This window comes from Capra hircus, chromosome 1 (assembly GCF_001704415.2).
Source record: "Capra hircus breed San Clemente chromosome 1, ASM170441v1, whole genome shotgun sequence".
Taxonomy (NCBI): domain Eukaryota; kingdom Metazoa; phylum Chordata; class Mammalia; order Artiodactyla; family Bovidae; genus Capra; species Capra hircus.
Genome location: NC_030808.1, coordinates 27,722,082 through 27,792,366, shown reverse-complemented (window position 1 = coordinate 27,792,366; position 70,285 = coordinate 27,722,082). Strand labels below are relative to the sequence as shown.

The following is a 70,285-nucleotide window of genomic DNA, read 5'->3' as shown; positions in this document are numbered from 1 at the left end:
GCGGGATTGTGGGGGCCAGGTTGGCTCAGATGCTTGTAGGAGAAGAGACAGAGCGTGAGCCCAGGCACAGGCTCCATGGGGAGGCATGGCCTGTGTTTAGGTGTTGGGGAGCAGCCGGCGTCTGAATTGATCTGTACATGACTTCCCTTGAGCCAGGTCCATGTGGAGAGGTAACCTGAGCAGACTCACGGCTGCCTATCTTGGAGGGTGTCCCCCTCAGCAGCAGGTCCTGGCTTCTAGGGCTTTCCTATCAGTGCCAAGGAGCTTCCCCAACCAGCCTGGCCAGGTTTCCACAGGCCATTTGTCAGCATGCAGGAAAGGAGCTTCATGTGCGTCTGGGAGAGTGTGTGTAGACATGAATGATTTCTTTTAGAACAGCCTTGCAAAGGGAAAGGAGTGTTCCCTCGCTCCAAATGGGCGTGACTAAGGATCTGGGCCAATAAGAACAGTGTATTCAGCTTCCCGACTTGTGCCATCAACTCAGGATAACAGAGATGGTCACGCCTGCTTGTAGTCCCCCATCTCACTCGCACCCCATATTTGGTGCCCTACAGCAAACTTGATCTGGCCGAATTGCTAAATAGCACAAGGAGTTCAAGTCGGTGCTCTGTGAATACCTAGAGGGGTGGGGTGGAGTTGGGGCGGGAGGGAGGCTTAAGACTGAGGGGATATACATATACTTATGGCTGATGCACGTTGTTGTAGGGCAACCGACACAACATTGTAAAGCAATTATCCTCCAATTAAAAGTAAATTTAAAGAAAAGATATAAAGACAAAAAAAAAGAGATGAGCTGACCCATCTTGTTCCTGGAGGTTCAGTGGTGTGTTCCTCTGTCAGCTTGGGAGGAAGCCACAGACTCAGTCTCCCCAGGTCAACCTTTTCTCTTTCTCCTGGGACTTCTCAGCATACCCAGAGGCAGCCCGTAGGGTGATTGGGATGTGTGGGGCGACCGGGCTCTTTCCCACCAGGTACATCAAGTCCAGCTCTCAGATCATCCCTTTCGCGGCAGCCTCCGTCAGGGTTTTGCAGTTGTGCTTGTTGACACTTATTTTGTGGAGCTGACACAGCTGTGCAGAGCGAGCAAGCGGTCAGCACGGTGGTTCCAGCTCGCCCTCCCTCTGGTGTAGTGGGGCTGCCGGAAGACCCCTCCTCCCCCTCCCTCGGCCAGAAAGACTTCCTAGAATTTGTAGACATGGACGCTGAGTCATCTGAAGGGGAGATGGGAGGTAGGCGGGAGGAAAGGGAGGGCCGGTGTGGCACTGCTAGACAAGTGCTGGGTTTTGTAAATTGGGGGCAGGCAGAGGGAGGGTGTCCTAGCGGGAGGGGCATCCTCACTGTGCATCCTGCCCTGCCCTCGGGAGGTGGGGGGAGTCCAGGAGGGGGAGCGAGCCTTCCTCTTCCGTGTACAGAGCCAGCCGTTTATTGTTGCCCTCGTGACATTTTGGTGCACTGGTTTGCTACTTGGGAGACGAACCCCAAGAGTTGTTTCAAGCCAAGCTGCTGTGGAAACTTTTTTCAGTGTCAGTTCTGTATTACATTTGAAAGAATGCTTCATTTCGTCCGATTGGTGTTATCATGGTAGAGGGAATGAGACAGTATGATTTGTCTTTTTTTTTCCACCAGGAAATTGGCACTGCTTCTGTCCTTGCCCCCAGCCCCGCCTCAATTCTTGCTCATTCCCAGGGTGGGCTTGCTGGGCACTGGGCAGGTCCCCTCCCTGTCAGCCTCTCCCACAGCAGCTCCCTGTACAACCAGTCTCTGTGATTCCCCTTAACAGCTGCAGAAGAGTATTTTTGCCAAGTGGACTCTTGGTGGTCTGTGCCCCTGCCTCTTTGCTAACCTCTTGGGACATTTTGTAATGTTTTCTCTGTTTTGTAACCTTCTGACTCTGCCAAAATGGTTTCTGCAGCTACCTTTGGAAATAAATGGTCATTAATTTATGTACTTAGCATCATGTATTTTAGTCTGACATGTGTCTGAGTTCAAAGATCTCTGAATGTAAAGGGACCTTCACCATGGAACTTACTGTTAAACGTTACCTTCATTTACTGTTATGTATGAGAAAAAAAAAATAGACATCATCTTGCCATTCCACAGTGGAATCTTTATATTTCCAAGAATACATGTAGAGAAGAAAATAAAGACGAATATTTTCTATTCTTGGTATCTCTCCCACTATCTGAAAAAAAAAAACACAAAAACAAAAACGGGAAACTACGAATTGTTGTTTCTCTAATTACAATGGACTCTGTGTGTGTGCCTGCTCATGTGTATACATGAGTGTGTGTTTCTTTCCAGAGAACAACACAGATTAAATGAAAGAAAAATCAATTTGCTCATTTTACTGTAAACCAATCCTCACTCTCTGACTCCCTGAACCCCACCGTTGCCTCTAACAGCTTTTACTTAAGTTTCTGCCCCATGAGTCTCTAGTTTTATGCAATATATTTTCCTTTAAATCTTGAGACAATAAAAATGTCTCAAGATTTTCCAAATTATGTGTTGCAGTACAAGGATTACAGTGGAATTTAGGACTTGAAAACTTTGCTGTTTAGCAAAGTTTTAAATAAATGAAAAAAGTAACGATAAGCATTAAATTCTACATGTGTATATATTTAATATTTGTGAATTGAACATTGTACCCAACCAAAATTCAGAGATAAGGAAGGCATCTTAAATGTAACATCATATTTACACATGCTTCTGCCATTCTGAGAATTACAATATTCTTTTACTTAAGAAAACCAAACTCCCAACATGGTTCCTTGAATCTCTCATCAGAAGGGATTAGCATACAAGTTTTCTTGACCTGAAAAGTAACCTTTAGCTGACAAATGCTTGTAAGGAAATGAAAAACAGCGGTGTTTCTACTCTTATCCATCTTTTTCTGATCTCTTGTGATGTAAAAATATTTCCACCTTCAAAAAACTATTGTTTTACATCTGCATATGTTAAGGAAAGCTTTAAATAATTAAGGTGTTTCCTGAAGTGAGCATACATATAAATTTAAAATTTAAGGCTAAGGAATAAAGCATTCTCTTTGAATTAAACTGACTTGCTGACATGATTCATTAAATCCTTAAAAATAATTCAAACTTCAAGAATATATACTAATGAATATTTCCTACATAGCTCGCAAATTAATTTGGAAAGTCTACAAAGAAATAGCTATCAATATAGAGATACTGATAAGGCATGCAGGTTCATGCTTTTACTCTAAAAAGTTGATTAACACTTGAAATATATATGATTGTATATATTTTGAGTATATAATTAGGAACCGCACAAAGCCAATGATTTTACACAGGTAGATTTTCCATTGTTCTAAATTTACCCTTAAATTCCCCAAGACATACATTTATTGAAACAATTGTTACCAAAAGAAGCATAGAATATAAACATTAGAGATGGCTTACTCGAAAATACTTGTTTCATGCAGTTTTGTTACCTTTCATTTGGCTTAATGACTCCAGCCAAATGAAGTCAGCCTCATCAATGGTTCAAAGTGTAACTGAAAAGTGTCAAGAAGTTAGAAATTCCATGAAGATACTTACTATATATTTATTCCCTTATTCCCTAAGTAATCCTTTTCCCAGAAAAAAAGACTCTTCTTTTTGCATAGATATAAATTATTCATATTTAATTTGATTAAGATATGACAATATTTATGAATCTGAAGATACTAAATTGATTCTAAAAATTAGATTTTAAAGAGATTTTTGAACTCCTTAGTCAAAAATTAAGATAATGATGTACAGAGATGTGGGTTATATGAGTTCCCTAGATCAAGCAATTTGTATTTAAAATAAGAATAGAAGATATCTTTTTCTTCCAGTAAAAAAAGATATTTATTAGATGCTAGCTTTTTAATATGACACTAGCTAGGCATTAATATGCCCATTTTTGTAACTGAAGTGACTAAAGCTCAGGTAACTGTCCAAAAATTATATGGTTAGTGAACAGGAAAAGAACAGTTTTGAATTTAGGCTTGCTGAACTCTGAAGACTGTATTTCTTCCACTAGATTAGATTTCCTCCTACTTCTGATATTTTTCTGTGAGACTATAGGCAATTTTGAAAATATCCAGTCTATGATTTATTAAATAGCAAATACAAACTGATTTATGATTAATGCATTATAGACTAGGTGGGATAACATTTTGGGAAACCAGACTGACAATAAGCAGCAGATACTTATGGAAGTTATTCGGGATAAACTTTCTGGAAACTTCCTACTCCAATATCTGGAAAGGGCCTGAATGTTGCTGGACACAGCTAGAACCAGGTGGCTGGATGTAGTTAAAGAAAAAATATATATATATATTCAATGACACTTGTAAATGATGGCAAACAAGACGCTTTGCAAGCGATGCCATTGATAGAAATGGGAACTGTGATACTAGGGTCTTGCAGTGGGAGAGAGAGATTGGGCTCAACTCCAGAAACAGCCAGCCTTCCCAGCTGTTATTTGTGATAAAGAACCCTCCTGCCAATGAAGGCGACATAAGAGATGCAGGTTCGATCACTCAGTCAGAAAGATCCCCTGGAGGAGGACGTGGCAACCCACTTCAGTATTCTCTCCTGGAGAATTCCATGGAAAGGGGAGCGTGGTGACCTACAGTTCAAGGGGTTGCAGAGTCAGACATGACTGAAGCGTCTTAGCATGCACACACACACCAGATATAGCATGGGTAAGTGGGAATTTGCAACCAAGAGCAGGATGTGGGTCATTGTATTGAAAACTGCATGGAAGCAACAGTGGTAATGGGAGATTCTGTCTAATACATCCTATCAGAAGTCTTGCTGAAGGAAGGGCTGGGTGATCCAGCATCAACTGAGGGATGATGGAAGAAATGGAACCCAGTGAGCTGTCAAATTGTGATCAGAAACGGAGGATGCGGAATTCTAACTAAGCCAGCTTACCAGGATTCTTGTTAATATGGACAATACAGAGACAAACAGTGAAGTCTTAAGACTGAAGGCCTAGTTGGGAAAGTTCAGGGCAGCCTAAGCAGAGTTTGGTCGAGGAGAGATCCTTTGTCAATGTCTTTGGGACATTTTATTCTACCTTTTCTTTCTGCTCTTCTTTGTATCCTGGCATCTCAGAAACCTGCTTTCTCCACAAGGCTGGAACTGGAGGCACCAGCAGCTCTGGGTATAGTTTTTCAAGATGAAACAAAGTCAATTTTCAACAACCCTCCCCAACTCCCACGATTCCTACTTATAAAGCTATTTGGAAAGTAGACTAATCTGGCTTGGACCATGTGTCTATGCCCAGGAACAGAGAGCTGGGATACGCAATGCTTGGATCAGATGCTCATCCTTTCACCCCATCATTGTTGCTAAGAAAGTACAAGAATGTAAACAACAAATAAGCCTGCTCACTTTAAAACCTTTTCCCCAGTCCTGGGGAATGGCACTGTCTTGGAAAGACAAGACAATAAATATGTACTGAGTGCTGAGGAATTGATGCTTTTGAACTGTGATGCTGGGGAAGACTCTTGAAAGTCCCTTGGACAGCAAGGAAATCAAACCAGTCAATCCTGAAGGAAATCAACCATGAATTTTCACTGGAAAGACTGATGCTGAAGCAGAAGCTCTAATACTTTGAACACCTGATGTGAAGAGCTGAGTCATTGGGAAAGACCCTGATACTGGGAAAGATGGAAGACAAAAGGAGAAGGGGGTGGCAGAGGATGAGATGGTTAGATAGCATCACCTACTCAATGAACATACATTGAGCAAACTCCAGGAGATAGTGAAGGACAGGGGGGCCTAGCATACTGCAGTCCATGGGGTCACAAAGAATTGGACACAATTAAGTGACTGAACAACAGTAACAACAGCAAAAATAATATTTCCTCCTTTGCTTGAAAAAATTCAAATGTGTTCTAGTCATTGTAGTCAAAAAACTTTAAATTATGAAATGAAAATATTTGTAGTATGTATGACAATCTATACTAAAGAAGGTGAAGGTGAAGTCGCTCAGTCCTGTCCGACTCTTAGCCACCCCGTGGACTGTAGCCTACCAGGCTCCTCCATCCAGGGGATTCTCCAGGCAAGAATACTGGAGTGGGTTGCCATTTCCTTCTCCAGGGGATCTTCCCGACCCAGGGATCGAACCCAGGTCTCCCGCATTGGAGGCAGACGCTTCAACCTCTGAGCCACCAGGGAAGCCCAAGAAGGAAGCTAAATAAAAGAGAAAGTTTTTATACATACAACATCCATTTTAATGTAACAATCACTGTTTATTATCACCTAGCACTCCATTTTTCCCTCATCCACTTGATTACCCAAACTTCAGATAGGTGTTGACTCCTCCACAGTCAAACTGAGATCCACTTTAACCTCTAGGCCTGTGTTTGATTATCTCAGGGAAATCCCACAGTGATTAGTGACCCAGGCCTAAGTCAATCAGTGCATGGCTTGTGTCGGCCACAGGGCTCAGGAACTACCACGAACCTCAGGAATTCACGATGGGGAAATTGGAGAGTTTTTTCTGGGATGACAGGAAAGAAGTCATCTGAGTTTTTATGAGAGAGAAATCAGGGGGGAAAATTGTTCTCTGCTCTGCCAGATTTCTTTATGTGCCAATATGTGAAGCCTGGTGCTGCTAGTGGCATTTTGCAACCAATAGGGAAGCTGGTCTTATGACTAAGTCCACATCCTGAGAAAGACACAGCTGGAATGAAACCAGAGCCACTTTATTAAGAGAACTGGAGTTTGTCTTGCCACTGGGCATTCAGCTATCTACACAAATATATGTGTCCTTTAGATTTGTTATTTGTTAACTTTTCTTTTATTATTTGTATTGCAAAACATCTCTAGACCTGAAGCTTTCATTACAGTATTGTTACAAACAATATAAATGGTCAACCAAAGAGAAGTGGGGAATAAGATTTAAAATATCCACTTGAAGAAATATTTTGGAGACATTAAGTGTTATTATCATGAAGACTATATAGCAATTGTTGTTGTTGTTCAGTTGCTCAGTTCTGTCTGACTCTTTGAGACCCCATGTATTGCAGTACGCCAGGCTTCTTTGTCCTTCACTGTCTCCTGGAGCTTGCTGAAACTCATGTCCATTGAGTCATGTCTATATACCAATAGGCTATTTTAAAATTAAATATAGTTTGTTTATATTGTATTACCTGAACTTTTTGTTGTTATTTAGTTGTTAAGTGGTGCCTTATCAGTCAGCATCTGACAGTCATATTATGTTTCATACAGTCTGACACTAGCATGGTCAGGCATCCGAGGTCTGACATCATTGGGATGAGATATTCCAGAAAGGGTCTACCTAGAAATGCTCATGCTTTAATTTTTAAAAAATAGGCTAAATGTTTTTATGGGAATACTTGTATGATGTGTTAAATGCATACTGTCTTATTGGAGCAGGGCCTATGATTGAATGTTTTCTTGTGTGACTCTGGGCCATCATTGTACATATCAATTTTATCATGTATAGTCAAGTAATTATTTGAAGAGATGCTTGCCTCAAGATGCTATCCCTTTTAAAATCTTGGGTCAGTTTGATGTGTTTACTTTTTATAATTACTTTGTGTATTTTACGGTTCCTCTAACTTGTCTCTCTCCATCTGCCTGTCAACTTTCATTTTTTGCTGATTGTTGATGGCCTGCCAATACAGTCATGGCCCCTTCTGATTTTCTGCATCTAACCTGTTTTAGATTAGAAAGTCAAATAGGCACACTTTTTAGAACTGTGTTTGAAGAAGCAATCAAGAGTTTTTAGTAAGAAATTGAGTTCTTTTGTTTGGACTGTACAAACACCTAAGATAGAGTCAGGAAAAATTATTACACTATTTTCTAATTACAGAATAAAGAGATTATTTATGTGTGGAAAGAATTTTTCTGTTATATATCTTAAAATTAATGGGATTGTTTTGAACAATATTTATATTGAGTTAATTTGAAGTTTGCCCTGAAGTAAGCTTGTTGCCAAGTGACATGTAGATGTTAGATCTGTGATGAGTCTTCAGCTAAAAAGCTCATTAGTCAAGATGAAAAGATTCTTCAATTCAGTGGCATGCACTCCAGTTTCAGTGGTGTTCCTTAGCTGTTCTCAGCTAAGAATGGAGCTGGTCTGTTATCAGTACTGTTTTCATAGTGCCAGGGTTTTCTAAATGAAAGCATCCAAGTAAATGTGCTCCTTTCCTGTCACTAAAATTACACATTTTTCAGCTGAATGGGTTTTTGAAAGAAAAATGAACTATTGACTAAATGTATTTTTAAAAATCTGCAGTGCCTTGAATTGACATCTTTGGATTGAGTTTATCTTGAGTCTCAATGGATAGTATTTATTATGACATCAATTTGAAGCACCAGGAAAACCATATGGAACTGATACCTAAAATGTTTTCTTGATGCCTTAAATACAATTATTTTTATAGTTATCTTTAATGTATCTACTTTGCTTAATAGCAGCTTTTAGTCATTGTTCATCCATCAGCTAAAGCACATAATGTACTGTTTGGTGTAACAGTGTCATTACAAGCAAAATCTTTGCTATCTTAATTTGCTAACTCCAATTTTGCCATTTTTAACCAGAAATGCATACTTATAAATAGGATCATAAACATTTCACTTAGAAAAATTAAACCAGAAGCTCTTAAAATAAATGTCTCAATTGTCTTTTTCAAGAAGGATGAAACTTTGTTTTGAGAAGTCTTATAGAGCTTGAGCCTCTAAAAACAAAAAGGAAGGGAGGATTCTAGAGCTCTCTGGTTTATAAGGAAGGTATTTGCTTCATGGAAAATTTCCCTCAGACTTGGTCCATATGGATTATCCTTTAAAATGTTTTCGTCAGTTTTGCCTTTCTGCCTTCAATTGAAATAAGCCTAACCCTTGGATGTTGCTGAATTTATAGCTCTAGTAAAACAAACTCTTCTCACATTTCCTACACACAATTGGGTTTCTTAGCTGCTCGAAAGATTTGAGCTACAGTACTTTGCTTCATTATTAAAGACATATGATGCCTGTTGTACAGATTTCCCCTTGGGCAACAGAGCTGATAAAAGAATAAAGAATTTCAAGAATCTGTATATCTCGAAAATAAGTCCCAAGGTATCTTTCTTTCATTTTTTTCAAGTTGTAGGAGAGCTTGCAATATAATTTCCATTTTTATTTAGCTTTGTACTTATTGTGAAGCTGTGTGAGAATACAGCATTTGCCAGATGAAATTATTTGCCTTATGAAATAAACATATGTTCTTTTACCTTTTTGGCCACAGTTGATGATGTTAATGAGATATTCCTAAAAATGGGAATCTGATGTCAGTCCTAATCATAATCCTGCTTACAGGTATAGTATTATTCCAAAGGGAGCAAATGTGGTTTACTCCTGAATGTTTTGCACTTTATACCAGGTCAAATTTTTGCACAGTCGGTTGTGAAGTGCTTAAGGATGACAGCTTTCATCTGTCCTAATGCCTTAATGTCAGTCCAATGGTTCTGTGATCAGAATGTCTTTGTATTAAATCTATCAAATTGCCAGGCCCCTTGCAAGCAACTTTGGAACAGAGTGTGCAAGCTGCAATGAGGTACTTTGCGTTTGTATGTCAGGGGGAAAAGGCAATTTTAATCTAGATGTGCCCTCTTATACTGGGCTGTGTAGCTTCCTACAGGTGTATAAAATGGCTGAAAGATTCCTTTTGTTAGTGCAAAGAGATAGCAGCTGAAATAAAGAGGGGGAATGAACAAGGGTAAGACATCTGTTAGAAATCAGCCTGGAAACAGGAGCTGGCAGTGTTCCCAAAGTGGTTTTTCAGCTTCTGTAGTTGATCATCGATGAACTTGGATCTAACTGACATAAGGGAGAAAAGTGCATTCTAGAATTTAGCATTTAAGTCCTTTAACTGTCTAAGTCATAGGTGATAGAGCTATACAAAGAAAGTGTTATAGTTATACAGAGAAAGTGCTGAAAGGATATGTTTCCAATAAATACAGAATTTTATTTGTGATATGGTCCCCAAATTTGCAGAAATCCCTTTGGGTCCCAGTGTTAAGCCCAGTGCATCATAAAGTCTCATATTCATAGAAAGTGTTCAGTTAAGTACTTGTTACAAGTAACAGTTTCAGCTGCTGCTTAACTTGCCCTGCCCATGTTTATGGGATGATTGACTGTAGAAGATGCTTCTCTTTAACTTTTTGTCTAAATATAAGGCTGAAGTAGACTTCAAAGAGAAAGAATGTAACAGATCTTTAATTTTATAGAGGAAGAAAGTTGGGCACATAGAAGTAGAACATTTTGGTGAAAGTCACACAGGTAGAAGCCAAGGTTAAAAATTAACTTTCTTAAACCTCGATATTGTGCTCTCAACTTTTAAACTAACTGGAAGGTATCCATAGTTTTGACTATGCTAAGGGATTAGAGAATAATTTTTATATATTATTCTGAAAATAATAAACGTTTATTGAGCATATTATTTGACAGGCACTATTCTTTATATATATAGCCACCAGGACTTCCCTGGTGGTTCAGACGGTAACGTGTCTGTCTACAATGTGAGAGACCTGGGTTTGAAATCCTCACAGCAATCCTATGAAGTAACATAATCTCAATTTTACAAGTAATATTTCATATATAAGAAACATGTATATGTTTATTGCTGTATATAAATATATATTTGTATCTATTTTTTCTATGTGCCTATGTATGTATGTATCTCTCCAGCTATCTTCCATCCATCTGTTTTTATGTCTACAAAAAATAAGTAAAAGCAGAGCTGGTTAAGCACAGATATAGTCTGCAAGAAGACTATAGGACTATGTAAGAAGACACTATTTCTCCTCATAAAACAATACAATTAGCCAGAAGTTAAGCTTAAGCAAAGAACAATAAAAATACTAGGACTGAACAACAGTATCTCAGATTAAATATCTTTATTTTGAAAACATAAACATGTGTTCTCAGGTGACAGAGTGGTAAAAAAATCTGCTTGCCAATTCAGGAGACACAAGAGAAGCAGGTTCCATCCCTGAGTCAGGAACATTTCTGGGAGTAGGAAATGGCAACCCACTCCAGTATTCTTGCCTGGATAATCCCACGGACAGAGGAACTTGGTGGCTACAGCCTACAGGGTTACAAGGAGTTAGACATGACTGAGCGACTAAGGATGCAGGCATGCATGACATAAGCAACCACTGCTCTGATTTTACCATCACAAGTTAGTACTTTCATGGCCTGCTAATTTATCTGGGTCAGAAATAATAAAAGTGTAAATATTTATGGCTTCTGCCACTGTGTCTACTCAGCACAGAATGATGGCTCTTCATTGCTACCCATCTTGTAAAATCCTAATCAAAATAGTATATCAATAGGGAAAAGTAAGTTATTTGATGCAGGAAGATATTTTAATTTGGTAAGACAAAAGAAAGCCCTTGGATATAGTTGAGCCTGGAATGCAAGCAATATTATTAGGAATAGGGCTGGGTTAATCATGATGTGATCACTCATCTAGAGCCAGACATCCTGGAATGTGAAGTCAAGTGGGCCTTAGAAAGCATCACTACGAACAAAGCTAGTGGAGGTGATGGAATTCCAGTTGAGCTATTTCAAATCCTGAAAGATGATGCCATGAAAGTGCTGCACTAAATATGCCAGCAAATTGAAAAACTAAGCAGTGGCCACAGGACTGGAAAAGGTCAGTTTTCATTCCAATCCCAAAGAAAGGCAATGCCAAAGAATGCTCAAACTACCGCACAATTGCACTCATCTCACATGCTAGTAAAGTAATGCTCAAAATTCTTCAAGCCAGACTTCAGCAATACGTGAACTGTGAACTTCCTGATGTTCAAGCTATATTTAGAAAAAGTAGAGGAACCAGAGATCAAATTGCCAACATCCTCTGGATCATGGAAAAAGCAAGAGAGTTCCAGAAAAACATCTATTTCTGCTTTATTGACTATGCGAAAGCCTTTGACTGTGTGGATCACAATAAACTGTGGAAAATTCTGAAAGAGATGGGAATACCAGACCACCTGACCTGCCTCTTGAGAAATCTGTATGCAGGTCAGGAAGCAACAGTTAGAACTGGACATGGAACAACAGACTGGTTTCAAATAGGAAAAGGAGTATGTCAAGGCTGTACATTGTCACCCTGCTTATTTAACTTCTATGCAGAGTACATCATGAGAAATGCTGGGCTGGAAGAAACACAAGCTGGAATCAAGATTGTCGGGAGAAATCTCAATAACCTCAGATATGCAGATGACACCACCCTTATGGCAGAAAGTGAAGAGGAACTAAAAAGCCTCTTGATGAAAGTGAAAGAGGAGAGTGAAAAAGTTGGCTTAAAGCTCAACATTTAGAAAACGAAGATCATGGCATCCGGTCCCATCACTTTATGGGAAATAGATGGGCAAACAGTGGAAACAGTGTCAAACTTTATTTTTCGGGGCTCCAAAATCACTGCAGATGGTAACTGCAGCCATGAAATTAGAAGATGCTTACTCCTTGGAAGAAAATTTATGACCAAACTAGATAGCATATTCAAAAGCAGAGACATTACTTTGCCGACTAAGGTCCGTCTAGTCAAGGCTATGGTTTTTCCTATGGTCATGTATGGATGTGAGTTGGACTGTGAAGAAGGCTGAGCACCAAAGAATTGATGCTTTTGAACTGTGGTGTTGGAGAAGACTCTTGAGAGTCCCTTGGACTGAAAGGAGATCCAACCAGTCCATTCTGAAGGAGATCAACCCTGGGATTTCTTTGGAAGGAATGATGCTAAAGCTGAAACTCCAGTACTTGGCCACCTCATGCGAAGAGTTGACTCATTGGAAAAGACTGATTCTGGGAGGGATTGGGGGCAGGAGGAGAAAGGGGACAACAGAGGATGAGATGGCTGTATGGTATCACTGACTCGATGGACATGAGCCTGAGTGAACTCTGGTAGTTGGTGATGGACAGGGAGGCCTGGCGTGCTGTGATTCATGGTGTCGCAAGAGTCGGACATGACTGAAGGACTGAACTGAACTGAAGCTAAGTGCTATGATGAGTACGCTTTAGAGCAATAATCTGCCCCTGACCTTCACAGAAATGGAAATACGATGTGTAATCTTTGTGCCTAGGTTTCTCTGCTCAACAGAGTGTTTTAAAGAGACTCATTCATTGTGTCACATGTATCAGTTTGCTTTTCATATTATTATTGTTGTTGAATACATGACCAAACCACACACTGTTTTATGTATTCCTGCTGAGAAGCACTTAGTTTCCAGTTTGGGGATGCAATTGACTAAAACAGCTATAAACCTTCATGTGTGAGGTTTTGTGTATAAAAATACTTTAAAGTTTTCTTTGTGGTAAATATCTACCGAAGGAATTGCTATGACAGAGTAAGTTAATGTTTAGCTTTATAGGAAATGCCAAACATATTTCCTAGGTAGTTCTACTATTTTACCCTCTCATCAGCAATATGAATGTTCTATCTGCTTTACATCCTTGCTAACATTTGGGCTGATCAATTCCTTCAATTGTTTCTAATTGATGTTGATGTGGTGTCTCACTGTAATTTAAGTTTGCATTTTTCTGATGACTAATGATAGTGAGGCTCTTTCTGTGTGCTTATTCCATTTGAATTTGTCCTTTTGTGAAGTATCTTTCAATATTTTACTAGTTTAAAGCTCAGATATCCTGGACTCAAATCATTTGTTGGGTATTGTTCCAGCCTTTTCATTTTCTTATGATGTGTTTTGATGAACAAGAATTTTTAACTTAAAGTCCAATGTATTGTACTTTTTCTTGTTAATGCTCATTTTGCCTTTTCTCATAATTTATCCAAGATTCCCAGAAATATTTGTCTATGTTTATTTCTAGAAATGTTATAGATTCGGATTAATGTTTTAGGTCTAGGAATACCTCAAATTAATTTTTTTATTATTGTGAGATAATGGGTATTAAAGTTAGTATTTTCCCATACTTTTATTCCATTTTTTCCAGATCACTCGCTGATAAGAATTTCCCCTATTAAATTGCTTGGCTATGTGTTATGGAAAATCAGTCTCTTTCTGCGTTTTCTTTTCACTTCCACTAATCTTTTTGCCTGTCATCCTACCAATGTTGCCTTTTTTTGATTACTGAAGATTCATAGCACCCAACAAACAAATAAGAACACTATTTTTGCCCTTATTTCTGCTTTCTGGTGTGCCACCTTTGGCTATATGCTTTATCTTTCTTTAAGGACATAGAACAAAAAACATAGTTGTCATGACATTTTATACCTAGTAACCTAAAATTCCAGCTGTAGTTAGGTTGGGCTTCCTGGACAGTTCAGCAGTAAAAGAATCTGCTTGCAATGCAGGAGATTTGGAGTTGGTGGCTTAAATTCCACGTCAGGAAGATGCCCTGGAGGAGGAAATAGCAGCCCACTCCAGTATTATTGTCAGGAAAATCCCATGGACTGAGGAGCCTGGTGGGCTACAGTCCAGAAGTCACAAAAGTATTGGACACAACTCAATGACAAAACAACAACTTAAACTTCCAGCTACATCGGGCATGTAACCAGAGATAATTTGACCATTTACTTCATTATTGCATAATGCTGCTGCTGCAGCTAAGTTGCATCAGTCGTGTCCGACTCTGTGCGACCCCGTAGACGGCAGCCCACCAGGCTCCTCTGTCCCTGGGATTCTCCAGTCAAGAACACCGGAGTGGGTTGCCGTTTCCTTCTCCAATGCATGAAAGTGAAAAGTGAAAGTGAAGTCACTCAGTCGTGTCCAACTCTTAGCAACCCCGTGGACTGTGGCCTATGAGGCTCCTCCGACAATGGTATTTCCCAGGCAGGAGTACTGGAGTGGGATGCCATTGCCTTCTCCTATTTGGGGTGCCATTGCCTTCTCCACTATTGCATAATAGGTAACTTCAAAGATCTTCTGAGGTAGAGAGATTCAAACTTTTTCATATTCCACTTTGATTTAGTCAGTTAGTTTACACTTTAACTCACTTGAGTTCAGTTCAGTTCAGTTGCTCAGTTGGGTCCAACTCTGTGACCCCATGGACTGCAGCACACCAGGATTTATTGTCCATCACCAGCTCCCAGAGCCTATTCAAACTAATGTCCATTGTGTCAGTGATGATGCCATTCGACCATCTCATCCTCTGCCGTCCCCTTCTCCTCCCGCTTTCAATCTTTCCCAAGCATTGGAGTCTTTTCTAATGACTCAGTACTTCACATCAGGTGGCCAAAGTATTGGAGTTTCAGCCTCAGCATCAGTCCTTCCAATGAGTATTCAGTACTGATTTCCTTTAGGAATGACTGGTTGGATCTCCTTACAGTCCAAAGTACTCTCAAGGATCTTCTCCAACACCACAGTTCAAAAGCATCCATTCTTCGGTGCTCAGCTTTCCTTACAGTCCAACTCTCACATCCATACATGACTACTGGAAAAATCATAGCTTTGACTAGACAGACCTTTGTTGGCAAAGCAATGTCTCTGCTTTTTAATATGCTGTGTAGGTTGATCATAGCTTTTCTTCCAAGGAGCAAGCGTCTTTTAATTTCATGGCTGCAGTCACCATCTGCAGTGATTTTTGAACCCGAAAAAACAAAGTCTGTCACTGTTTCCGTTGTTTCCCCATCTATTTGCCATGAAGTGATGGGACTGGATGCCATGATCTTAGTTTTCTGAATGTTGAGTTTTAAGCCAACTTTTTCACTTTCTTCTTTCACTTTCATCAAGAGGCTCTTTAGTTCTTCGCTTTCTGCCATAAGGGTGGTGTCATCTGTGTATCTGAGGTTATTGATATTTTTCCTGGCAATCTCTTAATTCCAACTTGTGCTTCATCCAGCCTGCATTTTCACATAATGTACTCTGCATATAAGTTAAATAAGCAGTATGACAATATACAGCCTTGGCATACTCCTTTCCCGATTTGGAACCAGTCTGTTGTTCCATGTCCAGTTCTAGCGGTTGCTTCTTGACTTGCATGCAGATTTCTCAGGAGACAGGTCAGGTGGTCTGCTATTCCCAACTCTTTAAGAATTTTCCAGTTTGCCGTGATTCACATAGTCAAAGGCTTTGGTGTAGTCAATAAAGCAAAAGTAGATGTTTTTCTGGAATTCTCTTGCTTTTTGGATGATCCAATGGATGTTGGCAATTTGATCTCTAGTTCTCTGAAATTATCAACTCCTGAAAATGTGAATCTTTAAACTTTGCGATAGACTCTTAATTATAAACTTGCTTAAAATAATAATAAAGAGGAAATATTAGTTTATATAACACAAAAATCCAGAAGTAAGAGAGCCAGCTTTAGGAAGTGTCATAACGGCTGTCTTGTTCTTTCTCCTCTCCCCAACCCCTCTTACCATCAGTTCTAGCCATCTCTTCACTCTTTTGTTTTCTGTGTTGGTTTCAATCTCAGGCAAGCTTTCACTATATAGAGGCTGTTGGTGGCTCTTGGTTTATCAACTTAGCGTCTCTTTACAGTGATTTCTGAAAGAGTCTTGGGCTTAACTTCCTCGCTCAACTAGGATCTTATAACTGTCCTTGAGCTACTCATTGTAAATGTGTTTGACTGGATGTGTCTACTTATCTCTCAGAGCAGGGTGAAATGAGGCCAGACTTACCTGAATTACTTTGCAAGCAAAAATAGAGTTCATAATTGCCACAAAAAAAGGGGAAAATGCAGGCTGAACAGACAAAAACAAGAGACTATTACTATAGTTCATGATACCAGAGTTGAATTAGATGACTGAAAGTGAAAGTGAAGTCGTTCAGTCGTGTCCGACTCTTTGCGATCCCATGGACTGTAGTCTACCAGGCTTCTCTGTCCATGGGATTTTCCAGGCAAGAGTACTGGAGTGGGTTGCCATTTCCTTCTCCAGGGGATCTTCCTGACCCAGGGATGGAACCCAGGTCTCCTGCTTTGCAGGCAGACACTTTACCCTCTGAGCCACCAGGGAAGCCCTAAATTAGATGACTATGTTGCAATAATTATTTTTAAAATAAATTTCATTTCATAATTTTTCCTTCTACTCTTTACCTTCTGTCCCAGGACACAAAGACACCCAGTTTCTTCTTGCCACATAACTCAAGAGATCTTAAATGTAAAATGAACCCCCAAAGTTTATTTTAAAACACTGAAGTTATTTTATGTCAAAACTTCTGATACCTATGGTTTAACACAATGTGTATTTTTTGACTTTTCAGTAGCATTTCCTGGCCACTAATGATAGTGGCTTGAATGCACTGCTGTGCTATAAGTAGTTCTAGGCTGGTTTTCAATAGTTTAAAATGTAATTTCTCTGAAAGAAATTTCAGATAAAAAAATTGGCATTCTGATCTCTGCAAGTATGCTTCATTTTTATAGTGATTAAAAAGGTCCATTTAGTTGATTTGTCAGCCTTGTAAGAACTTTCAGTTAGACACTCATCCAAGTGCTTTGGCAGAGGGCCATATTATATGGATAAAAGGGGAGGAGAATTTAAATCGTTTTGAATAATTTTTTAGTCTCTGATGCAAATCACCCAAAGTCCACATGTACATCAACTCCAGCATTACCTCAAGGTTAAACAAACTTGTTTTACCATCACTTTTGATCTCTGAACAAAATGGATTTATGTTTCTGTGAATCCATGTAGCTACAACCATTAACTCACTGTCCTCAGAATACTTTAAGGGTTTTCTCCAAATATTATCGCTTAATAAAAACATGCTAGAAAATGAATCATCATGCCCTCAGTAAACATCTCTGTTTAGTATTAAAAACTCACCTTTCTAATTTCATAGTCAAGGCCTGAGAGTCCCTGGATAAATTGGACCCCACTCCAGATGGTGCGTTAAGCAATCCATTCTACTTGGCCAGCGTTTAGCTCAGAGACCAGCAAACTTAATTATCCTCTCCTTATTTGTAGAGTTATTTCACCTTAGCACCTTCTAGCTCCAGAACACATCATAATGTAACAGAACTCTCTGGAAAACTCATTTCTCTTATGGCCATTAGCATCTGTTTATTCGACCTCCTCCTTGCTTGCCCTCAGCATCTGTTTGCAGTCCTTCTGGCCCCTTTCATGGTAGCCAATTATTTTACAAAGGGCCCCTTTCCCTCTGCTTTGTTGTTGAAAACAACAATTTCTACCTCTCTACTCCTTTTTAAAAATTATTTTTATTTCTAAATATGAAAAAACAACGAGAAGATCATTTTCCCAAGAGATTCTTCTACTGAGAAGAATAACCAGCATCATGCAGGCTGTTTCTTTCCCCTTTTCCCCTGGTAACCTCTACACTGGCCTTCACAGATTGCTCACTTGGCAGAGGGAAATAAGAGGGAGGGCATCTAGTAGCAAACTGGTTGCGACCCTTGTAATCCCAGTGGGACATCCAAGTCAATGAAAAAGGGAAGCAGAGATCTTCAAGCACCTCTTGGATCTCTGTGGGTGTGTAGTTCTCCTGATTTTTTTGGTCCCTGTTTTCCGGTGCTGCCTTGGGGTTCTTCCAGACATCTAACACAAAGATTCCTAAGATCTTCCTCTGATGATTGCTTCTTCTTTGATGTCCTGGGTTTCCCAGGACCTGCTGCTGATAAAGTGACCTTGTCCTGTTCCTCTTCTATGCAATATTACTTTCTTGTACCTGTAGCTCTTGGTCAATGCATCAGACTAGTTGTCCAAAATGAAACACAAAGCATTTCTGCTTGTTTATAAAAGAGTTTCTTATAGGTTATGCATAGGCATTCCATCATCCTATCATGAAACTTGATTCTCTATTATGTGCCATTATCCATATAAGAAGTAGCACAAAACAGTGGGTATCATAGGTCTTGATGACAAACTGTCTAAATTCAGGTCCTAACTCCAGTCGTCACCAGCTGTGTGACCTTAGAAAAGCTGCTTAATCTCTCTGTGCTTTGGTTTCCCAATCATAAAATAGATAAAATAGTAACACTCAGTCAAATGTTATTGGAAGGACTTAGTGTCTACGACACTTGTCTAAAATCCACAAGACTGGAAGTACCCTAGATTAAGATTTTTCTTTTTTTGGGGGGGGAGGGGGAGTTTAAGGGTTTTTTGTTTTTTTTTTTTCTTTCTTTAAACAGTCTGATCCCTGATGGGGGCCTCTCCACTGCCCCTCTCCAGTTTGGCTATAGTTCTGAATGTTGCTTGATTTTGAGCAGCTCCACCTTGAACACCAACATTGCACCACCTGGAATCTTTGCGGGGGCTCCCCGCTCTCCATACCCCAGCTCTGATGGAATCACCATCTTCTGCATTTCCCCCTCACACATCTCTAGCAGCCCCTGGTCCCAGCCCTCGGTGACCTGGCCTGTGCCCAAGGAGAAGACAAAGGGCTGGTTCTGGGGCAGGCTGCTGTCACACTCTGTTCCATCTTCTAGCTTCCCCGTGTAGTGCAGCTGCAGGACGTCCCATTTCTGTGATTTGATGGGACAGTGGCCTACCCATTTCTTGACCCCAATCTGCAGCTTCCATTTGCTCTCAGCCCCTGTGGCCGTGACCAGGGTGCTCAGGCAGGTGGACAGTACTGTCAAGACCCAGCTCAGCCTCATCTCTCTCCTTGCTGCGCCCCCCATTTTTATTTTTTGAAGTGAAGTGAAGTGAAGTCGCTCAGTCGTGTCCGACTCTTTGCGACCCCATGGACTGTAGCCTACCAGGCTCCTCTGTCCATGGGATTTTCCAGGCAATAGTCCTGGAGTGGATATCCATTTCCTTCTCCAGGGGATCTTCCCAACCTAGGGATCGAACCCCGGTCTCCCACATTATAGAAAGACACTTTACCATCTGAGCCACCAGGGAAGTTTTTAAATAGAGTCTATGTATCACATAATACCCATGACAGAGTTTGAGCAGTAGAGTCAAAGATATTAATTATTCTACAGGAAAGTACACAGATACTCACACTAAATTGAATTTAAAAAGACTAGAAATGGCATCCCACTCCAGTACTCTTGCCTGGAAAATCCCATGGACGGAGGAGCCTGGTAGGCTGCAGTCAATGGGGCCGCTAGGAGTCGGACATGACTGAGCAACTTCACTTTCACTTTTCACTTTCATGCATTGGAGAAGGAAATGACAACCCACTCCAGTGTTCTTGCCTGGAGAATCCCAGGGATGGGGGAGCCTGGTGGGCTGTCGTCTATGGGGTCGCACAGAGTTGGACACGACTGAAGAGACTTAGCAGCAGCAGCAGAAATAGTCACATAGCTGTTCAGGTGAAGTTTTGCCATCAAATGACTTTAAGTTAGGTCAGGTATTGCTGTCAAATGAATTGTGAAAAATGTGTTTCAGCTGGAATTGCCTGAATATAGTGTTTAGCTAGGTGTTTAGTACATAACAGGAACTTCCCTAGTGGTTCAGATAATGAAGAATCTGTCTGCAATGCAGGAGACCTGAGTTCAATCCCTGGGTCAGGAAGATCCCCTGGAGAAAGAAATGGCTACTCACTCCAGTATTCTTGCCTGAAGAATCCCTATGGACAGAGGAGCCGGGCCGGCTACAGTCCATGGGGTCACAAAGAGTCAGACATGACTGAGTGACTAACACTTTCACTTTGTACATAGTAAGTTCCTCAGACATTATCTACTTTTTATAATTACTAATATTATTACTCAGTCAAAACATTTACTGAGTGTCTACCACACGCTATTTATTCTGACATGTTATTGTCATATGTCATAATGAGCTACTTGATTGAGGTCAGATCCCCTTCCTTCTCATCAGACTGTTTAATTAATTAATACTTTTTAAAACAAAAAAAGATTGAGTAAACACTTTGGAACTTGAGGGGAGAGATGCAAGATTTTTTTCTAAAATAATTTAAAAAATTTTCTTCTCTGGATAACTTTAATAATCAAATATGGACATCATTGGTTTATTTTTTAAAATTTTTGTTGTGTAATTGACAAAGTTGTAATACATATACAAAGTATACAATGTGATGATTGGATATATGTATACAGAGGTATGAAATTAGCATATTCCCACCAAATTAGCATATTCATCTCCTCACATATTTACTTTTTAAGTAAAAACATTTAAGTTCTACTTTCTTAGCAAATTTTAATTATACAACACAGTGTCACCAACTATAGTCACCATGTTGTACCTTAGATTCTAATCCTGCGGTGGTAATGGCTCCAGGCAGAACTGGAAATGGCTGCTAATCCCTGAAAGAAAGTAAAAGTGAAAGTGTTAGTTGCTCAGTCCTGTCCAACTCTTTGCAACCCCATGGACTGTAGCCTGCCAGGCTCCTCTGTCCATGGGCTTCTCCAGGCAAGAATACTGGTGTGGGTTGCCATGCCCTTCTCCAGGTGATCTTCCCTACCCAGGGGTATAATTTGGACCTCCTGCATTGCAGACAGATTCTTTACCACCTGAGCCATGAGGGAAGCCCAATGCCATTCTAGCCCTCTTCAAGACAGAGTGGTTCACCCTTCCTCAAGTTCCTCCAGCACATCTGGTCTCTGCCCCTGAGATGGTCCATCTCACTCTTATATTTGAGATGACAGGCTATGTCAACAGCCAGTTGTAACACTTGGTCTTCTATTTGAGCCACTGAGAGGTGGGCATCGTCTGTCTTCTACTGGATATTACATGGTAGCAAGTATGTGAAAAATTTCATGACAAATTACAAAATACACAAACTATAGAAAACCACATGCCCCTGTTTTTCTCCTTACTTATATAAATGACACTTTGGGACTAGGGCGAAGGAACACATGGCATCATTCACTGCTAACAACAGTTTATCAAAATCGGTCTGTTCACAGATGAAAGAAGCCTTGTTCCAAGCTAAATGGCCAAGGCCTTAACCTGCAGGACAGTCCTCATAGATTTTAAACCTAAGCATATTCAGTGACCTGCATAAGTGATAAAAGAAGTCATCAGAATTTTTTTCAGCTAAATTTCTATAAGTAGTCTGGCCTCTAGTTTTCATTTTTTAAAAAGGTTGCTATTTTATGATTATAGACCAAACTAAAGGAATATTCTATAAATTTTTGTGTAAGTAGGTTGGCCCCTGGTTTTCATTTTTTACTGTTAAATAACTACAGATTGAATACAAGAAATTATATATGTATACTTATATATACATATAGATGGTATTGTAGGATATATAGATAATAAAAATATATCTATATATTTTATATATAGATATTATATATATAGATTATATATAGATACTTAATATCTACATAGATTATATATTTTATCTTATCTATATATATTTATATGTTTTGTCTTATATCTATGTATTTTTATATATGTTTTTATCTATCCATAGAGAGAAATACAGTTATCTTCTGTTAAAAGTCTGTCTAGACTTTTTCCCCCCAAAACCTTTTTTTCAGTGTACATCTCCTCTATCCACTCAGTGAAATGTGAAATTCACTCAGGAGGCCACTTTATTCCTAGCCTAAAATTCCTGATGTTCTGAACACTTGATATGGTGCCCTTTAGGATTACTGCCAGTTGAACCTAAATTCTGTGGCCATTACCCCGCAAAGTACATCAGGCTGTGAGACAAGCTCTTAAAGGAAAGTAGTTTTTCAAGCTACATTATGGTGCTTTTAAAGGGAATAAAATCCTTAATGAGAAAATGAGTCTCTTGAGACTTCTGGCTCCAAGGTCAGCTCCGCACACTTGCCCTCTTGCTTGGCAGAGAATCTGTTCAGGGACATTTCAGGGAGCCCATTCTGTAAAAGGTCCAGGATGAAATAGGATGACAGCCTGTTCTCTGGAGCCTCTGTTGAGCAACTTTATAATTCTCTGACAGATTCCCTGAGAAGCTGTTCCCACACAATACCGAGTCACCAGCCTCTCCTGCTGTTACCGCCCAACTAGGGAAGGAGGAACTGGGTTGCTAAGGAACCTGATGCAATAGCACCTGATGGAACTAACACTTGTCAGCTAATAACAGTTTAGTGTGAATAAACTTCTCAGACTCTTCCCGGGTGCATTAATACACTGCCAGATTCTGCAGGGCTTGGGCCCTGTATTTATTTACCTTTATTTCTACTCACATCTAGGGCAGTGTTAAGTAAACGTTTTGGGAGAGTCAGCTGAGGTCAGTCTGCTCTACAATATTGTCCTCAACTGGTTCTTCTTGTTGTGAGTGAGGAGGAAGAGGAAGGGCTTTTTCTAGCCACTGTTACCCGTGGCTTGAATCTGTGCTGGAAGTAGTACAAAGAGGGGACTGCTTTCAGAGACCATAGAAACTGGAGGCTGACAGAGCTTACGTGAACCATGGAGTGTGATGATTAGGAGAGAAAATGGTGCTTCAGATTCAGAATCATCCACCAAATGCTAAGATAGGTTTTGTGGATGTTGCTGAATAAAGGGTGATGAAAAGCCTCTAAAAATTATTGTGCAAACGACTTTTGGAGTCTCTCTAGGTGGTCTCCATTAGGTGATGGTATAATTTAAGTGCAGCTGCCCCTCTTCTAGGAGAGTGGTTAAATAAAGCCTTGATAATGAGATACAGAAAAACTGGAATCATTTTGTTCATTTTGGCTTCTCATGCACCCATATTTAAGGCTTCTTGGTAAGCTACAATGAACACTTCAACATTATGAGAAATAGAGATGACACGAAAATGTAATTATATTTAATATATGGAATGCAGATAATAACATTCTGTAAACTAGGACAGGTCAAAGAAAGGGAGAATCTAATCTGGTTTCCTGCACTGCTTTCCATCTCTTCAACATTAACTAAAGCTCACTGTAAGATATATTAAAAGGAGACGAATTCATTGGTGTGGTTCTTTGTTATTTTACCTTCACCCAGAAATGTAATTAAGAAGCAAATCATATTACTTTGATGACAGAGACAAAGTTTGTCAGAAACGACATTATTACTACAAAATTAGAGAAAACACAGACTACATTCCCACTTCTAATTTATCACAGTAGTGATAAAAGTTCTAAATGCTCCAAAATGGTGAAATCGAATGAGAACTATCAGCATTTTGTTACTTATGAGCAGAACTAATTTCCTTTCAGCCTTATGGAATTAATGACATAATTTATGGTGCATTTCATTGCTTTTAATAGTGGTAGAATGTGTAAAACAATGCATACTGTATACGTATAAAAACAATACTTTTTTCTCAAGCTCTTATCAGCCTATGAATTCTTGAGATAAACTTAAAAGTCATCAAAGTGGTAAGTAGTGTTCTTGATTAAGAAAATAAGACTCAGGAATTCAAAGGTTTATGAACTTTATTCAAGTTTATCCAGCATCTATTTCCCAGGGTGGAAAAAAATCTCCACCTGCTTTATTTCACACACCTCTTGACTCTGAGCCTCTGGGGCATAATAAAGTCACTGGTCTATACTTTCACCCTGATGAGATCTTCTGTCAGAGGTGACCTTTTTGTTCTTGTTCAAGCCAGACCCAGTCACCAATATGTGCCTGATGACTTATTGAAAGCTTTAAACTCTCTTAACTCCTTGTATGCTGCAGTTCTGCAGCCTGCATCCGCCCAGAGACTGCACATAGTACTTCCGTGCTCAGAGCTCTGGAAACAAACTGCACACTCCAGTCAAGACTCTTCCAGGTCACTGAAGGGATTTGATAAAATACCATGTCCCTTCTAGGTGCTTTTTATCCTGTTGAAGGGACCATGATCATTTTAGGAGGCCATCCTCAGCTCACATGTTGTTTTTCAAGGGCTTCTTTAAAGATTTTCCAACATCATTCTTCTTCCCCTCTCCTGCCCTAGGACTTCAGACAGCAAACTGGTTCTTCCAGGATCTGTGTAGCAGGAGAGGATAAGGGACAACATTTTTTTTTTTTTTTTTGGTCAAAAGGAAGAAGAAAGGCTCAGCGATGGGTCACATTAAAACAGTAAGACTGTTGACTTTTGCCCTGGCCCTTTAGATGACACAGTGGTAAAGAATCCACCTGACAATCCAGGAGACACAAGAGACACAGATTCTATCCCTGGGTAGAGAAAATTTCCCTGGAGTAGGAAATGGCAAACTACTCCAGTAGGGTAGTCTGGATAATCCCAGGGACAGAGGAGCTACAGTTCCTGGGGTCACAGAGTTGGACATGATTGAGCACGAATGCACTTTACACACATTTGATCCTAGGAAATAGCAAAGGTTAAAGAAATCCCCCTACTCTTGTGTTCCAGCAAACAGCATACTGCAGAAGCCACCCTACCCCATGTGATTTAGATGCAACTCACAGATGTGCCCTTATTTACCTATGACAAGTCAAACATAGACTCTCCAAATTTCCATTCTTTGCCTCATATGTGATTTGCTGAACTGCCTATTCCTGCTAATCAATCAGAACACTCAAACTTAACTTTCTCTCCTTTCCCCAGGTCCCTGAATTTTGACCTCCTTCATCCTAAGCCAGCATCCTAACTCTCCTAAGGAGCCCCTGTCAAGAGTAGGGGGCTCCACAGTAAACCAGCCTTTGATCTGTTGTCTCATCAGGTCATCCTTCATCCCACTTCCCCACACCTGGTTCTCTCTAGCTTTGTTGACTTCCCTCTAGAAAAGAAAAGCCTTTTCCTGCTTAACCGTTGAGACACTAGCAGATCTCTTGTCCACAGCATTCTCTGTGTTGCAATAATAATTCACCTCTCCAGCTGCAATAGTCACTCCCTCCAATCTGTTCTTAGGCCAAATTCAATGCTTTGATATTTCTTCTCACTTCTAATCCCTTTGGGTCTGTCTCTCTCTTACATACACACATACACAGATTCCAATATGGCTACTTATGTTTCTTTAATTAACAAGTGTGATGATTGGGCAAGTTACAGGTAGGTTAACCATAGAAAAGCTAATTTTTCTTTATCTCTGAATTTCTGCCTACCTTTGATGTTCTCTCAAATTGCTTGGCAATCTCAAACTCCTTATTGAAATCTCTTGTTTTATATAGATGTCTTTCAAAACCGACTGGTAAAGCCAATCAATTTAACTCAGAAGAAAAACAAGCTTAGAAAACACAAGCAGCCCTTGATTTAATTGTTTCTTTTCCTTCTCAGTAAACAGAACATGATTTGCCATAAAAACCTCAAACTGTCATAGTTGACTGAATAAATTCTGAGGATTTTAGATAGAATAAATAATGCTTATTCTAACTTGGTATTGTTTTGGTATTTTTTTTCCTCATGGGAGAGGATTTGTTATGTGTTTTAAGTTAAAAGTAGTATTTGTTTTTCATAGCATTCATTACTTACCAGGCCTATGTAGACTTTCATGGTTTAAGCCTTTTCAAATTAAATTTGAAGGACTGCTATTCTTTCCTATCAGAGTAAAACACATTCTAAATCCTAATAAATCTATTTCTTTAATATGCCCCTTGATGTATAATAGTGCAAACAAAAACACATAATGGGTTCCTCTTGAGAAAGGAAAATGTATTCACTCCTGATGAAAGATCTTTTGATAATTCACTCTTGGCTTCACCACTTGATTTATATCATCTTCCCACATTAATTTGTTTTTAATTTTTTCCTGCCTTCTAAGGTTTTTCTCATTTCAGTGACATGTACGTGACAGATGAAGTTGATGAACTACAAAAGTAAAGATCTTTAACTCAGATGAAAACTTTAAATTATTCTGTAGTCCCATAGAATCCATGAAAGAAATTGAGGAGCCTGGATTTCCAAGAGCTTGATCATAGCGTTTTAGAAGCAAATGATGAAATCGACAACAACAAAGCATTAAAACAGAGTGTGTTTCTTTCACCAATACTGAATGGCTCCCTAGAGTGTATTTTTTCCAAGTCTTCAGCTGATTCAGTTTTGTAATCTAAAATGATGGCAAATATATGGAAGCTTTATAAAATTTCTTCTTTATCATAGATTTTAATTTCAAAAATGTATTTCTTCTATGAACTTCATTTTAATTTAGGGGAAATTAAATAATTTAACTATCTTCACTTAAGGGAGGAAGCAGCAAAGATGACAATGTCTCAAGGTAAAACTTGTATATGAATATATCCCTTTACACATTCAGCCTATGTATATACCTTCATAGGGAACTTCAACTACTTCATTCCTATTTTGTTTTCCACTAGCAGATTTCAGTTCAGTTCAATCCAGTTCAGTCACTCAGTTGTGCCCGACTCTTTGCGACCCCATGAACCACAGCATACCAGGCCTCCCTGTCCATCACCAACTCCTGGAGTTCACTCAGACTCACGTCCATCGAGTCAGTGATGCCATCCAGCCATCTCATCCTCTGTCGTCCCCTTCTCTTCCTGCCCCCAATCCCTCCCAGCATCAGCGTCTTTTCAATGATTCAACCCTTCGCATGAGGTGGCCAAAGTACTGGAGTTTCAGCTTTAGCATCATTCCTTCCAAAGAAATCCCAGGGTTGATCTCCTTCAGAATGGACTGGTTGGATCTCCTTTCAGTCCAAGGGACTCTCAAGAGTCTTCTCCAACACCACAGTTCAAAAGCATCAGTTCTTCGGTGCTCAGCCTTCTTCACAGTCCAACTCTCTCATCCATACATGACTACTGGAAAAACCATAGCCTTGACTAGACGGGCCTTCATCAGCAAAGTAATGTCTCTGCTTTTGAATATACTGTCTAGGTTGGTCATAACTTTTCTTCCAAGGAGTAAGCATCTTCTAATTTCATGGCTGCAGTCACCATCTGCAGTGATTTTGGAGCCCAAAAAAATAAAGTCTGACTCTGTTTCCACTGTTTCCCCATCTATTTCCCATGAAGTGATGGGACTGGATGCCATGATCTTCATTTTCTGAATGTTGAGCTTTAAGCCAACTTTTTCACTCTCCTCTTTCACTTTCATCAAGAGGCTTTTGAGTTCCTCTTCACTTTCTGCCATAAGGGTGGTGTCATCTGCATATCTGAGGTTATTGAAATTTCTCCCAGCAGTCTTGATTCCAACTTGTGTTTCTTCCAGTCCAGCATTTCTCACGATGTACTCTGCATAGAAGTTAAATAAGCAGGGTGACAATATACAGCCTTGACGTACTCCTTTTCCTATTTGGAAGCAGTCTGTTGTTCCATGTCCAGTTCTAACTGTTGCTTCCTGACCTGCATACAGATCTCTCAAGAGGCAGGTCAGGTGGTGTTGGGAGCCAGCGTGAGGAACTCCGCCCGTGGCAAAGGTCATGAGGAAGGAAGCTTGGCATACACAAAGGTGTGATCAAGCCTCAGGAAACCCCCTGTTCCCGAGCATCCACCCTCAAAATCAGAGTACTTTACGGGGGCTATCCCCCATCACCATTTCTCTCAGAGAAGGAGTTAACTTGCAGCTCCAAGTTAATAAAAGTTCTTGGGCATGACAAGAGTGTTTCAACTTACGAACTCTGAAGGTTCTCTGGCCTGCCTGATCAGGTTCGTCTGGCCACATGTGATTGTTTACAGCCTCCCAACTGTGAGAGGCATGGGATGTTTTAAAACTTTCTAAATACAGTCTCTTTTGAGAAGTTAGAAGATCATTAGTATAGTATAGTGGGTTGATTAGGAATTATATTGGTGAAGGGTTTTTTTCTTCATTTGTCGTGCCAATAATTACTGCTAATTCCCTGCCCTAGGTGTGACAAGGATCTCTCAGGTCAAACCTCTCTGCTGACAGACTAGCTTTGTGTGACAACCCCTCAACCATAGATAGCACAGAGAGTTTGGAGTATTAGCATAGGGCTTTTTTCATTGATGAGTCAATGATTGCCATCAGGCCTCCATATCCTTAGACACCTGGGAATATATTAAACAATGTATTTGGAATATAGAAAAGGAAATATAGTAGTTTTTGATGTTAGCAATACTAGACTTTTTGAGCTAATGAATTTTCTCTTTTATTATAGATCACTGTACTTTGTTATAAATCACTGTGTCCTTGCTATGCAAAAATGTAACTTTATCACTATCTTAAGACTAAATAGATCTTAAGGGAAACATTGGTGAAGGGTTTTCATTTGTTGGGCTGATGTTTGCTGCTAAATCTCCATATTCCCTGCCCTTATAATAAATATAACTAGCATATAGGAGAAATAAGTATTAACCTTTAAGATTAATCATGTTAAACCTTAGGTTAAGTAAATTCCTTTCTTGATTGTAACTCACTACACCTTCACCCTATAGGAATGCAACTTTATTTGGAGGGTGGCGCCTGATTTAAGAAAAAATCACCCCTGGAAAAATAAGTTTTCTGGTTAACTGACCGGTATCAGAAAGGGCCATAAAATGTCAGCAGACCTCATGGCTAGAAGATGATGTAAAAACCCATAAGACCTTTGTATAATTTTATATGAAGCGCCTGATTGTGACAAAGGTCAGGTCTGCTGTATTCATCCCTATGTATAACAAAAAGGTATATAAACAAACCTGAAAAATAAAGAAATCTCATCAGTATCTGGAAAGACTGATTCCCCTGTGTCGTTTCTTTCTTGCTCCCCGTTTTCCTGGCTGAAATCCCATCTGGTACGAGGGTACTCACCAAGCCTACTGACATTGCCAGGGCTTCTAAGATCGGACCGGGGAGGCCTCAGTGCCTCCTCTCCCTCGGGAGAACAGAAAGACGCCTGTGGCCTATGTAGGTGGTGATTAGTATTCCACATAAACCAGTTATTCAGCCTCTTTTTCTACTACACTATCTGTTTCTAATCTCCCTCTATATCTGTAATTAAATAAGTTTTTTCTAGGACACGGATTCCGTCCCACCTTCAAATTATCCTGGATCCATCAGGGCTGGACCCCGGCAAGGTGGTCTGGTATTCGCATCTCTCTCAGAATTTTCCACAGTTTATTGTGATCCACACAGTCAAATGCTTTGACAGGAAGCTACTTATTAGATTATTTTTCTGTATTCTGTCTTAGTAATAGATTAATGTTTGGGTAATTTTTTCTTCTCTGTGATTAGATTTTGTGATTAGATTATTTTATGTATCTCATCAGTTGTCCTTTGATTTCCACCTAAGATTGAATGGAAAGTGTAGCTCTACTAGAACACTGGCCTCCTGGCACTGCTTCCTGGAGTAATTGAGAGTCATTGTGTATCAGTTTCTTCATTTGTAAAATAGAATTCAAGAGGAGATGAGAAAGGATCATACATTTAAAGCATCAGTTGCTGGGGATTGATTGATGCTTTTAAACTTGGTGCAGTCATCTCTCAGTATTCACAGGGTATTGGTTCCAGGACCCCACACTTGATACCAAAATCCACAGCTGCTCAAGTCCCTGATGTAAAATGACCTAGTGCAGATCATTCCTTGGTATCTGCACGTCCCACATCCTGTTGACATGGAAGGTTCATTTAGTTGAGGATGATGTGTCCCATTTATTTAAATTATTAGTTTTATTTAAATTATTCGTTTTCCCCAGAGCACCTATATATACTGAACCTTTAATATTAGCCTGAATTGTATTGGAACTTCTGACTGTATACCCATTGGATGCTAGAAATATCCTGGTTCAGGAGTAAGTTTGACTTACAAAAACAACTGACAAAGGCAATTTATTAAAAAAAATAAACAAACATTTGCCTTTATGCTTGTCCATGCTGAAGCTGAAGCTCCAACACTTTGGCCACCTGATGAGAAGAGCCAACTCATCAGAAAGGACCCTCATGCTGGGAAAGATGGAGGGTAGAAGGAGAAGGGGATGACAGAGGATGAGATGGTTGGATGGCATCACTGACTCAATGTACATGAGCGTGAGCAAACTCAGGGAGATAGTGAAAGACAGGTAAGTCTGGTGTGCTGCTGTTTGTGGGGTCACAAAGAGTTGGACACAACCTAGTGAGTGAACAACAGCAACAGTCCTTTTGGAAAGTAAATTGTTCAAGAAGAAATAGGAATGGGAATACTTTTAGATAGTAAATTCCTTCAGAATAAGTCAGCTCAGTTCATTTGTTACTTAACATCCCTGGAGCAATACTGTATTCAGAATGCTGGACTGGAAGTGTTTGGTTTGCGTGTTAAATTTCAGGATCTTCAAGCTGCAACTACAGGAAGGTATGGGGAAGACTATTCCTGTCCCTGTGGTGAACATCTTCCCACCTCTATCATGGGCATCTCTCTCCAGCAGAAGTCCCCGGGGGATCACAGTTTACAAATAGAAGATTTTGTACAATCTACGACAAGTACACAATATCTTTGAAACATGGGCTTGTGGCTAGATTTGACCATTTAATTTTTGTAATTTCATATCTACATGGACCCACGTTTTCAAAGCTGTAACATAAGTGCTTTAAGCTACAGCATTCCTTAGCAACCCACCCACACTACTGACTTATTTAGATATGTACTATGAAATTGTATGTGAGGAGACTTTTTGAGAAGTTCTTTTTTTTTTTTTTTAATCACTGAGAACTGATATATTTCCCACTGACAAATGGCCTAACAACTAATGATTATCAGTGTGAATTCTGGAAGAAGCTATTTACAAATATTCTCTTCATTTTAATGCATCCATGCCCTCTAATACACTATTTCAACAAAAGGTACCCCCTGTGTTTTACTAAAGAGCTTTTTTTTTTTTTATTTGATAGTAATATTCTTATACTTTGTTGCCTGATCATTTATGCTTTTGAAATTAAGAATCTATTTACATTGCCTGTTTATCAGATTTTTTTTAAAACAAAGTGATATAAATAAATTGACCAAGATGGAATACTGTAGCAATATTAGGTGCTATTCCTATGTTTTCATTAATCCCCATGACAACCTTGCATATGTATCTATCTTAAGGAATAAAAAAATGTGGCTTAGAGAGTATGTATAGCTTGCTCAAGTCACATAGCTGTCACTATCAGTGCGGGCATTCTAACTCAGTCATCATAATTCTAAAGCCCATACCTGTTCTTCATCCTAGGTCCCAGGTCTGTGTGCGTGTTGTTTGTAACACAGGGTCTGGCACAGCAGTCCCTCAAAATTATTTGTTGGACGATGAATGAAGAGCAAGTACTTGATGAATCAATATAGGTGTCCATCTATTAAATCTCTATATTGTATTTTATATTTTTATAAAAGCAAAGACAAACAGCCAGACCTCCCACATACCCTCCTACTGGAGAATTACTTATTTAAAATAATCATACAATAATAGGTGTTGCCAATATGGAGTTTAATGTGATCCACTGCACTTCGGATGAAACAGATATCAGACCTAGGAGAGAGACAGACCTTAGCACTTAAGCTGTGGGATTTTCTTATTATATGATTATGAAGAATCACCCTTTTCCCTGTTGTGATCAGGGGCCCAGTTGTGGTTGCAGCTCCTTGGTGTATTGGCCAATGACATGACCTGCCACTTGAGCTGTCTTGTTTCAGGGAATGTGGGCTCCTCCCTTGACTTAATAATGAATTGGAGTCCATCCCTATTGCTATAGAAATATGATATGGTAGTTAGGTGGCCTATTGACCATCTAGGAACTCTACCAGCATTATTTGCTTTAAGGACTTGTATTGCAAATTTTTGTGGAACTTTGTAATAGATCAATAGATAGGAAAACAGATTGAATAAGTTATCTCTTTTATTTTTGTTATAAGTTTATATAATTGTTTTACTTTATGTATGTTTATAAAAATTGCTATTGGTGCCATGTCTCCTCAATATCATCAATATAACCCTTCACTGAGCTAATTTTTCTTTTTTCTTTCCTTTTTCTCTTTTGGGAAGAACATATAAAGTTTCAAGTTAGAAAAAGACCACTCATGAATGAGAATAGCAGTGATAACAGTTACAATGATAAGACAGAATTAGTGTGATAATTACTTCTGCTTAATACTTTTTGCTAAACAAAACCCGATTTGTTAAGGAGAGAGGGGGAGTGGTTACCTACCTGGTATGATAAGAGGCATCAAACTTTCTTGTTCCTCAAATACTCCCATTTCTTTTGACTACATTTTAAAAAATCCTGCAGTAAAAGATTATTCTGCTTAATTAAAGGCTTAAAATGACAGTTCTCCTGGGAAGGCTTACACTGAGCAACTATTAATCCTTTTTGTGTGAATGAATTTCTGAAGAGTTAATAAGAAAAGAGATTTAGAGGGGGCCAGTAGTAAGGAGAGTCTCTATAAAGTAACTGAATACAGAATAGGATGATGAGAGTAGTCACTCAATAGGAAAATGTAAAGTTAATGTCATTAAGGCCACATTCATCTTCTTAAAGTTTTTTCTATTCCTAATGCTGCCCTAACCTATGACTTATTAAGCGGCAGTTCCTTTTTCTATTTTTAAAGTTTACATATGTCCAACATCTGGATAATTAAAAAATTCAATTAGACTCTCAATATATTCGGGTATTTGGAAATAAATAGCTAATCAACTACACTTCTTTTAACCTTCTTTCCAGATGGAAAGAATCATAATCCTAAATGAAATTCCAGGATCACCATGAGCATTTTAGTTTAATCTACTTAACAAAACAATAAAGATGGAAATGGTAAAATGAATACATTTCTTCTGTAAACTGAATATTATGGATAAAGTTATGAAGTCATCTCATTCAGCTAAAATTACATATAATTTTAGTTCTACTATGTACCCCAGAGGAATAGAAAGGAAATATTTGAATTTATTTATGTTCTATTACTTTTCATTCAGTGGAGTCAATGGTAAAAGTGATGGAGATGTTGTATATTATGTTTTAAATAGCTTGTTGTCTTTTCGTCTTGGTCTTAGGCTACCTTTTCATTTCTCTTGAAAGGCGCAAGTGTGTTAATTATTGGCTTAGATATAACAAAATCCACTCACAATTATCTAGGCAAAACCTAAAATAGTATTGGCATGTTTCAGGAAATCCAAGGATAAGAAATTCAGCCCGGCTTTGCATGGAACTAAACTGAAGAGCAGTCAAACCAGAGCAATCCAGACGACCCAGAAACCAAGATGACAACTTGCTCTTGTTTCTTGCTTCCTCCATTTGTGTTCGCATGGCCTTCAATTAGACTTCTCAGGGGGTGCTGTGGTAAAGAACGTGCTTTCCAACACAGGAGACTTTAGAGACCAGGTTCAAACATGTTTCTCTCTGTTCTTCACTCTTCTGCAGTTGGCCTTTCTGCTTGTCCAACAAGGCTCGTGGGCAAGCATGCCTGTCCCAGTTCTAGCTTTCCATGTTTTGCATGGCTCAGCACCCAAAGCCCACTGGAATCTGCTCCAATTTTTAAAATTCTTGAGAAAGTGAATTTGACCTAACTTGGATCAAAATATGCATTTATAATCTTATTTCGTCACCACCACTTAAGCCATTTTTTAATCACCAAGGAGTTTTTCAAGTTACTTCATCTTTATCCATCTAAATATTTTGAAGTACAAAAATATTTGAATTGGCACATGAGGTTGTTGCTAGATATTTTGTTCCCAGCCACAAGTAGTCATTCTGCTAATAGAACCACAGGTATTCATTTTTACAAATGTATTTTGCAGTCTCTTCAAACTAAGTAACTGTTGCATGTGTTTTTAAAATTATCCTTAAATGGCTTATTTGTCATAGAATTCAGCCCATGACAACATGAGGTAAACCCTCAAAATTTAATCTCCAAATTTTCTGTGGCCCCAACATACTCCATTCTACTTTTTTTTTTTACTAGATTCATTTGGGTCTGTTAATATTGGCTCAGAGGTTAAAGCATCTGCCTCCAATGTGGGAAACCCGGGTTCGACCCCTGGGTTGGGAAGATTCCCTGGAGAAGGCAGTGGCAACCCACTCCAGTATTCTTGCCTGGAGAATCCCATGGACAGAGGAGCTTGGTAGGCTACAGTCCACGGGGTTGCAAAGAGTCGGACACAACTGAGTGACCTCAGTAAGATATTTTTAATTGGGATGTAGTTGTTTACAATGTATTACTTTCCGTTGTACAGCAAGTTGAATCAGCTATATGTAAACATGTATCCCCTCTCTCTTAAACCTCCCTCCCACCCTCCATCCCATCTCACCCATTTAGGTCACCACAGAGCGCTGAGCTGAGCTCCCTGCCCTATACAGCCGGTTCCCACCAGCTATCTGTTTTACCTATGGGCAGTGCGCATACGTCCATCTCAACCTCCTGATTCATCCCCCACCATGAGCCCCCTCTCCGTGTCCACAGAGCCATTCTCTAAGTCTGTGTCTGTACTCCTGCTATTTAAAAAACAAAACATTCTTCCCCATGACATGTTCAGTCCAGTTGTTATCTCTCTGTGAATCTGTCCCTCAGTTTTCCTGACACAGCCCCATTGCATAGCAAGAAGATCCTCCTACCTTTTCTCTCTGCTCCTGTAACACATTAAACATGTCACAGAGTTTAGTATTAATATTTTGTAACTGTGTAGCTTTTCTGTTTTGGGGATTAAGCAATCAGCGTTCATAGGACAGGAATTCTGCCCTGCGCAGTTTGCATCTTCAATGCCTACATGCCACAGTGGTGAGTACACAGCAAGCGTACAATAAAGGTCAGTGGTCACTCAGAAATAGCGGAAGTTAGCACAGTGGCTATAGCATAGTGATGCGCCCTGGCCAATGGAGTTCATTCTATTCTCAGATACAAATTTAGCCAGAAATGGTGCGCTATTCATCTTGGGTTGAAGCTTTGTTATACATTTTTCTTTTCATATAGTTTGGAGGACTCCTAAGAATAGAATAGTTTTTTATGTAAGGTGGTACAAAGAACTCCAGTTTTATAAATGAGAACTTTGCACAAATTTGTGTGGCATTCCTGACATTAATGTATGGCATAAATCAATCTATTATCTTTTTTTTTGAAGCAAATGATAGTGAGGAGTTAACTACTTGGTTCCAAAAATATTAGCATGCAATCACATTGTTTTTGACCCAAGCTTCTTATGATAACCTATGTTATATTTTTAGAAATAACCTTATACTTTTCTTAAGTTAAAATGACAAATCAGAATATGTTAATGGAGAGAGAACATAAAAGAAAAGTGAAGTGTAATAGTGTCACAGTTTAAGTCACAAGCTTAGCAATTAAATATATCACATACTGTTCTAGCTTAACAGCCATTTCTTTCTGCTTTTCTCTGTATCACTGAGGCCCATATCCAGACTGGCACTCATTGTCTCCATCCTGCCTCTCCTCCTCTGCTTGGTTTTAGGCATGTGGACCATGTATATACTGTTATGTTATTTTTGTCTGGTTGGCTTCTGAGTATCTTCAGTCAAGACGTAGATCATCTTGCCTGGTTTCAGGCCTTGGTTTCATTCCTTGTATCTTTCTTGAAGTGTTGTCTCTTTCTGATCAAGATGATTCCTGAGAGGCTGGCCATTACCTACCCAGGATGCACAACTCAGTTAATCCTTGAGGAAATCCTAGCAAAGATTTCTGATGTTATGATGTGAAATTCTCTGACTTTGGGCTATTTACCACTCACTCTGTCATGGAAAAACTTCTAGATTTCTTCCATATTTTTCCCAGAGAATGAAGAGGTTACTATTTCATGATCTGTTCTCTGCCTGTTATGCCATCATCAGTACTTCGTGATAGCTACCTTGTGTTGTTAGGCTGCTTCTCCAAAGGGTTTTGGTATTTTAAAATTTACAAGTTTAAAACAAAGAATAAGCATTCCTCCATTAATATGGATATTTGTAACAGTTTAAAATTTGGTTCCACGGTACAGAGGACTTTTTTTCCTCACCATTCAATTTCACGTTCCCCATGTTTTCCTTTCCACCAGAATGGAAAGACACTTTTTTTTTTTTTTTTGAAAGAGCTTTGTGTTACATTGATCTTTGGATTGAATTAAGTCCTCCCAAAATTCACAAGTTGAAGGTGTACCTCCAGTATGGATGAATGAGATGGTGTTTGGAGATGAGCCTTTGAGAGGTGACTCTGTTTAGATGGGGCCATAATTGTGGGGCTTTCATGGTGGGATTAGTGTCTTTATAAGAAGAAACACAGGAAGCTTTCTTTATTTCTCTCTTTACCATCAGGGGACACATCAAGAAAGTGGCTGTCTAAATGTCAGCAAGAAAGCTCTCACCAGCATCTGATCATGCTGGCACCTTGATCTCAGACTTCCAGCCTGTAGAATTGTGAGAAAATAAATTTCTGTTGTTTAAGCCACCCTATCTGTGGTATTTTGTTGTAGCAGCCTGAGCTGACTAAAATACATATCCTTGTATTGCCTACTGCATGGCTTAATCTTAATAAAGATTGCAGGAGATTAAATGCAATTTGCCAAGAAGGCAAACTACACTAGGGATATTATAGAGTATTATTGCTACTATGGATAAGAGGACATAAAGACGAGCTCAAATTCAGACTAAATAATAAGAAATCATGGCCACAGTATTTTTCAAACTGTGGGTTACAACCCATTAACAGACTATGACAACAATCAAGCAGGTCACAGTTAGCCCCTATCTTAATGATTTAAAATAGAACAAAAAACAAAACAAAACAAAAAAAACTTCAGAGTTTGCCTTGTGAAAAAAAAATTATTATTTAGTTATGTGCACAAGTATATTTGTCTCCTGTCCATATACCAGTTAATATAAAATGCATTTCTTCCTGAGGTATTAGCTATTAAATTATACCCAGTATGTTCAACGGGATGAAGGTTTAAGAATATCTTCTCGTTCTGTCTCCATTGACTTCAACAAAGAGGCACTGACAACAGGGCCTTCTGAAGAGGACACTGTCTGTCTTAGAGAGCAGTACAGGATTTGACCTTCCAGTCTGTCCCCTGTCCCTCATGCACACATTGGGTTTATCTGGATTTCAGAATTGACGGTGACACCCCACAACCACATAAAACATTTCTTTGGTATTTTACAGGTTTTCTTCAACTTTTCCCACTTTCTTCCCAGTTTATTCTGACTCCTCCTTTAATAGCCACTTGGCATGATTTAAATTTTCTTAGCATCATTTTCATTATTTGGAAAATAAGAGAGTTGGACTTGCTTTTGTTTAATGTCCATTCCAACCCTAAAATTCTAAAATTCTCTTGCTTTTGTATTAGAGGATTGCATTAATAACATTGCTTCTCAACCTGGAATTTCATGACCAAATTCTAAGCATCTGAGGGTATATTTAAAGGATTGGAAATTTTTAAAGTTTGTTGCCATAATTTTTGTATGTGTATTCTTAACCCTGGGGGCTCAGATCCATTTTACTGATTGCTGTTGTTGTTGAGTCACTCAGTCATGTCCAACTCTTTGTGACCCCAAGAACTGCAGCATGCCAGGTCTCTGTCCATCACCATCTCCCAAAGTTTGCCCAAGTTCATATCCATTGCATCGGTGATGCCATCCAGCCATCTCATCCTCTGATGCCCTTTTCTCCTTCTGCCCTCAATCTTTCCCAGCATCAGGGACTTTTCCAATGAGTCAGCTGTTGGCATCAGATAACCAAAATATTGGAGTTTCAGCTTCCGCATTGGTCTTTCCAATGAGTTTTCAGGGTTGATTTCCCTTAAGATTGACTGGCTTGATCTCCTTGCGGTCCAAGGGAAACTCAGGAGTCTTCTCCAGCCCCACAGTTCGAAGGCATCGATTCTTCAGTGCTCTGCCTTCCTTACGGTTCAGCTCTCACAACTGTCCATGACCACTGGGAAGACTCTAACCTAGACTATATAGAATTTTGTTGGCAGAGTAATGTCTCTGCTTTTCAACACACTGTCTAGGTTTGTCATAGCTTTCCTGCCAAGAAGCAAATGTCTTCTGATTTCATGGCTGCAGTCACCATCTACAGTGATTTTAGAGCCCAAGGAGAGAAAATCTGTGACTACTTCCATCTTTGCCTTCTCTATTTGCCATGAAGTAATGGGACAGGTTGCTGTGATCTTGGTTTTGTTTTTTTTTTTAATATTTAGTTTTAAACTGCCTCTTTCATTATCTCCTTTACCTCCATCAAGAGCCTCTTTAGTTCTTCTCTTTCTGCCGTTAGATTGGTATCATTTGTGTATCTGAGGTTGCAGATGGTTCTTCCACCTATCTTGATTCCAGCTTTTAATTCATCCAGCTCAGTATGTCTCACGATGTGCTCAGCATATAGTTTAAACAAACAGGGAGACAGCAGACAGCCCTGTCTTACTCCTTTCTCAATCTTGAACCAATCAGTTGTTCCCTATAGGGTTCTCACTGTTGCTTCTTGACCTGCATACAGGTTTCTCAGGAGACAGGTAAGATGGTCTTTTACTGGATGAGTGGCTTATGCAAGGCCTTTTTAGTATAACTGAAGCATATTTAATTATATGTAAGGATACAGAATGAGGCAAGAGATATAAGCAGGGGTTGGATCATGAACAGTCTTGACTTTAACAATCAAAATTTATTCTGAGATGGTTATGTGTATATGTGGAATGAAGAGAGGTGGTCATCAGCATGTTTGTGGTAGAAAATGTAGAAAGAATACATTAAAGGGAAAAGTGAAATCAAGTTTCTGTTTTAGAATTATTACAAAGGTAGAGAACAGATTGGAAGTAATAAAATCCTAGGTCTAGTCAGCAAGGGTTTAATGTTATCAGAATGAGAATTTATGCTTGTCTACACTGGGGCATAAATGGATAGTTGGAGAGAAGCAGACACTTGAAGCAATATTTTATAGACAGAATCATCATGACCTGATATTGGATGAGATATTTGGAATAACAGAAAGGGTGTGTGGAGGATAACTTTGGCATCTTGCTTGTGCAGTTTGGTAAGGTGATGAAAAGTCCATCTGAGAGTATATTAGGAAATGGTGGAATGGGAGGTAGGAAGAAAATGAAAAAAAGATAGTTAACGTGGAAACAAGGAGAAAAAACTACCTACACACATTCTAGTACTATCAGGCAGTGTGGAGGGATAATTTAAGGTAGGACATTATGAATCTGTACACTTTTTATCCAGTAAGCATTCAGTAGCCAGTTTAGTCCCTAAGTCATGTCTGACTCTTTTGTGACCCCATGGACTGTAGCCTGCCAGCCTCCTCTGTCATGGGATTTCCCTGGCAAGAATACTGGAGTGGGTTACCATTTCCTTCTCCAGGGAACTTTCCCATAAATGATTACTTCCCATAGTAATCCAGAATTGGAAAGAATACAAAAGATAGACACAGCTTGGATGGCATTCTTGGGAAACTGAAGAGCCATTAATATGTTTCATAGGAGTTTTAAGTGGATCAATTTGGGTCTTGTAGTACACATAGGATCAATAGCTTTAGAATGAAAATGAACATAGGATTGGACAGACGAAATTGGTGAAACACTATGCAGTGTTAAATGCCTCAGCCAAATTCACCAGCATGTCTGGAACTAAAGTGACCCTTTAGCTTTGTCCCTTGGAAGCAAGGAATCCTAGTAGTTTCACTCCCAATGTGTCTGGGCTGCTTCTGGAGAGTGAGATGTGACCCTGGGTGAGGCACCTCTTTTCAGCCTAAGGCAGTGGTTCTCAAAGTATGGTTCTCAAGCAGAGTTAGTATCATCCTGGTGCTTGTTAGAAAGGTAGAATATTGGACCCCTTACTAAATTAGAAGTCTGAGAGCACAGACATCTTAGAGCATGTCTGTGCTCTAAGCTTTCCCAATGATTCTAATGCAACTTAAAGTCTGAGAACATCTGGCTTCCAGAAATTTTGGAGAGAGACAGTTGAAAATTGCCAGCAGTCTAGACTCTCAGCAGTTGGAAATGAGTGTCTCAGTCCTTTAGGGAGATATGTGGGACACTGCATTATCAGTGGGTAAAGTCAGAAAGATCAGGCTATGGGCCTGATCTTCTTTTCTGAGTTGGGAATATTGAAGCCAGCCTTAGTAGGAAGGAAACAGAGGGCAAATTAAAGAATTTGAATTATGAAAACATATTATGAAACATCAGTTTTCATTGATTGCATTTTCCTGTATCTCAAATGTTTATTTAATACAGGGGTCTCCACGAACAGTGCATGTTCCATTGAGAACTAAGCAACACATCAGGAGGTGAGTGGTGGGCGAGTGAGTGAAGCTTCATCTGTGTACAGCTGCTCCCCATCACTCACTTTACCGCCCGAGTGCCACCTCCGGTCAGATCAGCAACAGCGCTAGATACTCACTCATAGGAGTGCGAACGCTGCTTTAAATTGTGCATATGAGGGGTCTAGGTTGCATACTTCTGATGAGAATCATCCAGAAAACATCCACACACCTACCCCATCCAGGCAGAAATTTTCTTCCATGAAACCAGTCCCTGGTGCCAAAATGTTTGGGGAACGCTGATCTAATATATCAATTAAATAAGTATTCTTTAACATCAACAACTCTCCTGAAGCCAACTGTGATTATAACAAATGCTTATGGGTAAGGATTTTTATGCTTCGATTAAGCAGTAGAATATCCTGCTAGTTCAAATAGTTAACAGTAACACACTATATGTTTTTTTCCTTTATTATGTATAAGCTGTAAATAATTAAGTGAGGAGCTCTTGAAAGTAAATTAAGTTCTATTATATAGAAGCATTAATCTAAAACAAATATACCTTTGCTCAGATGATTAGCATAGAAGTTTTCATTAGAATAAAATATCTAATAATTCATTAAAGCACTCATATGATTGGGTAAAACTTGATTTTAAACCCACATTCAATCAATTTTTTTCCAAGACTGTTGGTTATATATGCATTTTATTGCTGAGCTTCTGCATCTTAAATTGTTGTAAGATCAACCTTGACTGGAAAAATGTTCATTACCAATGCACACTTTTTTGAATGCACAAAAGAGTGGACGTCTTGGAGTTTTCCCACTGTTAAGGACTGATGGTATCTGGAGAACGGTAATCCATCTTGAAAGGGGGTAAGGGGGAAGCCTGTTATGTCACTTTGCCTTACTTTTGGATTGCATGCAAAATAATTTACTTTTGCAGGAGCCAGTAAGCTTTCTGTGCCACTTGAAACAGAATAGGTGCTCTTTGGCAAACAGAAAAAATACAGCAGGTTTAAATAGCTCTGAAGATGGGAAAGACTTTGGTTTACTCACTACCTATGGATAATTAGTAGCTCTTTGGGAAAAAAATGAAGGTTTAAATCTCTCAATAAAAACAATTTTAAAATAAAATAAAATATAGAGAAAACACCTAATAGGCAGAGCATTGCAATGTAGCAATGTATGTCTCAATTTGCTTGTGATAGTTGCTCTCTAATTTCTGATTGACCAAATCTCACTGGAGCAACTCACCACCCTGGAATTCAGTTAGCTAGATGTTCCTTGTTGGGGTGTGTTAGTGCTCCTCCTGGCTTTTTATTATTTATCATTTTACTGATGTGGAGAAGGATGGCGACAGAAGATAATAAGCAGCACTGGACAGTGGGTTTTGTGGCTGCTTGGAACCTATAAGAGGGGAAGTGGAACTTAGAAGCTTACAACAGCTTTTGTTCAGCACTGGTACGTTGGTAGATCCAAAAGACAGATGGAAATGGTTACAGAGTTCTGTTGTGAGGGAAGGAAATATCAGTTATCCTTATCTTGTTCAGTGAAATTCTGTCTTTATCCACATTAATTCTTTTCATAGTAGATTGTTTTTCTTCATTTAAATTATTTTCTGTGTGCCCTGTTCATACCAACCACTTATTTTACCGCAAATAGGAATAGTTTTTAGTGTGTTTTATTCGATGTTAAAGCCAGAGTGTAAAGTCATTTACGTGACTCCTAAGTTTATTTCCTTTCTCTTGGTACACTGCCTTGATTTTAATACACCTCTCCTCCCTCATCTCAGGAGGGCATGTGGTGCAGGAAGCTGACTTTATTGCCAGGTACAGAGGGGGCTCCATGGCCATGGTGATTTGTTCAGAAGCGGGCTTGTGGTTTAACTTGTCTGGTCAGAATGAATTTCCTGGCCTTTATTTGGATATTGTGGCAGACATGCTTTCCTCTGCTGGATAAGAATGCAGAAGTATAATTGCTTGGAAACCACTGCCATTTATCTTGTAATATAAGGAGAGAAGCCTCTAATGAATGAGGGAAATGCCTGAAAGAGGGGTTGAAACATGCAAAAAGAGTAAAAGTCCTGGGTAATACCTTTTGAGCTGTGGTTCAAGCACTACTTGAAAGACTTTTCAGCTACAAAAGCAGTAAATCACCTTTTTTAATTAACCCTGAGTTGTGTTTTCTACTACGTGCAAACAAAAGCATTTTGATAAATGTAGTAATCCTCCATTCTCCAATCCCTAAATCATATGTAAAAGATTAATAAATATAACAAAGCATATACACATAAGAAACAGTATTTCTATAGAGGTGTAAACATATTTTTCTGACTTTCTTGTATGATTTGTATATTATGGATGCATGCAATACCTTATTTTAATTGTTTATCACATAACAACATATGAGATAAGCCACAAATGCCTGATACCAGTGAGAAATTTGGAGATCACTTACTTTATTTCCATTTTCCTCACTCATTTGTCAAGGAAATATACACAATATAGTCAAACTATTATTTAGAAGTCAGGAGGGCTTTTCAACATTAACAGAAGATAGTCATCTATAAACAAAAATTCTGTTTCATTCAAATGTTTTGCTCATGGTAATAAAGAGCACAAGAAGGAGAATGGAAAATCAGAGAACAAACAAATTGTTTCTTCTATTTCAAAGATTACCTGGAGGTATCTGTTGCCCTTTACTATATAATTACAAAGATGCATTACTTGAAGTTAAAATTTCCAGTGAATAAAAAACATGTTTCCATGAATATATTGATCTAAATAACTTAGAGGAAACTCATATGCTTTTATTGCAGGTCAAAACTCGCCAGTGGAACTACATCATTAAATAACTAAAAATGTCTTTTATTTTTTTTTTTTATAAACCTGACTGCATGGGTTTATATAATAGTTATTAACTACCCATTCTAGTGTGTCCTTTTTTTTTTTTTTAAGTATTAAGAGGCTACAATAAGAAGTCCACTTGGAATATTGACAATGAAGGAAATAATTGACTCTCTGGGAGATGAATGATAGAATCAATATTAGATTATAGATCAGCAGATTTATGACAGACCAGATGGCTTCTGATTGAAGTATTAACATATTTAAAGAAAAAAAGATGCCACACAGAAGGGGCATCAGTCAACTGTGGAAATGCAGGAAAAGAAGCCAAGACTTTGGGTAAAAGTTAACGATCATGAAAGGAAGAAGGGACCCTAGTTGCTGGACATCAAGTAATTTATGTCCCACTGGCAAGGCTGGCCCTTAGATTTGGAGCCATGGGATATCTTCCAAGTATTTTTGATCTGAATTGGAAGTCCAGCTCTATTGTGAGACGGACCAACAGGTATTCACACCTATTGCCCTTAAACATTCAATTCATCTAACTCCCATTATTTTGATTCCATGCTCACCAAGAAATCTGACTCTCATGTCTGCCTCTGTTTTATGGTCCTTGTCAATATAATATTTCATAGTAAATAATTAAAACAGGTGTTGGTTATGTTATTGCATAACCACATAGTTTGGCCATGGGGAGGCCACACAGTAAATATCAAAGAATCAATTTATTCATATGCTCTGAGAAATAAAACTTTTACACAGACTATAAGTTTTACACAAAGTATTTAAGTCAGTATTTAAGTCATCCACCTGCAATGGGGAAGACCTGGGTTTGATCCCTGGGTTGGGAAGATCCCCTGGAGAAGAGAAAGGCTATGCACTCCAGTATTCTGGCCTGGAAAATTTTATGGACTGTATAGTCCGTGGGGTCGCAAAGAGTTGGACACAACTGAGTGACTTTTACACTTCATCTATATTATCATTACAATGGATAATGTAAATTAACTATCAGAAAATTGTCAGGCATTGTAGGTACATTTTTACAAAGTTTGACCATTTCCTCAAATCTTTCATTGCCTTCTATTGCCTTCAGGATAATATTGGGGCTACTTAGGGTGACATGCTCACTCCTTCATGATCTCACTTCCATTTTCATCTCTTGATGTCCTACTGCATGTAATGCAGGCACGTTTGCTATTATTTGAATCACCTACACGTTAAAGTTTAGCCTGAACATTATCTTAGGGGAGTCACTCCTCCCCTTTCTCCTTTCTTCTACTGAATACAACCCTCCTTTGGAGCTCTAGTCTTTGCTCTCAGAACATTCTTGGCAGTACCGTGATGTGCTGGAACTGTTGATTTGTCTATCTCATCCATGACACAACAAGTCTTTTTGAAGGAGCCATTCTGAATTTTATCTTGAAATGACTAAGATGTAAGAAAAGTGCTTGTATATGAAAATCAAGGGAGTTTACTGAATGGATGGATAAAGCAATGAATTAATATAGTAAAATTGGACTTCCAACCCAATTTATTTTCCTTGTTTCTAACTATACTAGGCTGACACAATGACCCAATTCTTTAAGTCTGCTTGTGTCTATATACATTGCCATATACTTTCGGTAGGGCCCTTGCACTCGAACCCTTGAACTCCGCATTTGGCCAACGGAATGTTGATAAACAAGATAGAAGCAGAGACTAGTGGAGAGGCATATGAAGTAGAACTACTCTGCAGAAAAGTGAATGAGCCCAGCCAAGCCCAGTAAAGCCTAGCCTGGATTAGCTGAATCCCAATAAATGGTAAATAAATGGCCAATGAAATTTTGAGAGGTTCGTTATGCAGCATTGTCACAATACAGGTCTGATACATCCATGATCATTAATGATCTTAATCCAGTTGTTGCCCTGGTAAGAGTGAAACAATAATTAATGTTGACTGTAGGCAGTGTGGACTAATGGTTAAAATAGCATGCTTCAAAGCCATACTGCTTGGCTTCTAACTTCATCTTTGCCACTTACCAGTAATTTTACATTGATCAAATTACTGATTCATGTCGTGCTTCAGTTTTCTCATCTATAAAATGTGGAAAATAATAGTATATTCTGCCTAAGTTTTGAGTATTAAACATGTAGTACATGTTATTAATACATGATATTTAAAAGCAGAGACATCACTTTGCCCAGAGAGTTCCATATAGTCAAAGCTATGGTTTTTCCAGTAATCATGTATGGATGTGAGAGTTGGCCCACAAAGAAGACTGAGCACCAAAGAGTTGACTTTTTCAAATTGTGGTGCTGGGTAAGACTTTTGAGAGTCCCTTGGATAGCAAGGCGATCAAAGCAGTCAGTCCTAAAGGAAATCAACCCTGAATAGTCATTAGAAGCACTGATGCTGAAGCTCCATTACTTTGGCCACCTGATACAAACTGCTGACTCACTGGAAAAGTCCCTGATGCTAGGAAAGATAGAGGGCAGGAAGAAAAGGTTGGAAGAGGATGAGATGATTAGATGGCATCACCTACTCAAGGGACATGAGTTTGAGCAAACTCTAGGAGATGGTGAAGAACTGGAAGGCCTGGTGTGCTGCAGTTCATTGGGACACAAAAGTTGGACACGACTTAGCAACTGAATAGCAACAACATGTAAAATGCTTGTAAAGAACTATGCCTCACATGGAATAAGTGGTCAAGAGATGTTCCTATATGCAAATATAACCTTGTCTAATGAAGTTTTTCATTGTTCTTTCCCTTGATAAGTGTTATGCTGTGTTCCTCTTAGCCATGATTATGATTCTATACATCTGTGAATAATTATAAAATTTTAATGTTTTATCATTTTGCTTAACAGCATGACTCATGAATTCAGAGGTAAGAAGAGTTCTAAATTGTAAGCCACATTTAGGCAACTATAAAGCAGATTTTCTGAGATAGTCACAAGAGATATCCTAATACAATGTAGAAAAGTAGGCTCCTAGAAGATAAAGCCAATTCATAATGAAGCTAATAACCAAACCCCCAAATATTCAGGTTGAGACTCTTCATGCCCAAGCTCACTTAATTTTAAAGCTATTCAGAAAACAGTCCCCAAGGGTATGTTATCTGGATAGACCCTCAAGGATTATTAAAGTAGCCTGGTCTAACCTCAGAACTTTTGTGTCATTTCTGGCTTTTGCCCAGCGGTTCATCCACCACTTTTGGGCTTCCCATTTGTTGGTACTATGGAGTGTCTTATGGATCAACTGACCGCAAATGTATGGGTTACTTTTCACTCTGAGGGCCTTTGGAGAAGGAATCCTTGGGAGTAATAATTTATCAGTGTCCTTAATGCCTCCTACCATTATGCAAAGGTTTTTTGTTATACAGAAAACTCAAGAAGGTGCTAAGGACAATATTCAGCTTTGCCAGAATTTGGTGGGGCAGGCAGATAGATAAAGTCCTTGGACTTTGTCAAGTTCTTTATTGCCAAGTTCTTCTAAATAAGAAGAGGCTCCTCAGATATCTTTAAGGCTTCTCCCCATAAAGCACTGGTAATGTGTGTCAGGATGCAGGATGCCTGTCACACCATCTGTAAAGAAGAGAGTCAAAATGCTGTAATTGTTGGGACTTGTCATCTCTCTCCAGCTCTGGTACAATCCCTGAATGAGCTGCTTTCAATCAGCTACTGTGCAGTGCTAAAGAGGTGTTCCCAAGTTACTGGTGGCTTCTGCCTGCGTAAAAGCAATTTTCTCTTGATAGGAGAGGAATATAAGAAACTACATGAATAGTCTGGATATCTCTCTCAGAATTTTGTAGAGACATACTTTCCATTATTAGCAGACTGGAATTGAGGTACTTCTAAACCAAAGTGGATGTGAGTAGAATTATGATGCAAAGCTAGTACATGAGAACGTGGAGTTGTGGATGACAACTGAGGGGCTGTGTTACAGTCATTTCCCATTACTGATGGTGTAGAAGTATAAGTCATTTGTAGATTTGGCTTCAGGATCGTCTTTTTCTGAAGACCTGCTTAGGGAGATGAGAAATGAGGATTATGTTATCAGAATATAAATTTGGCCTCTGGGAAAGCTCTTTCAGCTCAAAAAATTATGGACATCTTTACAATATTCAGAAACCATTCTACATACATGACAATCTGCTGGAAATATGGAGCTGGCTACACACAACAGAGATTCTTAGGAGAATATCTTTGTTTGGAAAGAGACCAAAATAGCTATATCAGCTTATGCCTGTGATGACCATTTGTAAAGCTAAGGATAGTCCTTGGAGATGCAGAAATGAAAGCTTTCGGTACGTGCTGCTGGCTTGTAAGCTTTCTGACAAATGACTGTTGAGAGCAATAGGTGAGAAAAGAGACCCAGCCTGTGTCAGGGGCACTAAAACAGTTTGGCAATCTGTGGGGGGTTATTGGCATTATCCCCTTTTCCAAGACCACCTTTCAACATAGTGAAAAATGAGGCAATAGAGCAAGTCATGGGTGCCAAAGTTTCACTCTGGGTACACTTGGGGGAGACATCCAGGGTGGGATTAATTCATTAATCTCCTTTAAGCTTTCTACCATTACTCACAAGGCTTTACATAGAATGCTATGTTTTTATTCTTTTTTTTTTTTTCTCCTTCCTGGAAACAGTGGAGCTCTATTTACATCAGAAGGGACATCAAGTACCACAACAATCACTAAAAATGAAATCCTACAGCTCAGCCTGCCAACCAGCATGGAAAGTGTACAGCTGTAAGTGAGCTTCACAAGGCAAGTCACGCACAAGGGAGGGAAGACAGCAAGATGCCAAAATAGCTTATGGATAGCATGAGAAAGGGGGCTGACTGAGAACGGCAGGCGGCAAAACCTAAAAAGACTCACGAAAGAGAAATCTTTGGCTTAGCTCTCTGGAAGCAGACAGAAAGAAGAATGGAGAGGCTACAGTGGGTGTGCAAAGGCAGTATCAAACCCAGAGGTAAGACCTGCCCGAGCGCCTGTGGCTGGAAATGCCGGGTTTACCGCCACTTGAACCCAAGGGTGTACAGGGATCCTGGGTGACATTTCAAATTTGTATTTGATACTCCCACTTTCATCTGTGGCATTGTTGAATATAATGGGCAATACGCTAAGGAGTTGCAGGATGCCAAAGGCCACAGGTTCGATCCCCATATGAGCCATCAAAAAGAAAAAAAACAGCTGCAGAGATATCTTAAATATTAAGGCTATACACATAACAGTCTCAACATGAAGTAACAACCATAAACATTTCATAAAAGGTTATCTAAATGCTCTATGTATCTGTTATTTTATATACACTGACACCTCTATGTAGACAATAAAATGCAATAAAATATATTTCAGCTTTCGTTAGTATCATCCTTTCTCTGTTATTCTATTAGCTTGTTTGGCCCCTATTTTCACACATCTGAGACTAACCACTTTAGAACAACGCGTATGTGAAGGATTTGATAGTGTGTTTATAAGCTGCACATACATGTACCCTTGTTTTTTAAAGTCTGAGCCCATCCAAACCTTGTGGGAGTTCTCCTTGCTTCTCAAAAGATCTTACACTACTTAATCTCTATTCATGTGAAACAAGAAACGATGTCCTTCTCATTTTATTCTGAAGCCATCTCTAATGCCAAATGGATATGGGGGAAGTTGACATTTACTCAGAATTATTATTCAATCAAAGTGCTATTTTCTTCTTATGATGATTTCATTTGTCAAAGCAGTTTTAATGCATTGCTTGTGATCAGGTTTTTTTCTTTCCTTAAACAATTGGTCCTACCATCTGTGTCACCTGAGGCTTCTTTTGGTTGATTATTTTGCATTGTAGCCTCCCGTAATGTGACACAATGAAAACATAAATAATTTGAGCCTTGTTTTGCTGGGAGAGAACACTCCAGACAGTTATATAGTGCCAGAGTACCTATTCCAGAGAAGGTGAGGCAGTATAATATTCTTCCCATAAAAAGATGCCACCTTTTTTTTTTTTTATCCTTTCTTTAAAATTCTTTGTTTAGTTTGATTAGAGATCCAGATCAGAGGCATTTTCTAGGGCTTGGGACCTGCCTGCTTGGGAAGTTCCCACTGTGCTGATGAAGAACCGTTCACCTAGCCTGAACTGCTGGAGTTCAGAACAACCCTAGGGCATTTTTGTTTTCTGTTTTATATCCCGTTTGTTCTTTCTCTTTGTTCTCGTCCATTCAGAGGAAGGTGTGTGCTAATGCCAACTTGTTAGAAGTACACCCAGCAGGAGGAGGAAATGAGCTGTTTGGATTCTTTAAAATAGCTTGTTTGCCCAGTGCTTTAGATTACAATTAGACAGTAGTCTTTTGGTAGACAAAAGGGGCTCACTCCTCACATAGCTTACCTTAGAAATTCTATTGCATAAAACCTATAGACTTTAATGGTTTGCCCCAACTCTCTGGTAATTAACAAATGGTCTCCCCTCCCCCACCCATGCCCAGTAGAAATGGTTTTTGGCTATTCTTTCTATAACTGAAGTGTTAGTTGCTCAGTCAAGTCCGACTGTTTGTGACCTCATGGTTTGTGGTCATGGTTTGTGACCTGGTCATGGTTTGTGACCAGCCTCCTCTGTCCGTGGAATTCTCCAGGCAAGAATACTGGAGTGGGTAGCCATGTCCTTCTCCAGGGCATTTTCCTGACTCAGGGATCAAACCTGGGTCTCCCACATTGCAGGCATATTCTTTACCATCTGAGCCACCAAGGAAACCCTTCTATAACAGAGCTGTCTTAAAAAAAAAAATGATACATTGGAGATAGATTGACTGTGAAATGTTTGGAAAATGCTGGATTCCAGCATGAGTTGTATTTTCTACGATTTCACTAGAGTGGGCACTTATCTCTTGGAACTGGTTGAAAACAAAAGGAAGTGCTGAGCTAAATTAAAAATCTGGGAGTAGTTTTAAGCTTAGTCTTTAGAATATATTGTCAGGAAGGGAATGAAAATAAATTATCATCTTTGCAAAACATTTTAAGAGCTAGGGTTTTGGATCAAAGTTCATGTTCAACTTATTGACCAATGCAACTTCCAAGTTTAGCTGCTTTTGATTGTTTTTGTTTTTACACATTTGTGTTCTCTTGAGGACACAGAGATACTCTTTGCATATATTGGAAAGTGTTTAGTGGTGCTAGAAAGGGTGATGAATACCCACTTAAGCCAGATAAACTATCCTGAACAATATATTATCCTCCTTCAAACATTTTTCGTTCCTATCCATGAAAGACCCAGATTGAAGTATCAGGACTTAGAACCAGCACCAATGGACATGAGAGACTCTGATTTTCTACACACTTATTAGTTAGAAAGGTTGATTAAGTATGTTTTACTCAATTAACTGCAGATGAGCCCTTGTGTACCACTAGTTTGTAATCGCCCTAATTGATTCTGAGGCGCGATCTCTGGTCAGAGTCAAGCCAGCTGTAGGCTTTGTTAGTGATTTTGATAGAATGACCCCAGGAAGCTTCATTTTTACAGCTTTGATATAAAAAAAAGCCCAAGAAGCTTGCCCAAGCCTCTCTGCCTACTTAATTATATTTTTGATAATTTATTTTACCAATTGACTTCTAGCCAGGCCAGGTTATGTTTGATCTTGATGAGGCTGCAGACTTGCATGGGAGGAGGAAATGTCCTAGCTCATTATCATCTATTCTTGCTTTATCAGACCTGTTTTCTGGAAATCATATGCAAATTCTGGTTCTCAGACATTTCTTTGAAAATCATACTTTCTTTTCTCTCCCCTCCTCTGAATCATTTCATTAGCATAGGGTGAATAGTCTGTCTCTTGGCTTCTAATCACTGATGTTAGAGATTTCACCATTAGCCACTTATTCTGCTATCTTAAGGATTATCTTTTCAAGTCTATTCAAAAACCAGTATTATTTTGGTAAAGTGGAGCTTTAGGTAGAAGATTAGGTTAAGATCAAATTCTATTACATACAGCAATCCGATTAATTTAGAATTCTCAGTTCTTAGAACTTTACTTATAAAGCAGTGTAGCAGAAAACTTTTTGATACAGGTTTTTATTCTTGATAATGTTTCCAAATTAGACTCTACCCTCCTCCCATCTTACCCTGGAAGAGAACAAGAGTAGAAGGCAGACAGTAAGCAAAATATTGAGTTTTCTGTCAAGAGGAAGAATGAGGATAGACGTTACATTTAATAAGTAAAAAAATTAAGTTTTATTTTTTTTCCCAGGACAGGAGTTTGGGCTATGGGATTCACATTTACTATAGAAATTTCTGTTATACTCTGATGTAATTGTTCTTATAAACATTTGTTACTGGAGTTCAACTCCTGTTGATTCACAAAGGCATGCTCTCTTGGAATGAGGATAACTCTGGGAATTGAAAAATATAACGTTTTTCCCACTCTAATACCCTTCCAGATGGAGTTCTTGCAGAGAAAAAATAAAAGATGTTGGAATCCAGGAAGTATTCAGTATATATGTGTAGTTACTGGTGGGCAAAGATAAATATTCTGTGCATGTTTCTTTGGAGGAAAGGGTGTAGGCTCAGAGTGAGCAGGGAGGAATGTAGTCTTGAAGACACACTTCATGTATGACATAATTTTACCTACAACTCCAGACTTTTCCGTTAGTCTCAGTCACATTGAGTAGGCAATTCATAGTCTATGGTTATGTAATAAATATTTCATGCAGTTAAAAAGAGAAACCACAGCCCCCAAATGGCATCACTTGTGCTAAAACCCAAGATACCAAACCTAGATTTAATACCTAACCTAATTGCAGTTTCAGCCTTCACCAAAAGTATAATCTTAATCAACCGGTCTGAAGTTTTCTGGTCAGCACCAGTGAGATAATCTGTCACGTGGGACCACTCCATCCCCCATAGGGAGAAGAGGCAATTTCAGTGATAAAGCCCTTGCTGTTTCCCATGCCCCTGAAAAAAGATATCTTGGCCTAACAATGAAGCTTTTTTTTTTTTTTTTTGCTGATAAACTCCCTGGCCCCCCTCTTCTGTCCCATAAAATTCTTCCATTTGTAGAATCCCGTGGAGTGCCCTTTCAGCTGCTAGATGGAATGCTGCCCAATTCATATATAGCCTAATAAAGCCAGTGAGATCTCCACATTTACTGAGCTGAATTTTGTTTTCAATTATGCACACCTTTAGTATTTTTAAGATTTTGCCATATCAACCCTTTCCTTGGTGGATTTCATGAATGTTGTCACTGAAGTAAAATATCAGATTGTGCAGTTGTGTGGAGTTTGAACAGACATACTGAGAACAGTGTTATCCATGTGTGCTCAGGTGTGTCAGAGTCGTGTCTGACTCTGCAACCCTATGGACTGTAGCCGGCCAAACTTCTCTGTCTAGGAGATTCTCCAGGCAAGAATACTGGAGTGGGTTACCATGTCCTCCTCCAGGGGATCTCCCCAACATCTCTTATGTCTCGAGTAGCTGGATTCTTTACCACATAGGGGAGGAAAAAATATTTTTCCTCTATCCATCTCTGGTGGGGCCCTATAAATGCAACTGTAAAAAAACAGATTAACGAGGAAAACAAACAGAAATTTATTAATGTGCATCCTGCACACCCAAGGGAACACCCAATGGGCTGGTTAGAACTGGGGCCTATAAACCGTCTTAGGGTTTTGGGCTTCTGGGAGAGGAGTGGGCAAGTTATAAGAAGGTAACCTAGAGAAGTATAGTAAACAAGGATTGGTTAGTAAGGTTTGTTTTACAGATTTACGTTTTCTGTATTGATAAGATTTGTTAAGAGTGTTTTACCTATATCTGCTGGTTCCCAATGGCCACTATCTCAAAACAATCCATACGCCAAGAGGTATAACTTAGAGTGACCTATTCTGGTATCCTTCATCCATCACTTGCCCCACCTGCACTATTTACGACGCATTCAGTTACAAGTTAAAGACAGTTGAGCTCAAACTGCCTTGAACACCAAAAGGAAATAAAAAGTTCATCTTTATAAAATGGTTTAATATTAGATTTAATCCAATGACTCAACTTGTTCATCAAGGACACAGATTCATTTCTCCACTGTGTTTTAATGGATTAGCACCTATTTTGGGATTGTTTCCTCCATCAACACATGAAACGCCTACAACAGAAGAAAGAATCTTAGTCTCAGAATTCTCAGCAAAGCTCCTATTGGGCCATTTAATTGGTCCAGAGCAACTTTCTGATTTCACACTAATTAAAGCAGCTTAGTTTATGTGCCTGTCCCTTAAGCAATTTTTATGGGCAGGAAATTCAGTACACTGATGGACTTAATTGAGGTCATAGCCTCTAGTCCAGAACAATCCTAGCCCAACATGCAGCTTCAATGAAAAACACAGACGGAGACTGGGGATAGATGGTTCCCTTACATTTCAACTGTTTATTCTTGCCAAAAGAAAGGGGAGTAGTTGCTGGAGAGAAAAATAACCATCAGTGACTTTGAGAGTCAGTGGTTTAGAAACTATGTACATATATATAGAGAAAATGTAAGTATATATCAAATTTGTGTGTATATGTGTGTATGTGTGCATGTTTTAAGCAAAAGTGGTAGAAAACTTGAAAGGATAGCTTTTTATCAAAAGAAATATAGAGCCTAGGGAATGCTGCCATTGACTGGAATGGGTATAGCCTTTGAAATAGAATCATGGACATTTTTAGTATCACAGAATTTTAGGATTGAACACAAGAAAACTAGACTCCAGTTTTAAAAATTCACCTTCTTATATTGAGCTGAATTCTTCCTCCTTTAAAATTTCACCAAACCTTATTTTCCCTGGTATTGCCATTTGAAACTACTTCTAATAAGAAATTCCTTTATATGACAGTCCCTCAAACATTTGAGGTTGGTTGTAGATAATGACCAGAGTGATACTACTCCAATATAAGTATTGGAGTAGTGCTTTAAAGTTTTCAAAGTTTTGTTATGTTTAGTATCTTATCTACATATTAAAAAACCTCTATGGAATTAGAAAAGTTAGTCAGACTAGGAATTTCCTTGGCAGCAAGGAAATTGAAATTCCTTGCTTGAATTCCTTGAAATTCCTACTAATTTCAAGGATGATGTAAAAAAAAGAGAGGCACACTGCCAAGTGATTCCAAGGAAAAGTTGAACAACAAAGAAGCTAGTAATGTAGAGCTGGACTCAAAATGACTCAAGAGCGAAACAACATGCCTTTCTATTTCTTACCTGCCAGTCTCTCTGCTTATCAGCTTCTTTCCTATTGCAGGCCGCCTTGCTTTGGAAGTGCCTATCATCAGTAGCAGTTTCTAGCTGTCATCTCCCAGCTTTGGCTATTGAGACCATCTGACCTTTCTGTCTCTCTCTCTCTCTCTCTCTCTGGCTCACACATTCCATGAAGGGCCTCGTGGATTAAACTGGATCAGGTTTCTGAACCTGCTACAACCAAACATAATTAGAGGTTTGTTGAAGGAGGCAGTCGAGAGGGTGTGGCTTCTGGCTGACACCTGGGCTGAACTCTGGGAATGGGAGGCTCATTAACTCCTCCCCTGACCTTGGAATGCACATCCTGTGCATCACCCATCAGTTCCCACACTAGGAACTGTTTCAAGGACACAGCCTTGAGAGAACAAAATATTGAGGCCATCTGAACTAAATAGGTGACTAAACCTAGCTGAGGCCTCTGTATACACTCTTTAAGATACTGGCAAATGGGTGCAGAAATCTACTCTTCTTGCCACCTCTCAAGACAAGTCATGTTTGTTGAAACTGCCATCTACCATTCTGAAGTCCTCTGCCTCTTTCTTCAGTCTATCCTTGCCCTCTTTATATGGAGACCAGTTTCAGATTTCACAGGGGAAATTTCAGAGACTGAGAAACAGTGATTGGTGAGCCAAAAGGAGACCAAAGCAAAGGGTCTTGGGAATATTAAAATCAAACACAAATGGAGACCAGAATTGAAAATTCACTGAGCAGACAAAACTAGTACGTCATACAAGTAGTTTTAAGTTAGCTTATTTTGCAAGACAAGCAAGGTTAACTTGACCTGGGTCACTGCTTGCTTGTGTCTCTGAAAATCATAAGCAGAACTTAAAACATTCCCCAAAGTTGATATGTGGTAACCACTAACTAGTTTCTGTTTATTTAAGGAAATTTTAATATTGTAAACAATCTCTATACAGAATAAACACTTATTGCCTTCACACTATATAAGATGTTTTATGACAATTTATCTCTGAGCCTCACTCCATTGTTTGGTTTGAGTGTCCAGCTAGAGGCTGAAGTCCAGTTAGAGAGCTGGAAAAAGAGCTGGGGTTAAAGAAGGAGATGCAGGTATCCAGTGCTCTGCTTGCATCAGGGCTGGCAGAAAAAGGGGTATAGCAGGATACAAGCTGAACACTTTAGTGTGCATTTTGCAAAACTAGGAGGGTACAAACTGCTGAGGAGTACCGTCCAGCTGTTTGTGACAAAGCCTGGTTGGGACATTATGTGGAATCCCTGAGAAAGTGAGGAGAGTGAAGAGGAGGATGTTGTGATTGACAGTGAAAGGTGACAAGCACTCTAATACCTGATCTGGGTTTAAACCCCAGCCATCACGGCAGCCCCCAGTTCAGGAAATGTTCATGATGAGAGAATATACTCTGAGCTTATTGATACAGTGGCCAAGTTCCAGCAAAGGGTCAGGGAAAGTAACCAAGCATGGTTAGTGCAGCTGTGGATACAGAGGGTGATGGCATTTCTCTGACCAGGCAGGAGGCAGAGGGAATGAGCAATATCAACCCACACTCCCTGACCTCCAGAAGTGCCTGCGTGGCACTCAGGGGGTTCAGGGTATTCACTACTCACTCTCCTATAGATTGGATTATTCTATTCTATAGAGAAGCTTGGCCCTGGGCTTGTGGGACCCTGGAAGTCTGCAGAAGAGGTACAAAGAATTCTTAGGGAGTTGGGAATGAAATAGGCAACCCATGCTCATCTTAAAAGGCCCAGAGTAGCCATGTTCACTGCAGGAATGGAGGATAACATACTCCAATTCATCCCCAGCACCCCGCATGGAAAGCTGGTCTCCCTCCTGAGCATCTTCTTGACTTGTCCCAGTTTGGGGACAAGATATTATGCTGGACAATCTATGACTGTTCTGGGGGAAACTGATAAATCTTGAGAATGGGTATGGGCTGTGAGAAAGGTCCAAGACAGAGAGAGAGCTCAAAAAGCCAAAAGGCTACCACAGTCAGCTGTAAAATGTCTGCTAACAGGAACCCAGAAGCAAATGTGGTTTGCCCTCATTGGTGCCAGGGCCCCCCTTGGAAAGTCAGACCCATAACCCATGATGGTGTTGGTCAGCCTGTACAAAGCCTTAAAACCTGGACAGCAGTTCAGACCTCCCACCTGTCCTAGCATCCCTAATGCCCTGCCTGCTCCAACACAGGCCTCAGGAACACAGTCCTATTTGGGTGGGTGCCTCCGATGCCGAGGGTAGGCTGCAAGCCGAGATTGCCTCTATGTGACGACCCTTGGTGGTGGTAGGAGACTTTCTGTTGGGCTCATTGTTTACTGCTCCTAGAAATGCTCACAGCACTCCAGGAAGAGCCTTTCAGGAAGGAAGAGCATATCGTGGGAAGAGCTTAGCTTCCTATCGAGAACTGAATCAAAATGTTCTGTCCACCACTCCAGCACTAGGAGCTGTTTCAGAGACATTGCCTGGAGAGAGTAAGGTGCTGAGATCAGGGCGTAATAGGTGACAAACCCAGCTAAGGGTTCTGTTTCAACTTTTCAGATTCTGGCATGTGGGCGCAGAAATCTACTCTTTGCCACTGCCCAAGAGCAGCCTCACAAGTTCCCTTGCTTGTTAAAACTGCCACCTACCAATCTGGCATGGTCTGCCCGTTTCCTCAGCCTCTCCCTGCCCTTTGTGTATGGGGAGCAATTGCAGATATCATCCAGAAAATTCCTAAGGTTGCACACAAGCAAGGTTGATCATAATTCCCATGTAAATACTGGATGGTTTTCCAAGAAAGGCTGTTGGAAAGATAGACACACAATTATCTACTACATCATTCTAGTGTTAACAGATGAGGAAACAGACTTACAGATGTCAGCCAATTTATACAAAACTGTTTCTTCAGCAATTGGCAGGTCAAGAACTTCAGCCTTTTGATTTCCCATCTTTTTAATCTTTTCTCAGCATTTTCTTTATTCTAACCTGCATTGTTCCAGTTTAGCTAATTATCTGGATATAACCTTTCAATTATACTCTTCTGTAAGTGTTCAATTTCTGCATATTTTTTGTATTCAGAATTTAGCAAAATTTTATTACAGAGTAAAGAAAACCAAGGAAAAAATACTCAAAAATTTCCCCTTAAAGGTATTATTATAATGTTATTATTCAGTTAAGTCACATGAGTCATTTGAGACATCTCTGCAATAATCTAAAACCTCTTATATTTTTCACCCAATAAGATCTGTGAGGTGGGACTTGCTAATCTTCTGTTAAAAAGATAAGTCTCTTCGATATTTCATGTTTTAAGTTTGACCCACTTTTTCTTTTACTTTCTCAAAATTTGTGAAAACCTTATTCTGTCAATCATATATGTCAATAACATTTTCCTGAACACAGACATCTGAATATGTGATCTGATGAATCTTTATGCTGCTTCTAGGTATGTAATTCTGTCTAGCTATCCACATTTTAAGTTTCCTGTGTAAAACTCGAGTGTTTCTAAAAAGATCCTCTTATCCTCTACCTCTGATTCTACTCTTTGTAGACGAAGAGATTCCACTTCTCTTCTCTGAAATACATGAGGCAGGACGGTGGAGTTTTGACTGTTTTTTGACTCCTTTGGTTCCTAACGAAAGCATACACAAGGTGGTTTGGTGAAAATGAGAAATCATTAATGTACATAAAGTTGCAGGAGAGGACTGACTCAGGCATGATCGAATCTATGTGCTCAAATGATACCTCATCACATCTCTTCACCTGCTCTGTTTCTGTGAACTGACTTAGACTTCAGGCAGGTGCTCTTCATGCTGTAGGACTTTAGGAGCCCCTAGTGGAAAATCATCTGCATTTTTCAGCATCCAAAATTAAAAGAAAATCCATGCTCATCTAAAAAGAATTTATAGAGCAAATCCCAAGGTTTTGTGTTGAAAACAAGGTCTATTGCCTAAAAAGAATGTGGCACTGAGCTGTAAGGATCTTGTGAAAAGGTACCCAGCTCGTGATGAGAGCTGAACTCAAGCCAGGACTTCACCTCTATACCTCATTTCAGCTTAATATGCACAGTCTAGATCAAAATATTTTACAGGAGCTAAAAAAATTCACAGTCTTTGTGTTTCTTGGCTGGTACACATATGTACCCCTCCTAAAACTCATTTACACTTATAATCATAAATGAAAGAACATCTTATCTTTGTTCATTTGGATGCTTTTACATTTCTATGGTCACAGAGTTCTTTGTGTTGAGGTCTACTAATTTCAATGTACTATTCTACTTATTGTCCATAAATAATAATAAAGACTCAGATTTTATTAGAAGGTATATCTTGCTTTTGTCATATTTTAAAAGAAGTCTATATGCTCAGTTAATATTTACGTAAATAAGAATTAAAAACCTAGCTACTTGATTTAGCTCTAAAATGAACTACCTTCAAAATACAACTGCAAAAGATATTTTATCAAAAGAACAAAAAGCGTTAGATAAGGTTTAATGGCTTCAAGTGTTCACATTCAGCTTGAACAAGCTGAAGTAAAATGTAAACTTAATGACTGGTTTCACCAATCTGAAGTGAAAGTGAATGCCTCTAATTCACCTACTTTATCTATCTTTGTCTGTCTATTTATCTAGCTATCTATCCATGAGTCCATTCATAAATAACAGCATCACTCAGCAGAGAGATTTATTTCCCTTTTTCTAGTTTTATAGGAAGACTTTTATTAGTTCACCTTGGATCAGAGACCAATCCTAGTGACCTAAGTTTGGAATTTGAAAAGAACTTGGTCCCAACTTTTGTCAGATGCTTATGCCAATTGGAGCACATGCCCAGTCATCAGTAGCTTGGAACTAAGTATTTTCTTATAGTTAGTATATATATGGGGAGGAGCTACCTTTCAGAAAGGGATCTACAATATCCAGCACACTAAGCAATGGATTTTCTCATAGCCAGTGATATTAAGATATTAATTCAAGCCCTCATTGACGATTTAACGTATGTATCTAGCTGTAACTGGATTTCACATTTCAGCATTCTTGCTAATAATATTATATGCAAACTAAATTTGTCCTTTTCAATGTCACTTGCATATATGTGAATTATGAACACTCTAATTTTTTCCTGTTTGTCCCATGACAACTCTTGAATATAGTTGGCATTAACAACAAATATTTTTAACTTGGCTAAAGGAATAACGGTGATTATAGAATTTAAAAGACAGGAGAAGAAACATGCTTTGGAAATTTGTTCTGTTGGATGCTTGTTTTATACAGGGCATGGCAATTGTACACATGTTTTATATGTTATGTTTCTCAAAGAACTTTAAAATATTCTATGAGATTTATAAAATTCCTAAAATAATAGCTGTAACTAATATTTATAATTATAAATAGTTGATTTTAGAAGGCAGTTGGAATCTTTATGAGATGAAACTTTTCTAGAACATCTCATACACCAAAAAGACACTGCTAGAAGACACTGGTATACCATCTTGATACAATTAAGTCATACCAAAGAAGAGGATTAAATTTCAAAAAATTTTTTTCTTTTTTCATGCATTGTTCCATAACAGCAAAAATGCCTCTGAGTAGCTTATTAACAGAAAATCATTTTAATAGGTGGATTAAAGAGAATTGGTAAAAACCCGAATTTAGGCCAGTTGTAAAAATTTACTAAAGATTGCCATCTAGAGGCCTACAGGGGTATATTTTGGAGAATATTTTCAGGTACATTTTCTAGATTCTAAAATTTTGATATTTTTATGTTTAATATATTCAATAAAATGAAGACAAGTAAAGGGAGAACATTTCATTTATTACTTAATCTGCACAGGATATTTTAAATAAATAAATGTTTAATTTTAAATAAAAACAAGTTTGCTTCTATTTTTACTTATACAATAATTTTGGTAGTTACATTTTAAGAACTCTTTTTTGGCAAGTCTGAAAATTTCTTCACACTATATGAGAGAAGGAAAACATGTGTACAAATATGTATATACAAATAATGTATATAGTTATTAAAATTTTCTTGACTGTTGAAGCTAACTGTCTTTGGGTTATTTGTATTCCTGGTGAGCACAGCTGTTGGATGGATGGAACAAGAAAGTTGTTCATGTTAAATAACTACAGGAGTTTGGAGAGCAACATTTCCTGATAATAAAAGAAAAAGACATCATTCTAAAAACTAGATCTAGTACCTTATCATTATGTGACTGTATATAAACAATGTGAATTTGGGGTACTTTTAAAAATGATTGTAATGCATATCATTGCTGCAATAGATTACACAGTGGAGGCATTTATCAAGATTGCAAGTGTGTTTTCATGAATGTTTTACAATTAGCTTATCAATGTTAAAACAAAGGATAATGAGCTTTAAAATGTAGGTTATGGGGCCACAATAGAACCTACTTCTAATGAAAACTTTCCAATCTACTGAATTGAAGGTTAGAAAATTCCAGTTCTCACTGTGTCACAGGGTGCTGGTTTTGGCAGTAAAAGAGACAGAAATGTTATGGTTGCTGCCATGATTAATGCTTTACTTTGTCAAGAAGAGGTGGTGAGCATACTACACGATACAAATATGTTCAATTTTAAGCAGCACTAGAAAACACTGAAAATGCTATGTTGAATAAAAAATATTTTGAAATACTATACCAATATTGCTTCCCTGGTGGCTCAGAGGTTAAAGCATCTGCCTGCAATGTGGGAGACCTGGGTTCGATCCCTGGGTCGGGAAGATCCCCTGGAGAAGGAAATGACAACCCACTCCAGTCTTCTTGCCTGGAAAATCCCATGGGTGGAGGAGCCGGGTGGGCTACAGTCCATGAGGTTGCAAAGAGTCGGACATGACTGAGCGACTTCACTTTCACTTTCACACCAATATTAAACCACTGCATGTTTTAAAATCATTTTATTTTTTTTTTATGTTTTGGCTGTACTGGGTCCTCATTGCCAGTGCGGGCGTTTCTCCAGCTGTGGCACGTGGGGGCTACTCCCTAGTTGCAGTGCCTGAGCTTCTCATTGCGGTGGCTTCTCTTCAGGTTCTAGGGCATGCGGTCTTCAGTAACTGCGGCTTCTGGGCTCTAGAGCACAGGCTCAACTGTTGTGGCCCACGGATTTAGCTGCTCTGAAGAACATGGGATCCTCCTGAACAGGGATTGAACCCATATCTCCTGCATTGCTTTACCTCTGAGCCACCAGGGAAGCCCCTAAACCATTGCATCTTTCTTTCTTTTTTTTTTTTTTTTTAAGAGACCCTCTAGTTTAAGATGTAGCATCAAAATTTGGGGTGGTGTATCACCTCACTAAATGTACACATTTATATCTGCTTTCATGATGTTAAGATGTATTCCAGTGTCAGACTTCCTAAATGGGGAGAAAGTATTTCTTAAAGATGAGAAATTGCTGTAATAAAAATGGCTTTATCTAGTGGAGGTAATATGCACCTCTGTAATTAAGTATCTCATGTTATAATTACTCGGTGTCCTTACACTGATCTCCAGGAAGAGGATCTAAATGTTACATTATATTTTCAGCATTTGTCTTTTAAAATAGTACAGTTCCTGTGAAATGTAGTGCATTATGTTGATGAAATATCCGTGACAATTTACCAGCATAAGGTTATGCCCGCAGCAGTGAGGTTCATCTGCATCGTTCCAGAGAACTTTTTTTAATCTTGAAATCGACTTAAACACAGTAATAAGATTGAACAGACATCTCAATCTCTGTGCTCATCAGTGTTTGGGGACCACATGAACTATGGCTACCTGAGGCTGACTGATCACTGTGCATCATCCACAGCGCAGTAATGATAGCAAACATTTTACATTGACAGTCCCGAGATCTGATCATGAGGAAAGCTGGCTTGGGGTGCTGCCTGAAGGAAGACACTTTTTGAACTCAAAACAACTTCACACCATGATCAAGCATGCCGTTTATCACAGCTGAGCTCCTGTTTACTGATGAGTTAATAAGCATAATGTCATTTGAAATCTTCCTGACCACAGTAGCACATCTTACAAACCACTGGGTTTGTAATATTGTGTGTGTGCGCATGCATGCATGCCATATACATGTGTTTGTTAATCATGCCTTGCTGTTTTGTCTTCAAAATTCAAACTGTTGCCTTGTCAAAGTGAGGTAATTCATTTTCTTTTAGAAAGAGAAACCACTAATGCAAGTCTCAAAGAACCCGCTGGTCAATGCAGGAGATGTAGGAGACACGGGTTCAATCAGGGAAGATGCCCTGGAGGAGGGCACAGCAACCCACTCCAGCATTCTTCCCTGGAGAATCCCCACGGTCAGAGGAGCCTGGGGGGCTATAGGCCATGGGATGGATCACAAAGAGTCAAACACGACTGAAGCAACTTAGCATTCATGCATGCATGTCCCCCTCCACCCCCCAAAATCCAAGTCTTATACTTTAGGTGCTCATGAATCTTATATATTTAAATCTTTAAAAAATTTTCTTTACCTGGCATAATGGTTACTCTTATGGCTGTAGTATTAGACCACTTAAGTTCATACCCCAGCTTCTGCCTAGCTCTGTAGCTTTGGGCAATTCACTTAAAACCTTTTTGTGATGATGCAAATAGGGATATTAATTATACATACCTTTTTAGTATTATTGTGAGAAAAGAATGAAGCAGAGTAAGAGGTCAATCAGTATTCACTATTAGTATGATATTATATTTAATCACTAGTCAATAGCCTTGAAACCTACTAGTGTAGTTTATTTCCCTGGGTCAACAAAAATCTTGATTACTCTTTCTGACAAGAGACTCTTAGGTATAAATCAACACCTGGATTTTAGAAGAAGTTATTAAGTATAAGAGGCAAGCTGAGTTTAGATTTGACAATGTTCCATAGTAATTTTAAAATGCTTGATTTTCTAAAGAACTAAATATACACTTGAATAAAGGACATAGTGTTGATGAAAACATGAAAGGCAGTGTGGTGTTGCAACAGTGGGCACTGATGTCATACCTGAGTTATGATTACTGGTCTGTCACTTGGTCAACATCTGTAGGGCTCACATCCCTCATCTCTAACTTAGAATAGAATAGCATCATTGCCTTCATTAGGATTGTGATGAGGTTTAGCTGATAGATAATGAAATCTTTTAAATAAGAGCTAATAAGTGAGTTTTTTTGTTTGTTTGTTTTTTAATAGGGAGAAAGGGCAGCATGGTAGAAATTGACTAGAGGTGGGAATATTGCCACCTATGTTAATGATTCTGATCCTGTTTTTCTCCCTCTGTGTCTGTACAATCTCTTCCCTATTGCTCTCCTTATTTACCTTTTCCTTTCACTAAATTCTCCTCTTGCTCCATGTTTATGTTGCTTCTTTCCTTCCCCTCTTTTCCTGCTGTTATTTTCCACTAAACCCCAAGTAGCATTTCAATGAAAATATTTTTCTAAGTTTGCAAAAAGCGATTCATGTTTAAAATTGCTCATGAAGTAGTATATAAAATGGCTAGCATGTATTGTCTTGAATAAAGGGGAATGAATATATATATAGAGAAATACATATATATCCATATAGTGCCAGATCGTAAATATTTTAGACTTTGTAGGCTGTGTGGTTGCTGCTGCAATTGTTCACCTCTGCTTTGCAGTGTGAACTCAGTCACAGACAATATATAAACAAACTTGCATGGCTATGTTTCAATAAAACATTACTTATAGACACTGAAATTAGAATTTTATGTGATTTTCACATACCATGAAATAGCGTTCTTTAATTTTTCCCAATTGCTTAAAAATGTATGTCATATTTAGACCATGAGACGTAAATGTATAAGTCATATTTAGACCACAGGGTGACAGCAGATTTGGTCCACAACTCCTAGTTTGCAGACCCTTGCTTGATAAGCTATGGGATTTATGCTGATGTTAAGGAGTTATATATTCAACTAAAATTAGAATAGGGCTTCCCCAGTGGCTCAGTGGTAAAGAATCCACCTGCCAAGCAGGAGACATGGGTTAGATCCTGGCGTTGGGAAGAGCCCCTGGAGAAGGAAATGGCAACCCACTCCAATATTCTTGCCTGGGAAATCCCATGGAGAGAGGAGCCTGGAGGGCTATAGTCCATGCAGTTGCAAAAGAGACATGACTTAGGAACGAAACAGCAGCAGCTGCAGATATCAGAGTGAGTGAAAACAGGTTATGGAAGATTTAGAATCAGTTCAGTTCAGTTGCTCAGTCATGTCTGACTCCTTGCGACCCCATGAATCACAGCATGCCAGGCCTCCCTGTCCATTACCAACTCCCGGAGTCCACCCAAACTCATGTGCATTGAGTCGGTGATGCCATCCAGCCATCTCATCCTCTGTAGTCCCCTTCTCCTCCTGCCCCCAATCCCTCCCAGCATCAGGGTCTTTTCCAATGAGTTGACTCTTCACATGAGGTGGCCAAAATACTGGAGTTTCACCCTCAACATCAGTCCTTCCAATGAACACCCAGGACTGGTCTCCTTTAAGATGGACCGGTTGGACCTCCTTGCAGTCCAAGGGACTCTCAAGAGTCTTCTCCAACACCACAGTTCAAAAGCATCAATTCTTCGGCTCTCAGCTTTCTTCACAGTCCAACTTTCACATCCATACGTGATCACTGGAAAATCCATAGCCTAGATTAGATGGACATTTGTTGGCAAAGTAATATCTCTGCTTCTTAATATGGTATCTAGGTTGGCCATAACTTTCCTTCCAAGGAGTAAGCTTCTTTTAATTTCATGGCTGCAATCACCATCTGCAGTGATTTTGGAGCCCCCCCCCCAAAATAGTAGCATTTAGATAAATAATGTTGTCAATAGATTTCTTTATTCTTAAGCAAGTTACTTAAGTGGTACAAACCATATTTGAGGGAGATTCATATGGGAGTGATGTGCAGTGTGGACAGCAAAAGGAAACATGCATTAAAGTGAATTTTTGTTCAGGTGTCAGTTACAGAGGTCCTTGACTTGGTGGGTGGTTTTGAGAATTGTGAAGAAGATGAAAAAGGAAGAATCAACATAACTTGATGAACAATTGGATTTAAGGGTAAAATGGAGGAGACTGCTAAATAAGATGGCAATTTAATTATTAAAGTCAGCATCTAGGATAAAATAAGAAAGTGAAAAAGGCACGGAAAAGTCATAATTTGAATTATGTATATTTTCTAGGCTGAAGACTGAGTACCATAGGACTTCTAGCTTTTCCAAAGAGACTCACAAGAGAAAAACCTGTTGGTTTTTCTTTTTTTTGGAGGTAGTTTAATCTGTTATTGTTATAATTTTTATGTTGTAATCAGAAAGTCTGCTAATTAGTATAGGCTGAACAGGAACATTAAAAGGCCTGCATGTGACTTAGTAAAGTAAGAAAAAGCTCTCGTAAAAATCCCACAGGCAACGACTAAACTCATGGTAGTTTAATGAAGCATAGGGTATGTACACACATTTGTTTTTCTTTGTTCTATTAGTATGTAATGGAAGAAAAATGGTTTTTTTCAGATCCCATTTTCTGAACATTTTTACAACATAACATTCAAGGATGTGCATTCCAAGTAAAAATATTTATCCATACCCTAAATTACTGAGAATTAACTCAATATTTTCAATAGAAAACTCAATTTTCAAACTATCATATCTCGTTTCTTTCCAGGGACATGCTATCCAACTCATGGCTCCCTTAAGTGGACTTTTTATTCATCAACTGGGAGAAGTGCTGTGCTTCTAAGAAGAAAGCATAGAATAGGACCTTAGGGCTATGAAGTTCTAACTTCTTATATTTCCCAATAAAAATGGCTCTTTTAAATAAAGTATTCCCTTAAGCATAGACTGAGTTTAAATAACACATTTGGTGATTTCCCAGAAGTTGAGTGGTACTATGTGACAAGTTAAATATATTAGTTTCTACAGGGTAGTTGACAAATGTGCACGTGTGAGGTTAGTTTTGGTTCCCGTGAGTTGTCTTTTTGTACTTTGAATGATTACCTTCTATTTCCTTTTTTAAACTGAGAAGCAAAAACATTTTTTCCTGTTTCAAAGCAGCAAAGTACTACCTAAGCAGTTAGCATGCAACACCTTTATGCCATACCCTGTGTCTTTAGAATTGTAGTCTGTAGCCAGCACAGCAAAAAGCCTTCTATCACGTGCAGGTGAGGTTGGTAGTAGATCAGTTAACTGAAAAAGTTGAATACTGTGAAGAATCACAAAATAAACTGTTATATGCATACATTCAAGCTTTTCTATTATCCTAAAAACTACAATGAAAGTAAAAATATTAGACAATTGTGCCCAACTCTATGTGACCCCATGGACTATAGATTGCCAGGCTCCTCTGTCTGTGGAATTCTCTAGGCAAGAATATTGGAGTGGATTGACATTTCCTTTCTCCAGGGGATCTTCCTGATCCAGGGATTGAATCTGGGTCTCCTGCATTGCAAGCAGACTCTTCACCATCTGAGCTACCAGGAAAGCAAAAAACCTACAGTACTGTTCATTAACTTTTTAAAAATATAGAGCAAAGTTATTTTTTGCTTTTTTCCCCTAAAGGATGGGCCCAATGTTTTATCTTTCCAGCATAAATCATACAGATAAGAGATCCTGTATGAAAGTCAGTTTTGTTTTCTTTTTTAAGTGGACAAGAACTTAAAGACCATTGTGAAATAACTAATGTTGGTAGAGAAGCCTTTAAGATGTTTAAACTTTTTCCCTTTAATTATTTAAAGTTGTGTCTCCTAAACTAATTCAGCTCTATTGGTAACCTATTTTTATTGAGTCGTAAAAAAGAATTCAAGTTAGAAACATCAACAAAGACATATTTCATAACCATATTTAATCAGTTTAAACAATATTTAATTGACTTATATAATTATAATCATAAGCATAACTTATATAAACACATTTGGGAACACATCCAAATTTTACTCTTGATAAAAACAAAGCAAAAACATGAAAACCTTTTACTAGTGGAAGGAAAAGTATTAGAGAGTATAAGAGAGATCCTATTTTTGAACATTCAGTGTAATATGAACATTAGCTGTGCTATATCATAGGACAAATAGATAATGCAGGTTAATATAGAGAGATATTTAAGTGGTATACATATATGGCATATGCATATTTGATTTTAAAAGTTGCTCTATTAATTTTTTTTTGACAAATTTTGATGTATCTAGACACTTACTCCTTGGAAGAAAAGTTATGACCAACCTAGATAGCATATTCAAAACCAGAGACATTACTTTGCCAACTAAGGTCCATCTAGTCAAGGCTATGGTTTTTCCAGTGGTCATGTATGGATGTGAGAGATGGACTTTGAAGAAGGCTGAGCACCAAAGAATTGATGCTTTTGAACTGTGGTGTTGGAGAAGACTCTTGAGAGTCCCTTGGACTGCAAGGAGATCCAACCAGTCCATTCTGAAGGAGATCAACCCTGGGATTTCCTTGGAAGTAATGATGCTAAAGCTGAAACTCCAGTACTTTGGCCACCTCATGTGAAGAGTTGACTCATTGGAAAAGACTCTGATGTTGGGAGGGATTGGGGGCAGGAGGAGAAGGGGACGGCCGAGGATGAGACGGCTGGATGGCATCACGGACTCGATGGATGCCAGTCTGAGTGAACTCTGGGAATTGGTGATGGACAGGGAGGCCTGGCGTGCTGCAATTCATGGGGTCGCAAAGAGTCGGTCCATGACTGAGCGACTGAACTGAACTGAAGAAAGCACTGGGAGGTTTGCAGCTCTTGAGAGTCAGCATGCATGCTAAGTTGCTTCGGTCATATCTGACTCTGTGCTACTCTATGGATTCTAGCCCACGAGTCTCCTCTGTCCATAAGATTCTCCAGGCAAGAATACTGGAGTGGATTGCCATGCCCTTTTCCAGGGGATCTTCCTGACCCAGGGATTGAACCCGTGACTCTTAGGTCTCTGCATTGGCAGGCAGGTTCTTTACCACTAGCACCACCTGGGAAGTATCTATTTCATGGTTGGATGACCAGTACCTACCACAGTACCTGATGTATAGTAAGCTTTCAATTATTGCTTAAATAGATAAATGAGTGGATGGTTGATTGAATATCTACTCTAGAGAAGAAAAGGATAAACAATGATTTCTACATGGCTTCATAAGACATGAATTTAGATTATTAAATTAATTCCACTGTGAAAATATACTAACTTTCATATTATATATATTATGGGAAATGTTTTCTTTGCTTATTTATATGATATAGAAAGAAAGTCGACCCTCAGTATGAGCTTATTGTGTCTTAAACTAGCTCAGCTAACAATATTCTACAATTTGTAATTTGACTTCCAATTGAAATTATTCCAAAATTGAAATTAATTTAAAGGTTAAGAGTGATAATCTAAATATTTAATTACAAACTAAATCAAGCAGTCATTTATTTTCATTTCTTCAACTTTTTCCACTCCTATCCTCACAACCTATACACAATTTTTAAAATGCAAAACATTCAGGCTACCTGCAGGCTAAATTACCTCTGGGCAGTCTGATTCTTCTCCTACTGTATTTTATAAGTGTATCTATTTTCCCTCATAAAAATAGGACTACTGATTCTGAAATAGCATTCAGGCTTCTTATTTCTGCCTCAAGATTGATTTCCCACTGTAGTTTAATTGTGATAGTTAGTGTAAAATTTCTAACTCTCAGAAATTTTAATAATGGTAGGCTTTAAAAAATTCATATTTTGAAGTCCTAAGTACAAAATCTTTATCTAATGCACTCCTAAAATGATGTTACTATGTGCAAATAACAGTAGTATATTGGAATTGCTTTGAATAAACACTTTCTTTCCACTCATAAAACTATTGATATATCATATAACTTTTATAGACTCTGTTCTCTGATAAGATGTTCATGCATGTGAGTGTACCAGGATGGGAAGAAAAATTCCTTCTTATAAAATGGCTTCCATTCTGCCTCCAAATAATTTTTGCTGGTATCCAGTGAACACAGAAATCACAACTCTAATAGCTCTTTCTCAGTTTTTCTTGATCTCTCTCCTTTCTTTTCGGCTATTTTGTTCTCCTTGGAGTCCTCTGACAATAAGCTCACCTAGCCCTCTTCTAATTTTTCTCAATTTTCTGTATTCTCATGTTCTTTGTGCTGGCAAAATTGTTGTAGGGAAGCCCCTAGTTCTCTCTCAGGCCTCTTTATTAGGGCACTCTTCATTTTTTTTTTTTTTAATACACAGTTACCACAATGCAGACACCACTCAAATATTTTTCTACTGTCCTGTCTATCTGTTCAATTCTTGTCCTGTGTATGCAAAAATTGGTCAGAACCTTCACTTGGCTATTCAGTCATCATCAAACTAAAATCACCGTGAGTCTCTTCTCAAATAACTTAAACTACCTCCTTATTCAGGGGCTCCACATTTTTGTGGAGGGGTGTGGTTCCCACACAGCACCAAGCAATTTTCCAGACACTAGCTGGCGTCAGCTCAGTTCGACACTATCTACCGAGTTAGCATTAGATCTCTCAGACTGAGGCTTCAATCCCTCA

At 38.9% G+C, this 70,285-nt stretch overlaps 1 pseudogene; it reads right to left on the bottom strand.

Moving 5' to 3' along the window:
- On the bottom strand, nucleotides 19,098–19,535 carry LOC102184944 (annotated as a pseudogene).